Source organism: Rhinichthys klamathensis, unplaced genomic scaffold (genome assembly GCF_029890125.1).
Source record: "Rhinichthys klamathensis goyatoka isolate OS25496 unplaced genomic scaffold, OSU_Roscu_1.1 h1tg000064l_1, whole genome shotgun sequence".
In the NCBI taxonomy this organism is placed as follows: domain Eukaryota; kingdom Metazoa; phylum Chordata; class Actinopteri; order Cypriniformes; family Leuciscidae; genus Rhinichthys; species Rhinichthys klamathensis.
In genome coordinates this window covers 605,138-677,226 of record NW_026606607.1, presented here as the reverse complement: position 1 = coordinate 677,226, position 72,089 = coordinate 605,138, and the positions used below count along the sequence as shown (strand labels likewise).

Genomic DNA, 72,089 nt, shown 5'->3' with positions numbered 1-72,089 from the left:
GAGGTCCAGGAGCAGTGAGAGATGCAGTGAGAGGTGAAAAAACCTGATTTGCTTTTTACTGGAATGCTTTTGAATGTGAACATTACTGTACAAGTGGACATACAGTTCCCAACCAAGAAATTTAGTGTAAACGATGGATTGCATGTTTTGCATGCAAATACCTGTAAAACTGAAACAAAGTCTATGCAGTTTTTGTAATGTCAACAATAGCCAGTATTTTGAAACCTGGTGTACTTTGACTGCATGTACCCTGTGAAGTGAAAACAAGTGTTATTCTTTGACAGAATAATTTCATTTTGAATCAGATTTCCAGTGTTTTGGTAAAGTTAGTGTGCAGAGAAAGATCTGTTCTATTTTGAAATGAGGTGTGGCCACACCCACCAGTGTCATATTGCATCAACCAAAGCTCTTTTATCATTTAGAGAAATAGTGTATCTTTAATTAAGACCATTATCATGCTCTCAAAGTGTAAACCCATTGAGCACAATACAATCAAACGTAAACGGTCCACTTTACCTGCATTCACCCAACATTTATTTTTAAGAGTGGAGCGGTTTACTATTGGAAGCTTTGGCCAAAAAGTCTCTGAAAAGACAAAAATAAGAATTGCTGGATGCCAGGAAACCATTCAAAAGCATTGGAAGTGTTTGTAATGGCAATAAATCTAGGGATATAATTTCAGGGTATTAAGTATCACTTTAATGTAGGACACAGGCAAAGAATACACAAGGAAAATCATGATTATTCTATTTGAATCTGCTTTTCCACCATATCCAACTCTCAGTAACCTCCTCCACAGCTTTTCCTGGGGAGCAGTTCAGTCTTCTGCCACAGACTTGGAGAAGTAAAACCAATCACACCGAAAGCAATTATCCGTCCAGAATTCCCACTCTGTTTACTCTCCTCCTCTGACCCCATTCCCAGATCATCCTCCTTCTCATGAACCACCACCGCACGTCCCAGAATGGAATGGGCCCCGAAGAGCTTGGCCTCTGGGAGATTCAGGAACTGCCTTATAACTCCTCGCTCAGAAGCAAAGTTGCCCAAGTCTCCAGGATGATGAGGGTGGTCAACACCCTTTGGATTGTAATGAGGACCAACAGTGATGCTGCCTTGACTGAGGTCTCCATACCGATGGATGTCAATGGCACGCTCTTGATGATCGATGGCAGGCAAACCACGGAGGTTGATTTTCACTTCTAAAACTCCATTGGGGAAGAGCTGCTTGAAGAGGATTTGCCCAAAGATCTTTGGCTGGAAAGGTGGCAAATTGGGGCTGGGAGTTACTTCACAAGTGGCATAGATTGTATTGTTGAACTCCACGACTTCCGGCTGTGGAGCTTCGGCAATGGATGAACAAACTGGATTTTTAGCGAACTCTCCTCCTTGTATATGCAGCACCAGCAATATCAGAGGGATTTGTAGGATGATTTTCTCCATGTTGATCTTTAAAGCCTACAATGAAGAGTGGATTCAGTGAAATCATGCTGTTTAAGAACATAGTATTTTTGATAGAATACAGTTTAAAGCTTTGTTCCAGGGAGCTTTGAGAGTAGAAGTTGCATTAGGTAAAATGGCACAACCAGATTAGTTTGCAAGGGAAAAATCATATACAAGAAATTGTACATTTTTTAATTGGCATGTAGGCCTACCCTTGTGAAAAAGGTGTTTTGTATTGAATGTGTACTTGTACTTAAAATCTTGAAAGTAAAATGCAAAAAAACAAGAAATTAAAACTGTAGGTCTATTGCAGATAATAGAACACTGATGAATTATAACAAACCACTTAAAGGCACACTGTGGAACTTTTCAACCTTTATAATATATTACCAAAACCCATTGAGATGGTACATCGACTTACAATAGGTTGAATGACACGTCTGCCGTAGCCTGAAGGTGTCTGTATCGCTTTTCCTAGCACTATGTAACTTCGGGTTTCGGGTAGGAACCCGAGCACAAAAAGAACTACAAAATTCAACCGCTTTACGGCATACGTCACTTCCCCCACCACCCACAACTTCCTCAGATTCTGACGTGAGTGCTCAACTCGCGTTTGATTGCCGTCTGTATGTTTTCGTCATGGCCGAACCAACAGCTACAAGGAAAAAGGCAAAGGTTTTGTCAGAGGACACTAAAAAAATAAAGAAAAAGGCATAGTGACAAATGAAAAGCCAGGACGAGGATCACCATTGGTCCAGCGTTCGCTCGCTGGCGTGAGCTACAGGAGGAGGAGGGGTGCCCGACCGATGCTGACGCTTGCCTGCACACAAATGCCGTTTCCAAGGTGACCCAGATAAATCATATAAGTAGTGTAGTATTTTCTGGTATTCCGGCCACAGCCGATGGTGTTACAGTATGTGTGTAATAAAATGCCCACAGCCCATTGTTCATTTCTACACTCAAGCACAGCCCGCCACAGTGCAGGGCTCGCACAAATAAAGTCGACTCATGTCAAATGTAAGTTACATTAAATGTAGTGAACGTGCCCACGACTCAGTGCCCACAAACACTACACACAACATGTCCCACGGTTTCTGTAAAACGAAACCAACACACATAAGTTACAGTCAGCTCAGGCCGACGGTGTTTTTAGTGCAGTAAATGTGCCCGCCGTCCCGCGCCCACATTTACTCAGACATGTTAGCACTAAGCCCCACGGGGCTCGCCCCGCTCTCTCTCTCTCTCAGCAGACTGCTATAAGGGAATCGAGCGCGGCAAGGCTGCCCGCCTCAAACACTGCAAGCACACACAATCTAAAGACACGGGAGGCTGACCCACTGTCTATGGTCTGACCGGTTGACTGTTTGTTGACTTTTGCGACAGTGCTGCGGAGCTTGTGGCCTCTAGGGACGCTAGACGTGAAAGTTACAGGTCGAGCGCCACTAGTGGCCAAAAGTTCCGCGGTGTGCCTTTAAGTGTACATAGTACCATACCTTATATTAGTGCCTATGATGGCCACCAGAGGGCTTAGACATTAACAAGCCAATGACACACAGGTGGATGTAATCACACTATAATGATTCCAGGCAAAGGTTTATGGAAATGGAAAAGGACTAGGGAGGAGAGCCCTCTGGTGGCTTTCATAGCTCTCCGGCTGGCAGGAGAGACCGCTTTTAAAAAGTGAACTTAATACATTTAGTTTGAGATTATTGCAAAGTACATCGTTTTAATAATCTTTTTTTTTTTTTTTGTGCTTTAAAGAAGTAGACTCATTTTGATGTGTTGACTAACATAGTACATCATTATAATTTGATCTGTCATATCCTCCTGGGACCCAAGAATAGACTTTTGTCCACTGTAGTGGACATTATATTTTAGTGAATTTCTCTGACATCATACATGTCACATGACACAACCTGGGTGTCCTGTAAAGAGCACATTCAGGACTTTTCAGAGATACCAAATGTTTGGAGGTTTCACCATGAAAACAACTTCTCCTTGGTCTTTAAAAATGTCTGACATTAATTTAGTGATCAAATGTAACATTCTTATGGAAATATGATAATATATTGTAATTATATTTAAATTGGACTACTTTTTCAAATTGTATTTCATAAAACAACATCTCAGGAAAATGTTAAGGGGTTTCAAATAAAAAAATTACTCTCTGTTACAGAACAGGGCATTGATTTCAAACGTGTCCACTGTAGAGGACATCAGGACTTAAATCATGTTTATCAGGCATTCTGGGAGACACAACAAGTGAATATGGAAATAAATTATACATCAATATTCCTATGAAATATTAGATATTATTATTAAAATGTTGCCAGAATTATTACTCCAATTATTACACTTCTTTTTTCAGTAAATGTTGCTCCAAGAACACATTAATGTGCAAATTAGATACAGTGTATAGATACATTGCATTGAATGGGAATATTAATTTATGGCCATTTTACCCATATATTGCAAAAAGTAAAATGGTGTATCAATTCATTCCATTATTTCTTTCATAACATAGTTGAGAATAATCTTTATACAAATTTTGGTTGAAAAAATCCTGAAACCCCAAAATTTATTGGTGATTGAAAAAAAATCCCATTGTTTTTGCCTATACATATAATTTCATGTCATTTTATTTTTTAAACAACTTAGTCCTGGCGTCCACTACAGAGGACATAGCATAACGTATGAATAAAATATTATTTTATATATGTGTTTTTTTACCATTTGTTTATTGTGCTCTAAACAGTGTGATGACATGGAAAAAAAACAAATTAAAAAAACTTTTTTTTTCTGGGTCTCAGGAGGATATGTTACTCATTATTAAATAAAGTTAATCTCTTTAAATTGCAACTTCATTACAAATATTCCATTGCATTTATTTATTTTCTAATTAGAAATGATATTAAAGTATATTTTAGTTGACAATAAATACCCAGTAACGTCAGTTGTACACTAACCATATATCAAAGACAATACAAGTAATTATGAAATTACATCTAAAGATGTGCTTGGGTCAAACTAATGACCATTTCAGCTAACTGCATTTAATATACAACTAAACTACAGTTTTTATTTAATTGCATAAACATGCAACCAAGTCTGAAAACATTACATTCTTGCACTTTTGCAGATTTTAGAAGTTTTATTTCCATAAAAGCTAAAGTGTACTTTTTCACAAGGGCAGGTAAAATAAAAGAAAAAAAATATTCATACTTTTGATTAAACTAACCTTTTTTGTTGTACTAAATCAAGTCAATGTTAGCAAGAATTGAGAGAAAAAAACACATGCCAAAAACAGCAAAGGACCATTACCTTAAAGCTGAAAAGTTGTCCTTAATCCGTGAGCAGACTGAATATTGCTGCCACAAAAATACTCCAAAGCTTAATCCGTGTGCAATCCTGAACTGGGGTTGAGAGAATGTTCTTTTGCAATCAAACTGTTGCTCTTATAGGAACTCATGTGGAGCTACAAGTTAACCATGTTAGTCTGTTAGTCACTAATTAAGTTCACCTGTGTTTCATTTAGCTCCTTTTGTTTGCCTGTGTATAACACTCAGTTTGTTCAGTTCTTTGTTTTTCTTTGCACCATGTGTTCTCCAGTGTAGATTATCTCCATTGTTTTGTTTATTAAAATAAGTACTGCTATAGATTCCTCTCCTCTTCATTTGGTGACTCAACTGTGACACATTAATTAGTTAGCGTATATTTCCACTTGAAGTTCATGCTTGACACCACTTCTTATAGCAGATATTCATCTCACATAAGTGAATATCTGACAGTTCTTCTTTTTAACCCTCTGGGGTCCTTCGGCCCAAATGGACCCGAAGCATTTAAATATATATATTTTTTAAATCATAGCTTTATCGGAATGGTCCGAAATTTGGTGACTTTGTTGGTACTTGGTATATGAACACCCCAAAAAATTGGGGACAGGATTTGAATAGTCTAAGTGGTTGTAAAGAAATAGTCACACTCAGGACCTTCGGGTCCAAATGGACCCGCATAGGAAATGAATGGGAAATTGGCAAAAATGTGAAAATACAGAGTTTTTTTGTGCGTACAATCAACAAATCAGCCACGATCCAGAAAAAAAGCACACAACAGTGAAGGGGTGAATCTATAAAACATCAAAAGTGCAAAACAGACACATCCACACACACACACACACACACACACACACACACAAACACACTTTTATACATATACACACTAATAAATTCAGATTACATATGGGATTTGAATTTTTAAAATGCTCAGTTTGTCCACCAGATGGCATCCATCTCATTTCAAAAATTGCTTTCATGAGGCCTAGGCTTGACTCTAAAATGAAATACAGCTTAAACATTTTTAAAACAAACAAACAAAAAAAATCTATTATATTTAATGGGGAAAAAATGGGTCATAATTATTGCATTAATATTAATTATAAATCATTTTTATTTTTGAAATGATCTCAAAACACCAAAAAAGAAAGAAAAAATATTATAAAAAATAAGTAAAAAAAAAAAAAAGATGATTTTTAAAAAAAATTAATATTAATCCTACCCTTCCGGCCCATTTGGACCCGAAGGTCCTGAGTGTGACTCTGAAATGAAGGACCCCAGAGGGTTAAGAAACCATTTCTACAGGCTCTGACCCAACCCTGACAAGCCTATATTTCACATGCAATTGGACTGTTATTTAATTGTCTTTGAAGGCAGAAGTAAAAATGTCTGGGGGACTGGTTCTTCTATGGCATTGATGTTAAAATCCCTGTTTAGTAGCTAAACAACTGAGAATGAGTAAACAAGCTTCAACAACTTTCATAATATTTATTTATTTATTTACTTTTTTCTTTGGTCAACCATATTTTAGGGACAGATTTGTACCCAGAAATAAACTAAACCTGAAAAAAAATCCCCAAACCTATTTTCCCTGATAGTCATAGAAAAATAAGGTGTGAAAGGACAAATAAACTCTAAAAAAATAAAAGCCACCGTATGCTAATGATTGCGATGTGTGGCAGTGTTTTATGCTTCTTAAACCAACTGCTCAAAGGTTTCTACTGTAAATGTGACTGTTTATTTTAGACTTTGGTAATTTATGAGATTTTGAGTAATTTCTAGCTTTTTTCTTGCTTTTTGTACAATATTAAGGGAAGAGTTGACTTTTATTTATTTTTAATTCATTGACTGATTTATCAGCCTATTCATAGATTTCATGTGACGTCACACAGTGGAGCGGACGCCATTTGTAGGACCGAATTGCAACATGCCGTCTATCGGCTGTGCTGTAAACTGTGATAACAGCAAATCACAAAGATATGTTGAGAAATTAACGTTGACCTGGAAATTTAAATAAAAGTAAAATTAGCAAATTACAGGTTAGCTAGCTAAATTAAAACATGTAGTTTACAATTGGAACACGTATTCTCTATATACAACCTTATTCTAGACCGCTATCTATATTTACATTATAACCTTATACGTTTGGCTGAATTATGTTGTTGTTACCTGCTTCAGTATGCTAAACTACAGCTCACTGTTTCTGCCTTAATGCATTGTTTAAATTAATAGATTATTAGCTAACTGCATGATTTATATACATTGCTGAAATGCATAACTCGGACACTCTAAATTGTAATGTAGACACATGCATTTTCTAAAAAAGCTGCTTTGATTGTGAAAAGCGCTATACAAATAAATGAGAATTGAAAATAAAGGTGTCCAAACGTCACTGATAATACAAGAGATATGTGCTTTACCAACATTATTAGCAATTCAGTTCAGCGATGCTTTTATGTTCAGCGATTACTGGTGTAACGTTAATATTGCTTGATTAACAGAGTGCCACTTACCCTTCCTGTTATCAAGAAAATTTTCTTCATGGGGGCATTTAATACAACACTAAATCATAAATCAGATATACCTGTACAATAACATTACGATGTCAAGCGATCAATGTAAATAGTCCATTGAATTTAATTTGTTGTTTAATGACATTCAACATCCGACTATTTTACATATTTACTTTGATGGTCCAGTGGCGGAACTTTTGCCAAGCGTGTCAGAGGTTCTGGGTTCTAATCCGCCCTCGTACCCTTTTTTATTAAAAAACCCTTATTAAAATCGATTGTGTTTATCAGTGGTTGTATATCAGTCAGGAACACATTTTGTGTGCATTTTATTTTGTGATTTCATTAAAGCGCGCGTCCGTGTGAAGACTGTGCGGTGTGCGCGAGTCACGAGAGAACACTGTTTCTGCACCACTGATCCAGAGTCAACAAGCACTTTGATCACTTGCTTTAAAAAACAACACATTTCAGCGTGCTAGATCACCTCTTATTTTACTTTTATTTATGTGTATTGGTACATCCGTGCCGCGAGATGTTTCAAAAGTGGTGGGGACATGGAGAGGGATTGTGGACGAGGTAACGTTAGATGTTATGTCAGCAAACGTAAAATTTGGCAAGTTTTTACTAGACTTTAGTGGAGTCAGCAGTTCGTTTAACAGTAAATACGGATCTATACCTAAAGTATCTATTTTGTTTAAATACCGTTGCTTTTCATCTGTGCTATTTAAGTGTGCAACATCTTTCCGATCACCAGGGAGAGATTATGCGATTTAACGCAATGGTCCTAAAGATGGCGGCCACAACAAAAAAGTCACGTGACTGAAACCCATGAATAATCTGCCAAGTTATCTCCATAGCTATGCAATTATTTTTTATTTAGATTTTTAAATCGGTTGATGCTGTTGGTTAATGTTTAACTCAGCTAACTCTTTTTATCATCTTTAGTTCTGCATTTAATTGAATTGATTTTGATATTGTTACATGATACTGTTAGATTGAATGACGTCATCTGAAGTTGTCATACCTTTTAGTGATTTGACACCACTGGGTAAGGGTTATGTTACCGTATTTATAACTACGGTAGCTGTATATAAACAATACAATTCTATGCAATCTCCCTATTTAGATAGCTAAGCAAACTTGTGTGTGAGTCTTTGAAAAAGGTCCATAATCCCAGATTAAATATAATTTTTTTTGCATGCTATGCTAGTGCAGGGAATTTTGAATTAGCAAAGTAACTTAAACAAAATAAAAAATTTATTATTGGCAACAAATGAACACCAATCTTACCAAAAACAGTCGGGTGAATGCATGTGAAGTGGGCCACTTTTTGTTAAACGTGTAATTTAGATAGCCTAACGAGTGTTAATGTTTTTTTTCTTTTCTTTTCTCTTCTTTTCTACTTTTATTAATTTTTAGGTCAGCAGCCATATCACCCTGTAGCCCAAGACTGGTTGCCCACTGAAGCTAAGCAGGGCTGAGCCTGGTTAGTACCTGGATGGTAGACCTCCTGAGAAAATGTACTCGGTTACTAATGTAACCTCGGTTCTCTCTAGAAGAGGGAACGAGTACTGCGTAATATCTTACGCTAGGGGAAAACCTCTTTTCCACGAGATATTGAAGCCAAAAATTATCCTTAATTTTGAATTAATGTAAAACGCGTTGCGGCAGCATGCAGACATAGGCAAGACGGTTCGCGTGCCTATTGGCTGTCCTGCGGCAACTGCAGCAGCCTATCGAGAGAGGCCCTTGGTGACGTCAGATCCAATGGGGGCGCTTTGCGCCCACTACGTCACGTCCCGCCAAGACGGGCGTGGCCTGGGCCTATAAATACTGGGCTGATATAATCTGGTTTTTCATCGCCGAAGCGGACCAGAGCGTGTTGCAGGCAAGGCAAAGATACGCAGTACTCGTTCCCTCTTCTAGAGAGAACCGAGGTTACGTCAGTAACCGAGTACGCTTTCTCAGGAGAGGTTCTCTCGTACTGCGTAATATCTTACGCTAGGGGAACACAATGTAAAACGCTGTGCATGCTGGGATCCAACACCAAAGTCCCAAGGGCAGGTGCCCAGGGCTCATATAGTGCATAATCACCAGGGACTCACAGAGAGTCTGAGAAGAGAGGCTAGAAGTCTCATTCCCAATAGGTAGCATCCTAAGGGAGCTAATCACATCAACAGTGTTCCACACAGTCAGGGTGAAAATGTTCGGCCTGAACTGGGTAACGGTATAGGTCTTACTCATTGCCCATGGAGTTTTTTTTTTTTTTTTTTTTTTGACCAGCGAGCGGTGCTCAAGCGGTTTCAGTATTCTGAGCCGAAGCAACGGAGCAGAGAGTACTGATCTTTAGATCGAAAGTAGTTTAGCCTGTAAGATGGGAACCTCTAGTTTCTTGTAAAACCTTATAAATGTAGATGGGGAGGCCCAGCCTGCCGCCATACAGATATCCTGCAAGGTAATCCCGCTAGTCCAAGCCCACGACGAGGCCATGCCTCTTGTGAAGTGCGCTCTGACACCCAAAGGACACTGCAGGCCTTTAGAAGTGTACGCCAGCGCTATGGCATCAACTATCCATCTGGATAGGCTCTGTTTCGATGCGGCTAGTCCCTTAGCACGTCCGCTGAACGAAACGAAGAGCTGCTTAGTCTGTCTGAAAACAGACGAGCGAGACACATAAGCTCTTAATGCCCTGACTGGGCAAAGGAGGCTCGCGTCCTTTTCCTCGTTGTTAACCGGCAGGGCAGACAGGGAAATAACCTGGGCCCTGAACGGTGTGTTGAGGGATTTAGGCACGTATCCGTGTCTTGGTTTGAGTATGACTTTCGAGTCATTTGGCCCAAATTCCAGACACGTCACGCTTACTGAGAGCGCTTGTAAGTCCCCTATGCGCTTCACTGAAGCAAGAGCCATAAGAAACACTGTCTTGAACGACAAATGTTTCATGTCTGATAAATGGATTGGCTCGAACGGGGTACCTTTCATGGCTTCCAAAACCGTAGAAAGGTCCCACATGGGAACTGAAGGGGGTCTGGGAGGATTCAGCCTCTTAGCTCCCTTAAGGAAGCGGATGACCAGATCGCTCCTCCCCAGTGACTGGCCAGTCACTGGTTTAGTAAACGCTGCTATGGCCGCCACATAAACCTTGAGCGCGGATGTGGTTCTGCCCTTATCCAGTAGCTCTTGAAGGAAGCAGAGAACTACCGTGACCCGGCAGTCTAGGGGTGAAAAGCCTCGAGCTTTGCACCAGCCAGAAAACACAGACCATTTTGAGGAATAGAGTCGTCTAGTAGACGGGGCTCTAGCCTGCGTGGTCGTGTTTAACTCTCCCTCCGGGAGGTAAGCGGGTACCCGTTGATGGCCCATGCATGTAGGGACCACAGCTCCGGGCGAGGATGCCAAATCGAGCCCTTGGCCTGAGAGAGGAGGTCTTTCCTCATCGGTATTGGCCATGGGGCAGTGCTTGTCAGCTGCATCAGAACTGGGAACCAAGCCTGGTTTTTCCAGAGCGGAGCCACAAGTAGCACTGAGCATCCGTTTTTCCTGATTCGTTCCAATACTTGAGGCAGGAGCGAGACGGGGGGAAAAGCATAGAGTGGGCAGCGGGGCCAGACGTGGGCCAGCACATCCCTGCTCTTGGAGAAAAACTTCGGACAGTGAGCGTTTTCTTGGGACGCAAACAGGTCTACCTGCGCTCTGCCGAATGTCTCCCACAGCAGTAGGACCGTCTGCGGGTGCAGAGACCATTCTCCTGCTGGAACATTGTTTCTGGACAGTCTGTCTGGTCCCAAATTCAGGTGATCAGGCACATGTGCTGCTCTCAATGAGCGCAGATTGTGCTGAGCCCAGACCAGGAGGCGTTCCGTCAGCCTGTAAAGGTTTCGGGACCTGACGCCACCCTGGCGATTTATATAGGCCACCACTGACATGTTGTCCGAGCGGACCAGGACGTGGTGATTTTTTATCTGGGGACAAAAACGCCTCAGCGCGTTGTCGACTGCCATCATTTCCAGACAGTTTATGTGTAGAAGCTTCTCCCGTTCTGACCACTGGCCAAAGAACGGTCTGCCCTCGAGCAGCGCTCCCCATCCCGAGGTGGAGGCGTCAGTGGACACCACTTTCATACTCGAGGAAGTCCCCAGGTTTACACCTGACTGATACCAGTCGATTGCTCTCCAAGGTTTCAGAGCTGTGACGCATTTCTGATCGACCTTGAGGCGAAACAGACCGGAGGCCCATGCCCGAGGTGGTACTCGCGCATGCGAAGCAGACCCAACTGGAGTACTGATGATGCTGAGGCCATGAGACCCAGCATTTTCTGAAACCTTTTGAGCGGGACTATAGTGCCGCAGCGGAAGGATTTCGTGATGCGCTGAATGTTCAGTCTGCGCTCTGGCGACAGTCGCGCTGTCATAGACAGCGAGTCCAGTTCTGTGCCCAGAAAAGATATTCTCTGACCGGGAGACAGGGAAATTTTTGCCTAATTGACTTTGAGACCTAGATTCTCGAGATGTTCGAGTAATATGGTCCTGTGTTCTATGAGCTCTGAGTGTGATCGAGCTAGAATCAGCCAATCGTCCAAGTAGTTCAAAACTCGTGTCACGGGCCGGGGAACAACCACCACTCCGGAGGAGCTAACACCAGAGAACACCACGAGGCCGGACACAAAGTAAAGTAAGTAATTTGTCTTTATTATATCTTAAAACGTATGTAAAAAGGCATGAGCCTGGAGGCTAAAACTTTTTCCACTCTTTCAGTCAACCGTGGGACTCCAACTGCTCGACGCCCACGGGTCCTCGGTCGGGTGACTTTCTCTGTCCCCCCAGGACAGCAATGGCAGAATGCAGCGGCGGACGACAGGCTTCCTCTGTTCATAGAACAACAATGGTGAGTACAGAATCCAGCAGTTAATAACTGAGTCTCCTTTTACCACAGGACAGCAATGGCAGAATGCAGCGGCGGACGACAGGCTTCCTCTGTTCATAGAACAACAATGGTGAGTACAGAATCCAGCAGTTAATAACTGAGTATCCTCTTACCACAGGACAGCAATGGCAGAATGCAGCGGCGGACGACAGGCTTCCTCTGTTCATAGAACAACAATGGTGAGTACAGAATCCAGCAGTTAACATTATTTCCTGACACATCACCAGGCTAGACGATCCCCGACAAAGGTTTCAGAATGCTGGTAGCGTTTAATCTTCCCAAACTCGTGCATGCATCAAAACCACTGTAAATCTTCACACGTGCTCAGTTCAATCTTCAGACACTGCAATGACACACCACTTCACAGTGAAGTGTACCTTCACTCCACCTCGTCGGGGCCGGCCAATCCACCATCGTGATCTTCAGAAGCGGGACATCAACCTGCATATCCAACAATGCTTTCACTCGTTTCGTTCTCGATCTCACTCATGCCCGCACTTTATCCTTCCCATCTCGGCCACCGTTGCTGCCCCACGCCTGGATCGCGACCGCTCTCCCCTAGCCTCTTCAAGCCGCCGCTTTTAAATCCCCCGTTGGAGACACGCGCTCCAATGGCTGCTTGATTACCCGCTGCAGCTGCCGCTTGTCAACACGGTCGGCCATGACAGGCCACCGGAACCGGCCTGGTGTCGCACCGGAAGTCTCCCCCAAGGGAACCATGCGCCGAATTTTTAGTTCCGCCTTCGTCACCCGGTGACACTCGCATGCCCCGAAGTTTCAGGGGTGCGAGAGCCGCATCCATGCACATTGTAAATGTACGGGGTGCTAGGGACAAGCCGAACGGTAGGACTGTGTATTGATATGCCTGGCCCTCGAAGGCGAATCTCAAGAATCGCCTGTGATGCTGTTTGTATTTGGAAATACACGTCCTTCAGATCTATTGACATAAACCAGTCCTCTTGGCAAATCTGCGCGAGGATTTTCCTGGTTATGAGCATTCTGAACTGGTGTTTCACAAGCACTTTGTTCAGCTGTCTTAGATCTAGAATGGGTCTGAGACCCCCGTCTTTTTTCGGTACCAGAAAATATCTGCTGTATAGACCCCCTTTGCTCTGGGCTTGAGATAAAGGCTGTATGGCCCCTTTGCTCAATAGTTTCGCTATTTCGGCTCGAAGTAGATGAGCTACTTCGGTTTTTACAGCAGTTTCGACCCGTGCCGTGTAGCGGCGGGGACATAGAGTGAACTGCAGCGAATAGCCTCTTTTTATAATGTTCAGCACCCATTCTGATACCCCGGGAAGCTTTGCCCACGCATTTGCATGAATAGCTAGGGGTAGCATGAGATCTGGGCTCTGGCCGCAACATAGTGGTGACTGGAGAGCTTCGGTGTGCTGTAACGTAAACGCTGCGCTTGCAGCGTTTGAGGCGGGGGGCGCGCCGATCACGGCGGGCAGCCTGGCCACGCTCAACTCCCTTATGCCAATTTGCTGAGAGAGAGAAAGCAGGGCAAACCCTGTGGGGCTAAACATATCTGTGAGTGAATGTGGGCGCGGGACAGCGAGCACATTAACTGCACTGAAAACACCGTTGGCCTGAGCTGACTGTATGCGTGTTGGTTTAGTTTTTACAGAAACCGTGGGACATGCAGTGTGTAGTGTTTGTGGGCACTGGGTTGTGGGCACATTCACTACATTTAATGCACAATCGACATGAGTCGATTTTATTTGTGCGAGCCCTGTACTGTGGTGGGCTGTGCTTGTGTGTAGAAATGAACACTGGGTCGTGGGAATTTTTATTACACTCATAACACCATCGGCCGTGGCCGGAATACCAGAAATTACATTCTTTATGTGATTTATCTGGGTCTGAAAACGGCATTTGTGTGCAGGCAAGCGGGCCGTGGTACCGGCTTGTTTACTGCAAAATACACTGGAACAGTCGCATTTTCTGGAACTGAACGAGCGAAAAGTTTCGGTGGAAGTCTGGCCGCGGCGAGACCTAAACACCGTTGTTTTCCTAGGAGGGCTAGGAAGACTTTGAGGCCTCGGGCTTTATCTCAATCTTTTGCCGGGGCCCACGCGGAGGGGGGCGGCGGCCGGCAGAGCGAGAGCGTGGTCTTTGGTCCCGGGATTGACGGTGCTGTGAAGCGGCGGCTGTGACTGGGAGCTTCGAGCAGACGGCTGTTTTGGGCGACCTGCTGCGAAGCCAGAACGCTTTGGAAAGAAGTGCTTCATAGCCTGTGACGTCTTCTGAACCTTTGACGGGTGATCCAAAGAGGCCAGCTGGGGAGATGGGCACGTCGAGGAACGCGGAGCGCTCCGAGTCCGGCATCTCAGATAACGTCAGCCATAGGTGTCTCTCAGCAACGGTGAGAGAAGCCATGTTCCGCCCAATGGCCTGTGCAGCGGATTTCGCGGCGCGAAGAGCAAGGTCCGTAGCGCTCCTCAAATCCGGCACGCTGATAGCTTCCGGTCCTTCCTCATCCAGTTTGCGGAGAAGGTCGGCTTGGAAGATCTGCAGTATGGCCATCGAGTGTAATGCCGATACAGCCTTCCCAGCGGCGGTATAAGCGCGGCTGTGCATAGCGGAAGTAGTGCGGCAAGTTTTAGAAGGTAGCGCCATCTTAGCTCGCCGTCCAGCAGAGGGCGGGCAAAGATGGGCCGCTACAGCTTCTTCTACTGGAGGAAGAGAGTGGTATCCTCTGTCTTTAGCACTGTCCACCACGGAGAATGCTGCTGAGACAGAGGTACGCATTCTGGCTGAGAAGGGGGCGTTCCAAGACTTTGTGACTTCTTCATGAAGTTCAGGAAGAAAAGGCGTGGGCCTAGAAGGCGGAGAAGCGCGGTCCCTTTGCAGGAAACATCCATCCAGTCGGTTGTGCGCGGGCTGTGAGAGCAGACGCATCAGCTGTGATTCGATGCTGGCCCGTTTCCCAGACGACTCGCGGGCAGAGGGGGGGAGCTCGCCCAATCCTCACTGTCCGACGCCAGGATAGAGCAGCTGGCCTCCTTTACAGATGCAGCTATCTCGTCATCAGCAATGGCGGAAGCGGCGGCGGAAGGCGGCCGATGTCCGTCGGTGAGCGACTCGAGTGAAGCTGGCGGGCGAACCGGCGAGCTTTCACGGGCTAGAAAAGGCTCGGGGAACCGCTGAGTATGACGCTTTTTACGGCGCGGCACTATAGCGGGCGGAAGTGCAGACTCTGAGAAAAATGCCAGGCGAGTCCTCAGAGTCACCATGGGCAATAGCTCGCAATGATGGCAGCCGCCGTCAGCGAGCGCGAGAGCTGCATGATCCTTACCCAGGCAGGAAACACAGATGACATGGCGGTCCTCATCGCTGAGTGCGGCTCGAGAGAGTGCTCGAGATAGAGAGAGTGTGAGTCGCAGCGGCGAACACACACTCGGCAGAGTAAAAGGATTTAAACGCCGGAAAGCGTAGCAGGTACGGCGACTGAAGGCGGCGAGATGAAGGCCAGTGGCTTCAGATGCAAAGGCTCGTCCCGCAGACGTCACCAAGGGCCTCTCTCCATAGGCTGCTGCAGTTGCCGCAGGACAGCCAATAGGCACGAGAGCCTGTCTGCATGCTGCCGCAACGCGTTTTACATTATTTCAAAATTAAGGATAATTTTTGGCTTCAATATCTCGTGGAAAAGAGGTTTTCCCCTAGCGTAAGATATTACGCAGTACGAGAGAACCTCTCGTAAGAGAACCAGGTTGCTGCTGGAAGAGGTGTTAGTGAGGCCAGTAGGGGGTACGGCTCACCCTGTGGTCTGTGTGGGTCCTAACGCCCATCATGGCCTCCTAATCATCCCCATATACTGATTGGCTTCATCACTGGCTCCTCTCCACCAGTAAGCTGGTGTGTGGTGGGCGTTCTGGTGCAATATGGCTGCCGTCGCATCATCCAGGTGGATGCTGCACATTGGTGGTGGTTGAGGAGATTCCCCCTTCCATGTAAAGCGCTTTGAGTACCCCGAAAAGTGTCACAGGGTGACTAGAGGCAAGCGGAACCTTTCTTCTTTTGGGAGGTGTTTCCCCGCCAGAGTAGTTCCGGTGCGACATCCGGCCAGTTCCGGTTGTCGTATGAGCCATGATCAAACGGGGATTAGACGAGGAAAGGCATCGGGAAGAGAAGAAGCGGGGCAGATACGGATTTTCTCAGGCTATTGACTGGAGGTAAAACTGATTCTGTAAAGGAGGATTCTTGGAGAACGAAGAATGGATGTGCACATGCTATCTTTGGAACAAGTTAAGTACCACGCTACCTTCTATATTGATCCTCAAAACTCTTATTTCCCATACGGATGTGATGGTCGGAAAGATAGCACATGCTATCTTTGGAACAAGTTAAGTACCACGCTACCTTCTATATTGATCCTCAAAACTCTTTGTTCCCATACGGATGTGATGGTCGGATGATTACTGGTTGGGAACTAAACACTTTGATGTCCTGGTTTTTAAGGCCCATATGTTTGTTGTTATCCATCTCTCGCGCTGTCTTTGAGCTATAATCTCCTCGAAGTTGAAGATCCGGTTCCCGTGTTTATGCACTAGTCTGATGATTGTTTGCTTCAAACTACCAGTATGATGTTCTGATCTCTCAAAATCAGTCATGCCTGTCGTTGTCCACCCTTCATGTCGTCTTTGAGTCCAAATAGCTCAAGGACGAGGATTCAGCCCCCGCACCTGTCCCCGAGTTATAGTCACACCGAAGACGAGGAACCCGGTCGGAGCTACGAGCAAAGGTCCTAGTTCACTGTGAGTGTGTGGATTGCAGTGCTTATGGTGGATATTTGCACATGTGAAGTGTTTGAAGTGCTTTGCTGAATACACGAGTGTGGGGAGTAAAGTATTGCCTTTGTTTGTGCCTTTGACCTGCTGGATCGCCTAAACTCGAGGGGCGTTGGGTCTTACTAACCAGTGTTTGTTGAGTGTGTCTTATATAGCGACGTGAGTTATTCATCTCCCGCTGCCTTGACCTGCCTGGAAGAGGAGCCGTCACCTGTAAACTCACCGATGTTCGACCTGGAGCCGATTCTTCCTGTCCTGGCCTGTCTTGAAGAGGAGCCATTACCCGTGTACTTACCATTGTCCGGCCTGGAGTTGATCCGTTAAGGACGGGAGTCATTCGTCCCTTGATGTTCTGATCTGGCTTGAAGAGGACCAGTTATCTGCTTATTCGCCACTGTACAGTTCGAAGAGGAACCCCCAACCACGTACTTACCTCAGTTGTGTACGCCTCGATCGAAGAGCGTAAAGACCAAGATTCTGAGAAAGGGAAGAAGCCGATTGAGCGATACTTTATTTTAAGAAGTACTTTTAATTCAATAAAGAAAAACTTTGTACCTGTTATCTGATTGTCTGGTCTGGTGGTGTTCTCTGTTAGCTCCTCGAGGTGGTACGGGTTACAGGGGCGGTGCGTACAGGGCCGGTCACCCACCCCGGTCTGTGACAGAAGCGCTATATAAATGTAACAAATTATTATTATAGGTCCAGCTTTAATAATTAAATTTGAGTACAGTTGATATTTGTTATTTTCAAGGTAATAAACCAATAAACATTGAGATCATGCTCTCCAAACAAATTTCTTTTCAGGTAAAGTGGGCCGCAGCTGGTCTGGTGACTTATCCCTAATTCAAGAGGAACATTTAAAATGGTAACCGTATTATAAAACTTCACTTAAATTGTTTTGAGAAAACTGACAGAAAAAGAACTTAAATAGTGTCCATTTTTTAAAGTGTTATATTCTGCATCTACATTTTTCTCCTGTCATACTTTCTTCACTCCACAGATTGTTCTTAATTCCTTATCTTAATTTCTGCTCTTTCTTTCTTCCATCTGACTCGAATTTCCTAACGGCACACTCGTTTGCTCTCTAAAAACGTAGATTATACAGGTCAACTATAAAATCACCAGTGAATGTCAATTTAATTAGACTGTAATTACTGAAGGATGTAAGGTCACCCCCTTTACCCAAACCCCACTTTATCTAACCCATTCAGCCAAAGTGGGCCAGCAATATTTAAGCACCTTACAAGAAAACACATTTTTAAAACATTTTATTCTTTGCATTTGCTTCAGTGTTACTGTTGTAACAGACACAATATTGGTTTACATTTAGTGAGAAACCTTAGAATTTAGAAAATAAAATCTCATGTCAGATGGTTTTCTACCTTTAACCATTAGATTATCCTCCCTTGAGGTGTGGCCACACCCACCAGTGTCATATTGCATCAACCAAAGCTCTTTTATCATTTAGAGAAATAGTGTATCTTTAATTAAGACCATTGTCATGCTCTGAAAGTGTAAACCCATTGAGCACAATACAATCAAACGGTCCACTTTACCTGCATTCACCCAACATTTATTTTTAAGAGTGGAGCAGTTTACTATTGGAAGCTTTGGCCAAAACGTCTTTGAAAAGACTAAAACAAAAACATGAATTGCTGGATGCCAGGAAACCATTCAAAAGCATTGGAAGTGTTTGTAATGGCAATAAATCTAGGGATATAATTTCAGGGTATTAAGTATCACTTTAATGTAGGACATAGGCAAAGAATACACAAGGAAAATCATGATTATCCCATTTGAATCTGCTTTTCCATCATATCCAACTCTCAGTAACCTCCTCCACAGCTTTTCCTGGGGAGCAGTTCAGTCTTCTGCCACAGACTTGGAGAAGTAATACCAATCACACCATAAGCAATTATCTGTCCAGAATTCCCACTCTGTTGACTCTCCTCATCTGACCCCATTCCCAGATCATCCTCCTTCTCATGAACCACCACCGCACGTCCCAGAATGGAATGTGCCCCGAAGAGCTTGGCCTCTGGGAGATTCAGGAACTGCCTTATAACTCCTCGCTCAGAAGCAAAGTTGCCCAAGTCTCCAGGATGATGAGGGTGGTCAACACCCTTTGGATTGTAATGAGGACCAACAGTGATGCTGCCTTGACTGAGGTCTCCATACCGATGGATGTCAATGGCACGCTCTTGATGATCGATGGCAGGCAAACCACGGAGGTTGATTTTCACTTCTAAAACTCCATTGGGGAAGAGCTGCTTGAAGAGGATTTGCCCAAAGATCTTTGGCTGGAAAGGTGGCAAATTGGGGCTGGGAGTTACTTCACAAGTGGCATAGATTGTATTGTTGAACTCCACGACTTCCGGCTGTGGAGCTTCGGCAATGGATGAACAAACTGGAATTTTAGCGAACTCTCCTCCTTGTATATGCAGCACCAGCAATATCAGAGGGATTTGTAGGATGATTTTCTCCATGTTGATCTTTAAAGCCTACAATGAAGAGTGGATTTAGTGAAATCATGCTGTTTAAGAACATGTATTTTTGATAGAATACAGTTGAAAGCTTTGTTCCAGGGAGCTTTGAGAGTAGAAGTTGCATTAGGTAACATAGCACAACCAGATTAGTTTGCAAGGGAAATAATCATATACAAGCAATTGTATTTTTTTTTTTAAATTGTCATGTACCCTTGTGAAAAAGTGAACTTATTTGAATTGAATGTGTACTTAAAATCTTGTAACTATAATGCAAAAATAAAATAAAACTGTAGGTCTGCTTGCAGATAATAGAACACTGATGAATTATAACAAACCACTTAAGTGTACATACCATACCTTATATTAGTGCCTATGATGGCCACCAGAGGGCTTATACATTAACAAGCCAATGACACACAGATGGATGTAAATCACACTATAATGAGTCCAGGCAAAGGTTTATGGAAAAGGACTAGGGAGGAAAGCTCTCCTGCATGACTGCTGATTTAAAACTTTTAAAAAGTGAACTTTAAAGTAATACTTTTAGTTTGACATTATTGCAAAGTACATTATTAAAACAATCTTTTTGTTGTGGTTTAAAGAAGTAGGCTCATTTTAATTTGTTGACTAACATAGTACATCATTATAATTTGATCTGTCATATGTTATTCAATATTAAATAAAAGTTAATATATATATATATCTTTAAATTGCAACTTCATTACAAATGTTTAATTGCAAAGACGATACAAGTAATTATGAAATTACATATAAAGATGTGCTTGGGTCAAACTAATGACTGTTTCAGCTAACTGCATTTAATATACATGTCAACTAGAATACATTTTCATTTAATTGCATAAACAGGCAATCAAGTCTGAAAACGTTACATTCTTGCACTTATGTATATTTTAAAGTTTTATTTCCATAAAAGCTAAAGTACACTTTCACAAGGGCAGGTAAAATAAAAGAAAAAAATATTCATACTTTTGATTAAACTAACTTTTTTGCAGAATAGAGAGAAAAAAAAATGCATGCCAAAAACAGCAAAGGACCATAACCATAAAGCTGAAAAGTTGTCCTTAATCCGTGAGCAGACTGAATATTGCAGCCACAAAAATACTCCAACGCTTAATCCGTGTGCAATCCTGAACTGGGGTTGAGAGAATGTTCTTTTGCAATCAAACTGTTGCTCTTATAGGAACTCATGTGGAGCTACAAGTTAACCATGTTAGTCTGTTAGTCACTAATTAAGTTCACCTGTGTTTCATTTAGCTCCCTTTGTTTGCCTGTGTATAACACTCAGTTTGTTCAGTTCTTTGTTTTGCTTTGCACCATGTGTTCTCCAGTGTAGATTATCTCCATTGTTTTGGTTATTAAAAGAAGTACTGTTATGTCTGTAAATACGACTCGTACTTGAGCTTACTTGACTTCTTTATTGTTCTTGTTCACATCACCGAACAGTGTGTCAAAAAACATTCAAACCTTTACGTCACTTCCGTTCCCCAACCCTTAAAGAAACAAGCATTCGTTCTATCTTATAAATGTAACAAACATATTACTTTAACTAAACATCAGATTATCATACTAACTAAGCATGCAACATCCCCCCCCTCCCCCCCTCCCCCCCTCCCAGTGCACTAAGTGTGAAAAGATGTATGTTAAGTAATCCTGAAAACGGGCAGGCCGAATATGCAGTCTGGTAGGTCTGCCTGGCAGTGCTGCGGATGGTGGAGGGATTGACGCTTGTGGGGCCGCCGTATGCTGTGCTGGGGGCCGGGGGCACGAAGAACTCAGTAGAGAGCAGGGGAGCGTGGCGTCCTGAGTGTGATCCACACCAGAAGGGCATTGTACTTTCCTAAGCCGACTGGCATGCCAACGGGAACCATCAGATAACTGGAATGTACCTGGACCTAACTGCTTCTGTACCTGCTGTGGCTGTGACCAGAAAGTGTGGAGCTTGTTTTTCCTGTGTGGCCGCTGAACCCGCACCCAGTCCAGTGGGGAGATTCTGGGAATTCTGGCCTTTTTTTTTCATTGTATCTGCCCTGTGCTTTGAGCTGTTGTCTGCACACCCTGGCTTTCACCACATGGTTTCCCCGGCATGAAGTAGGAGGCCGAAGTCTGTGTAGGGGTAACTCCAGCTCTCGTCCCAGCATCAGTTTTGCTGGTGATGCCCCAGTGGTGGCATGCTGAGCTGCTCTGTAGTGTAGAAGAGTCTGAGACAAAGCCTCTTTGAAAGAGCATCCTTGAGCTAAGTGGGCTCTCAGACCATTTTTCAGGGACTGATTAAATCTCTCTACGCCCCCATTTGACTGCGGATGATAATAAGCTGTTCGTATGTGTTTGATCCCTTTGCTTTGGATGTAATCGGTAAACTCAGCAGACACTAGTTGAGGGCCATTGTCAGTCGTCAAGGACCTTGGCAGGCCCCAGCGGGAAAAGAGCGACTCCAGAAAGTCAATGATGGAACTGGATGTAACAGAGCCCACAGGTGCAACCTCTGGCCACTTTGAGTGTAGGTCATAAGCTACAACGAGGAACCGGGAATGATGGGGCACATCATGAAGTTCACCATAGATATCTAGTTGAATGTGGTCCCAAGTGTAAGGACTGGGCTAAAAGGGTGAATCTGAATAACTAAATACATCCTGCTAAAGACCCAAAAAGACTGAATGCAACACACACACACACACTCTCTCTCTCAGGAATGGCCAGAGTCATAAAATGCTTTTAACATTCCATGCCATCCCCCATCTCTACAAGAGAGATAACAGAACTCTGACACACACACACACGAACCAACACACACACATAATGAACCTTTACATTACACGCATAAAACGAGCCATTACCAATTGTATATGATATATTCCTGTATGTCTGTGTGTTTCCCAGTCCATGGTAGTTTAGAAATGATCTCCTAGCGTATCAGTGAAACTCTGGAGAGTTTAAAAGTTATGTATTAAATGTATCTTCATATTCCAATTATGTGTAAATGTTGTGTTTGGTACCGTTTTAATTATCTCGTTCCAACTGATTTGGTCAGATACAGAAGATTACAGTAAAATGTATGTTTTCTATGTTTTTATCATCTTGTGGAATGATTCTGACAAATTCTGACTGGTCATAAAAGAGGCGGACACGGCCATAGTTTAACTTTGACAAGACAAAGAGAATTTGGCCGCCAAAAGTTTCGTTGAATGTCATTGGCCAGTTCGCACCTCAGAGGTGTGGACTACAGTTCCTCTAAAGAGGACTGAACCTCCCCCTGTTCTCCCTCTCTTCCTCCCGTGTCCTCGCGTCATGATGTAACGTCTCGCCTCCGGGCGAGCTCTTCGCCTTTCTTTTATTTGTTTCTAGTTTAGTTTGTGTTTTTCAGTTGTAGATAAGTCTCTGTGTTTAATTCCAATCGACGATTGAAAAGAAAACCCCGTGACATATCTCTTCAGCAAATCCATCTACAAGGGACCTTTAAACGAGCGCGCGCTCGCTTTGAAGGAGAAACACGCGCACGTGACCGCGTGACGCGCCGGACCGAGCGAAGCACGCGCTTCTTCGCCAGCCATGCACAGATGGAACATTAACTCCTCGTGATTCCTCCGTTCTACGAAGTGAAACGAACTCAGCCGAACTATTTCCCTTTGGTAATGTTACCCCAAAGACTGTGAACCTCCGTTCAACACGCGCGCCAAGCAGCCCACGTGATGCTTCCTCACACACATAGGAATCCTCTCACGCACGCGGCCAGACAAGGCCGCGCAGGATTGCCGCGATACAGAGAGACCAAGAAACTTGCGCAAGTATATCTCTTTATAGAGCTTCTAAGAAGTTTTAAGATGATGTTTCGTGTTGTTATCAGAGAGGTGAATGTCTTCCTGCCAATGAAATTCTCCCAATTTCTCTGTTCTCTCTCTCCCCATCCCCTTTCCTCTCTCTCTTACTCGCTCACGCGTGTACGTTATCCATTGTCCAAACTTTATGCATTTCTCGTTCATTGATGTCTTATTGTATTGTTCATTGTTGTCTATGTGTTTGTAAATACATATATCCCATGTAACCGTAGTAAATACATAAGTAGTCATGCCTTTATTAAATCCATTATATTCATTTTGATTGATGTTACTGTGTCTGCTCATACTCCAGGTCTCTGAAATGAATAGATCAAGCTACGGCTTTATAAATTAAAAATACTTTAAAGAGTATGTGTTTATAGGGCAGAAAACCCAGTTCTTCTGGCCAGAGAATTGCGTTTCCTGAAATCCTATGAAGTAAGATGATATGTGGGATTCCCCCAATATTAATCTGACAATTGAGCTAATTAAATTTTACCTGTCTGTAAAACGTGATCTATGCAATCAACTTGTAGTTAAAATGCAAGGATACACGTATGCATGCAGGTAAAATGATAGATCCTCCCTTAGAGGGAGAGTAAATTCAATGTAAGATTGATCTAATCCAAACATGTATGAATAATTATTAATTACCAATTATTAATTAATTTATGCAAATTCCCCACGGATTAGATCCGCCCTGAATCCTTACACAAGGTTGAGTTGGCCATGGCAAAGACCCCAGTGGCGGTGGGGGTGGTGGGCCCATTTTCCCGCTTACAAGACATGGAGTACAGTCCCGAACAAGCTGTTCAATGTCTTTGTTCAACCCTGGCCACCATACCAGCTTTCTACAACGCTGCTTCAGTTTGACTATGGCCCTCATGCGCCATGGCCAGCACCCGGCCTCTGAGCTTATCAGGGATAATGACACAGTGTCCACGGGCCAAGCATGTATCGTTCCAGCATGACAATTCATGTTTCACTCTGGCATACGGCTGGATATCCGTTGTGACTTGGGCTGGCCAGCCATTCAAGACATACTCACGGACAGTGGAGAGGGTGGAATCAGCTGCCGACTCCTCTGTGAGTTCCTCCAAAGACACGAAAGCCACGAGGGGTGCGTGCACCATTTGAATAAGATCCCTTTCTTCAGTCGCATGACAGGAGGCAATGGGGAATGACACAGAACGGGACAGCAAATCGGCTACTACATTTTCTCTCCCTGACGTGTACTGTATTGTAAAGTCATACTGCTGGAGACGGTCAGTCCAGCGGTACATGCGCAAGGGTTTGTGGCCAGACCCCGAAGGAGACATAAGTGCCATGAGGGCTTCGTGATCGGTGCGAAGAGTGAATTTCCGGCCATAAAGGTAGGCATGCCAGCGCTCACAGGCCCATACACAAGCCAGAGCCTGCCTCTCTCCAGCAGAGTACTTTTGTTCTGTCAGGTTGAATGCCCGAGAAGCAAAAGCCACAGGCCGTTCGATACCGTTCTGGAGTTGTGAAAGAACCGCGCCAGCGGCAATAGCTGAAGCATCACAAGTGACCAGCGTGGGGCAGTCAAGACTGAAGTGGGCTAAAACAGGTGGGCTTGTCAACAGTTCCTTGAGTCTGCGTACAGCGTCTGAACAAGCCGAAGACCAGGTCCAAGTAGCATCCTTTTTTAGCAGCTGGCGAAGAGGTTATGTAATGGTGGAATATTGGGGCAGGAAACGCATATAGTATGTTGTCATCCCCAGGAACGATGCAACTTGCGCTGTGGACGAAGGCTCTGGCACCTGATGTATAGCCTCAATATTAGAGTGTAATGGCGAAAGGCCCTCAGCTGAAACATGAAAGCCAACAAAGTCAACCTCTGGCACCGCAAACAAGCATTTCTCCACATTAAGCGTCAGATTATGTTGACTGAGGGCAGCAAAAGTGTCCCTTAAGCGCTGTTCGTGAATCACTGCATTTGGGGCATGGACAATGACATCCTCCAGGTAAATGGCAAGACCAGGGACACTTGCCAGGATGGTGGACATAATTTTTTGGAAACAGCTAGGCGCCGAACTGAGTCCAAAAGGCATCCTCGTGTAACGGAATACGCCAACATGCGCAACAAATGCAGTAAGATTTCTACTGTCTGGGTGAAGGGGAACCTGAGATAACCTTGGCGAAGGTCAAGTTTGGAAAAAATTGTTGAGCCGTGAAAGTGTGTAGTCAGCTCTTCGATTGTCGGCAGAGGGTAGCGATCTGGGATTACTGCTTTATTGACGGATCTTAAGTCCACACAAACTCTCAGGCCACCAGATTTTTTCTTAGCCACCGTCAAATTAGACACCCATGGGGAGGCATCAACAGGTTCGATGATGCCCTCTGCTTGCAGTTTACTGAGTTCTGCTGTGACTTCCTCACGCAATGCCAGCGGAATGCGGCGAAGTGGCTGAATTACTGGTTTCACTGTGGGGTCCAAGAGAGGTTGGTGTGTGAAAGCAGCTAAACACCCAAGGCCCTCAAACAGTGTTGGCCATTCTAGTTGCCAAGGACAACTGACAGTCAGAATTTGAGCCCCCTTGTTGTCTAGTAGAGAAAAGTCCAGACTCATAAACAGGTCCAGTCCGAGGATATTGCTGCCATGGCGAGTAATGTGAAATGGGGAGTTAGATAGAGCTTTGGTGCCATACTGGACAGGTACATGTACAAGACCAATAACGTCAATTGCAGAACTTCCATATCCTAACAAATTCAGAGAGGGTGGCTGGATGGGCAAGTGTGACAGGAAACGCTCATAAGTGGCCATATTGAGCAGCGAGACTTTAGCCCCTGTGTCCAGTAGCAAAGGACTACAAGAGTCTGCTATATTAACAGTGCATGTAGAAAACCCTGCTGAATTAGTGTTGATTGAATGAATAATAGCAGGGGCTGTAGCATTCACACGCGGATTCCGCTGTGAAGTAGCTTGGACTGGAGCAGACCGACACCATTTTGCAAAGTGGTTCTGCTTTTGACAGCGTCGACATGTTTGTCCCGGTGCCGGACAGTCAAGAGCACGTGATGAGTGTCTAGTGGAGCCACAATTTCCACATCGGCGCTGAACTTGAGGGTATGCATGCTGTATTTCCGCACTCAAAGATATATCTGCCTCTGCCCCGTGAACTTGTGTGCATTCTTGTATCATGTCCCCACTGCTTACGCTTGATTCATGTCCCATGTTTAATTTAGCAGCGCATTGGGACGCAGACTCGATTTGAGAGGCCAGAATTACAACTACAGTGAGATCATCATCTTCCAATAGCAAACGCTCCCGAATGAGTGTATTATTTGTCTTCTCAATTAGCTGATCTCGTATCATCTCGTCTGATAAAGTACCAAAACAGCACGGTTTTGCCAGCCCTCTTAAATCAGCGACATATTGAGCAATCGACTCACCAGCGCGCTGTCTGCGCTGTCGGAACAGCAGCCGTTTCAGCAGGAGACTCTGTTTTTTTTTTAAAGTGTCGATCTAACAGCGTCATCACAGCAGCGTAATTATCCGCTTCTCCGAGTGTGTGAAACACATGCTGTCCTTCGGCTCCGAGACAGTGAAGGAGTATGGCCATTTTTCGCTTCGTCGGGACAGCATCAAGGCCCATTGCTAAAAGGTACGTTTCGAATGATTATTTCCATTGTTCCCATGGGACCGTAGGCTCGCCGGGATGGGGCAAAAAAGGGCTCGGGGGAGATAACGACAGCATGGGAAAATCATCTGCCATTCTCGTCGCCAATTGTTATGTCTCTAAATACAACTCGTACTTGAGCTTACTTGACTTCTTTATTGTTCTTGTTCACATCACCGAACAGTGTGTCAAAAAACATTCAAACCTTTACGTCACTTCCGTTCCCCAACCCTTAAAGAAACAAGCATTCGTTCTATCTTATAAATGTAACAAACATATTACTTTAACTAAACATCAGATTATCATACTAACTAAGCATGCAACAAGTACTGCTATAGATTCCTCTCCTCTTCGTTTGGTGACTCAACTGTGACACATTAATTAGTTAGCGTATATTTCCACTTGAAGTTAATGCTTGACACCACTTCTTATAGCAGATATTCATCTCACATAAGTGAATATCTGACAGTTCTTCTTTTTAAGAAACCATTTCTACAGTGTAACGTAAGAACTACAGAAGCAATTGCAAGTAACAATATTTATTGGAAAACTCAGAACACAGTCCACAGACAGGCAGGTAAGTGGCACAGGGACTCGATGGTCAGATGGATACAGTGCAGGTGAAGTGAGGTGACGATCAACAAGACGAATCCAGAACATCCACAGGGAACAGACAGGAACAACGAAGGATACTGGAACGTAGAGGGATCAAACACCGGACATCACAAACAACGATCTGACAATGGAGATGAGAAATGGGTGAGATTAAATAGACCGGGATGATAGACTGCAGCTGGTGATGAGTGATTACTGAATGAGCTCTGATGAGCAGCCACGCCCCTCTAATCAGCACACACACACACACGTAACAACAGAAACACGAGACATGAATGAGACATAGGATTTACCCACCGTGACAGTACCCCCTTCCCTAGGAACGCCTCCTGGCGTTCCCAGACTCCCTTACCTGTCGATTGTAATCATCGATAAGGGAGTGATCCAGAATGTCTCTAGCTGGCACCCAACTTCTCTCCTCCGGACCGTAACCTTCCCAGTCCACCAAGTACTGTAATCCGCGTCCCCTCCGTCTCGAGTCCAGAATACGATTATCCGAATATGTGGATTCCCCATCTACGAGGCGCGGCGGGGGGGGGGAACCGGGACTGGCGGATTAATGCGAGCATAAAAGACGGGCTTAATTTTGGAAACATGAAAGACGGGATGGATTCTCCTGTACACTGGAGAAAGATTCAGGCGGACTGTCACCGGGCTAATGATTTTGGTGACAGCAAACGGGCCAATGAATTTAGGTGCAAGTTTATTCGGAACGGAGAGGAATATCCTTGGTAGAAAGCCACACTTTAGAACCGACGACGTATACGGGAGGCTTCCGCCGGTGGCGATCGGCTTTGGCCTTGGTACGCGCCCCCACTTGGAGTAGAGTCTCACGGGCTCTCGTCCAAGTGCGATGACACCTCTGGACGAAGGCGTGGGCGGAGGGGACCGCGACTTCGGATTCCAGACTAGGAAAAATTGGTGGCTGGTAACCTACACTACACTCAAATGGTGATAGGCCCGTGGATGACACTGGCAACGTATTGTGGACGTACTCCACCATAGAAAGTTGCTGACTCCACGAGGAAGGATTCTTGGACACTAAACATCGCAACGTTCGTTCCAAATCCTGGTTGGCTCGCTCAGTTTGACCATTGCTCTGGGGATGGAACCCAGAGGACAGACTCACAGTCGCCCCCAGAAGTTTACAAAACTCTCTCCAAAATTTGGATACAAATTGGGGTCCTCTGTCAGAAACCACGTCTGTCGGGAGGCCATGAATCCGAAAGACGTGGTCAACGACAATGACCGCTGTCTCCTTGGCTGAGGGTAATTTGGGCAAGGGAATGAAATGGGCCGCCTTCGAGAACCGGTCCACCACGGTCAAAACTACCGTGTGACCCTGGGAGGGTGGTAATAAAATCTAGTGCGATATGGGACCAGGGTCTCGAAGGCACCGGCAGCGGTTGGAGTAACCCGTCCGGAGATCGATTGGAAGTTTTACCTGTGGCACAAACTGAGCAAGCCAATACAAAACTGCGAACATCACAAGCCATGAGAGGCCACCAGAATCGTTGCTTGACTAAAAACATAGTACGATTGACTCCTGGGTGACAAGCCACATTGGAACAGTGACCCCACTGAATAACGCTGGACCGTAAACTCTCCGGCACAAACAACCGGTTCGGTGGGCAACGAGTCGGAGGCGTTACCCCTTCTAAGGCCTTCTTGACCTTCGATTCGACCTCCCATGTGAGTGTAGAGATGAATAGATTCTCAGGTAAAATGCACTCGGGAGTAGACGGGCTATCGGAACGGTCAAAAATGCGCGATAAAGAATCGGGTTTGATGTTTTTGGAACCCGGGCGGTACGAGAGAGTAAAGTCAAAACGTCCGAAAAAAAGAGCCCACCGAGCCTGCCTGGAATTGAGTCTTTTAGCCGTACGAATGTATTCCAAATTCTTTCCCATGCAGGAACATATCCCACTGCGCCTCCTCGTTCCATTGGCACTCCGCCGCCAGGGTCCGAAACTCGATCGAGTAGTCCGACACGGATCGATGTCCTTGACGTAACTCGGCCAGCAATCTGGCCGCTTCTCTGCCTCCCAAGGCACGGTCGAAGACCCGTTTCATTTCGTCGGAGAGCGCTTGGAACGAGGTGCAGCAGTCTTCCTGGTTTTCCCACACCGCCGTTCCCCATAGTGCCGCTCTCCCAGTCAGCAGCGTTAGCACGAAAGCCACTTTAGTTCTTTCCTCCCGGAAGGTTCTGGGCTGGAGAGAGAAATGCATGGAGCATCTAGTTAGGAAAGCTCGACAAAAATTGGGTTCACCTGAGTATGTCTCTGGGGCTGGTAATCGTGGTTCCGACTGGGAGGGGTCCACTGGTGGTATTTGGGGAATCGGCGGTGGGACCGGCGCAGCAGGAATACGCAGCTGTTGGACTTCCTGGGTGAGCCCGGACACCTGCGCCACTAACGCCTGAACAGCACGAGCGGTGTCGTTGATATTTCTCTCTTGATTCTCCATCCGCCGTCTGCTGTTATTGACGAAATCCTCCAACGTCTCAGGATTGTCACTCGCTGCTTCCATTTCTGGTCAGATCGTTCTGTAACGTAAGAACTACGGAAGCAATTGCAAGTAACAATATTTATTGGAAAACTCAGAACACAGTCCACAGACAGGCAAGGTTGAAAACTCAGTACACGATCCACAGACAGGCAGGTAAGTGGCACAGGGACTCGATGGTCAGATGGATACAGTGCAGGTGAAGTGAGGTGACGATCAACAAGACGAATCCAGAACATCCACAGGGAACAGACAGGAACAACGAAGGATACTGGAACGTAGAGGGATCAAACACCGGACATCACAAACAACGATCTGACAATGGAGATGAGAAATGGGTGAGATTAAATAGACCGGGATGATAGACTGCAGCTGGTGATGAGTGATTACTGAATGAGCTCTGATGAGCAGCCACGCCCCTCTAATCAGCACACACACACATGTAACAACAGAAACACGAGACATGAATGAGACATAGGATTTACCCACCGTGACATACAGGCTCTGACCCAAACCTGACAAGCCTATATTTCACATGCAATTGGACTGTTATTTAATTGTCTTTGAAGGCAGAAGTAAGAATGTCTGGGGGACTGGTTCTTCTATGGCATTGATGTTAAAATCCCTGTTTAGTAGCTAAACAACTGAGAGTGAGTAAACAAGCTTCAACAACTTTCATAATATATATATATATATATATTTTTTTCTGTGGTCAACCATATTTTAGGGACAGATTTGTACCCAGAAATAACCTAAACCTGAAAAAAATCCCCAAACCTATTTTCACTGACAGTCATAGAAAAATAAGGTGTGAATGGACAAATAAAGCCACCGTATGCTAATGATGGCGATGTGTGGCAGTGTTTTATGCTTCTTAAACCAACTGCTCAAAGGTTTCTACTGTAAATGTGACTGTTTATTTTAGACTTTGCTAATTTATGAGATTTTGAGTAATTTCTTTCTTTTCTCTTGCTTTTTGTACAATATTAGGGAAGAGTTGACTTTTATTTTTTTTTATTCATTGACTGATTTATCAGCCTATTATCTGCCAAGTTATCTCCATAGCTATGCAATTATTTTTTATTTAGATTTTTAAATCGGTTGATGCTGTTGGTTAATGTTTAACTCAGCTAACTCTTTTTATCATCTTTAGTTCTGCATTTAATTGAATTGATTTTGATATTGTTACATGATACTGTTAGATTGAATGACGTCATCTGAACTTGCCATACCTTGACTTTTAGTGATTTGACACCACTGGGTAAGGGTTATGTTACAGTATTTATAACTACGGTAGCTGTATATAAAATAATACAATTCTATGCAATCTCCCCATTTAGATAGCTAAGCAAACGTGTGTGAGTCTTTGAAAAAGGTCCAAAATCCCAGATTAAATATAACTTTTTTTGCATGCCATGCTAGTGCAGGGAATTTTGAATTAGCAAAGTAACTTAAACAAAATAAAACATTTATTATTGGCAACAAATGAACACCAATCTTACCAAAAACAGTCGGGTGAATCCATGTGAAGTGGGCCACTTTTTGTTAAACGTGTAATTTAGATAGCCTAACTAGTGTTAATGTTTTTTATTTTATTTTCTCTTCTTTTCTACTTTTATTAACTTTTAGGTCAGCAGCCATATCACCCTGTAGCCCAAGACTGGTTGCCCACTGAAGCTAAGCAGGGCTGAGCCTGGTTAGTACCTGGATGGGAGACCTCCTGAGAAAACGTACTCGGTTACTTATGTAACCTCGGTTCTTTCTAGAAGAGGGAATGAGTACTGCGCAATATCTTACGCTAGGGGAAAACCTCTTTTCCACGAGATATTGAAGCCAAAAATTATCCTTAATTTTGAATTAATGTAAAACGCGTTGTGGCAGCATGCAGACATAGGCAAGACGGCTCGCGTGCCTATTGGCTGTCCTGCGGCAACTGCAGCAGCCTATCGAGAGAGGCCCTTGGTGACGTCAGATCCAATGGGGGTGCTTCGCGCCCACTACGTCACGTCCCGCCAAGACGGGCGTGGCCTGGGCCTATAAATACAGCTCGATGGGCTGATATAATCTGGTTTTTCATCGCCGAAGCGAACCAGAGCGTGTTGCAGGCACGGCAAAGATACGCAGTACTCGTTCCCTCTTCTAGAGAGAACCGAGGTTACGTTAGTAACCGAGTACGTTTTCTCAGGAGAGGTTCTCTCGTACTGCGTAATATCTTACGCTAGGGGAACACAATGTAAAATGCTGTGCGTGCTGGGATCCAACACCAAAGTCCCAAGGGCAGGTGCCCGGGGCTCATATAGTGCATAATCACCAGGGACTCACAGAGAGTCTGAGAGGAGAGGCTAGAAGCGTCATTCCCAATAGGTAGCATCCTAAGGGAGCTAATCACATCAACAGTGTTCCACACAGTCAGGGTGAAAATGTTCGGCCTGAACTGGGTAACGGTATGGGTCTTACTCATTGCCCATGGAGTTTTTTTTTTTTTTTTTGACCAGCGAGCGGTGCTCAAGCGGTTTCAGTATTCTGAGCCGAAGCAACGGAGCAGAGAGTACTGATCTTTAGAGCGAAAGTAGTTTAGCCTGTAAGACGGGAACCTCTAGGTTATAAAACCTTATAAATGTAGACTTATAAAAACCTTAGAAATGCCATACAGATATCCTGCAAGGTAATCCCGCTAGACCAAGCCCACGACGAGGCCATGCCTTTTGTGAAGTGCACTCTGACACCCAAAGGACACTGCAGGGCTTTAGAAGTGTACGCCAGCGCTATGGCATCAACTATCCATCTGGATAGGCTCTGTTTCGATGCGGCTAGTCCCTTAGCACGTCCGCTGAACGAAACGAAGAGCTGCTCAGGCTGTCTGAAAACAGACGAGCGAGACACATAACCTCTTAATGCCCTGACTGGGCAAAGGAGGCTCGCGTCCTTTTCCTCGTTGTAAACCGGCAGGGAAGACAGGGAAATAACCTGGGCTGGCCCAGCCGCCCGCTTTACACCTTCCCGCCTGTCTCATTGTTACCACACGTAATAAAGAGAATCAGGGAAACGCGCCACTCGGTGCTCCTCATAGCCCCGCGTTGGGAGAATCAGGCTTGGTTCCCGGAGCTTACGCAGCTGTCACAGACAGCCCCGTGGCCCATTCCGGTGAGAACAGATCTCCTCTCTCAGGCTCGCGGCTCGATCTGGCATCCCCACCCAGAGCGCTGGTCGCTGCATGCGTGGGTGATCAAAGACTACCCGTTGCTCTGCAAGAAGGAGTAATAAACACGATCGTGCATGCCAGAGCTCTTTCTACCGGAAGCTCAATGCGTCTAAATGGTCTGTGTTTTTTAAATGGTGCACCGACAAAAATCTGGACCCACGGGAATGTGGGGTTTCGTGGCTGCTCGTGTTTTTATAAGAGCTATTGGATAAGGGCAGGTCCCCATCCACGCTCAAAGTATATGTGGCGGCCGTTGCAGCGTTCACAGAACCTCCGCACGGCCAGTCATTGGGAAAGAACGAGCTGGTCATCCGTTTCCTTAGAGGAGCTAGAAGGATGAACCCTCCGCGCCCCCCGTCGGTTCCTGCATGGGATCTTTCTGTGGTCCTCGAGGCCCTGAAAGCCTTTCCCTTTGAACCACTACAATCCGTGGATTTAAAGTACCTGTCATTTAAAACCGTTTTTCTGACAGCTCTATCATCAGTTAAACGTGTGGGGGACCTTCACGCGCTGTCTGTCAGCCCGGCGTGTCTTGAGTTCGGGCCAAATGACTCTAAAGTCATTCTCAAACCTAGACACGGTTATGTTCCAAAAGTGATTGGTACTCCCTTCAGAGCGCAGATCATTTCCCTATCGGCTCTGCCAGCATCCGATAGCGAATGCGACGCCAATCTCCTCTGCACAGTCAGAGCGTTGAGATTGTACACTGCGCGCTCCGCCTCTTTCAGACGCACGGAGCAGCTATTCGTTTCGTTTGGTGGGCGCACTAAAGGTCTCGCCGCCTCGAAACAGACACTGTCCAGGTGGATAGTGGACGCTATCGCGGCTGCCTACGCGTCAAAAGGCTTGCAATGCCCTTTGGGCGTCAGGGCTCACTCCACTAGAGGCATGGCCTCATCGTGGGCGTGGTCCAGCGGGATTTCCATCCACGACATATGTGTGGCAGCGGGCTGGGCTTCCCCGTCCACCTTTGTCAGATTTTACAATCTGGAAGTTCCCGCCCTGCAGGCAAAGCTTCTGGCGGTATAAGTGTGATACTATCACTATAATCAGCTCTCCTGATTGAGCTGCACTACTGGGTTGCTATATGCTTACACAGACCGGCGCCGCCGCTCTGCTGTTCCCTTTAAGTGCTTATGTACATGCGCTGGCCCGCACTGCTGCTGGCCACCTTATTATCCCCACTTATCAGGGCTCCCCGGGTTCCCCCCTGGGCTCATGTAGTGGATGCTTGGCGCGCACGGCGTTGACAAAGGGTTCCCGTACCTTCCCGTACCCGTACCTCAGAACCTCTCGTAAGAGAACGTATCGGTTACCTAACGTAACCTCGGTTCTCTCTAGAAGAGGGAACGAGTATTGCGTAACCGGCCGTGCTCGCGCCACGAGCGACTTTTGCTTCAGTCGATGAAAACCAGGGAAGCAGCCTCTGAACCTCGCTTATATACACATAGCCACGCCCATTCTGGCGGGCTGTGATGCCATGAGGGCGCGAGTGCCTCTCATTGGGCGTGACATCACGCCAGGTTCACTAATAGGCTGCTGCAGTTGCCGCAGAGCAGCCTATGAGCTCGCTAGATAGCCCGCTCTAGGTCTGGCAGCTGCTGCACTGCGTTGACAATAAATACAAAAATAAGGATAATTTTTGGCTTCAATATCTCGAAAAGATGAATCTTTCCCGTAGCGTAAGCTAGCTTACACAATACTCGTTCCCTCTTCTAGAGAGAACCGAGGTTACGTTAGGTAACTGATACGATTTTCCTGATTGTGACCACGAAGTAATACAATAAGAGAAGTGAGAAAAAATCAAAGAATGCAAATAAATTCTTGCAGCTTCCAATGAAAGTTGAAAGTTGAAATGAAAATTTATTTTGGGGTGAACTAACCCTTTAAAAATAAATGTAGGGTGAATGCAGGTAAAGTGGACAGGTAAAGTGGGCAGTTGAAGTTTGATTGTAATGTGCTAAATGGGTTTACAATTTCAGAGCATGACAAAGGTCTTTAATTAAAGAGACACTATTTCTCTAAATGATAAAAGAGCTTTGGTTGATGCAATATGACACTGGTGGGCGTAGCCACACCTCAAGGGAGGATACTCTAATGGTTAAAGGCAGTGGTGGAATGTAACGAAGTACAAATACTTTGTTACTTTACTTAAGTACATTTTTCACATATCTTTACTTTACTTAAAGTTCCAGTCCGTAACTTTTTAAGTTTTTTTAATGGACTTTTAAGTTAAAAATAATCCAAAATAATTATATTAAAAAAACTTATTCTGCCAGTGGTCAAAACTATCTGCTTGCCATAGCTAGATTCAAAACGGTTAGCTTGTAATAATGATTTTAATTCCAGTGGTACTGGTGGGTTTCCGCGGGAAATTCGAGTATGTCTTTGCGTCATTACGTCACACCCGTACACATAAAGAAGGAGTTTCGGCTAGCCGGCTGTACTGCGCGTGACGAGATGTTTAGATGTATAGGCTTTTCTCGCAGCACTTTACATAATTAAACTTATGGCATCCAGAAAGATCCAAACAACAATCATCAGTGTCAACTGGAGATTCAGCAGTTATAAAACCCAAAAGACTTCGTACTTCGAATTTAAGGTGGCTAGAGAAAGAGAAAGAAACCGTCTCATGCGAACACAAGGATTTAAACATCGGCGGGGCTTTTGAAAAGTGCGTGAACTCCGTGTTTTGAAGGGGTTCAAAACGGAAGAAGAGACGGCTTTTTTCTGCTGAACAAGTAAGACATTTCATTAGTTCAATCGTGTAACAGTACGTTTTCTTAATTCACACAGTTATGGAGTTTCCTTTGATGTGCCTTTCTCGTTTTGCTATTATGGAGAATATGAATTCTGAACTACGCAGGTAACCATAAAACACATTAAATTTACCATTAGTCACGCAATGCTGATGTTGTTAACATGAACAATTTGAGAACAAAGTAGGCTATAATTTGCACGGTTGCTGTAAATCGCGTTGATTAAATCTAACAAAGCTTATCATGTCGAATGCCTTTTCCCCCTTAGTTGGTCAGAACAAAAATGGATTTTACTTACTTGTTCAGAAGACATTTTCTTATGAAAATTCTTATGTTGGTCAAACTTTCAAAAAGTGAATCTGTGATTCTGTATGACAGTATCCACACAGCGCGGTGACTGACAGCAGCACTCGCCTCAAAGCACTGTGTTCATCCGCGCTGTTTCATGCCGATTTACAACCCACGTAAAGATAATAATTCCGCGAATCACTGCAGTTACAGATTTCGAACAGAGAGATGGCGACAAAGAGGAAAAGATACGGACTGCAGCTTTAAGTAGAATCAATACATAACTTTTACTTCGTTACATTTTGCAGCAATTATTATACTTTCTACTCCACTACATTTCTACAATGTTCTGTTACATTTTCTGATCAGTTTTCCCCTGCCAAAACGTCATCCTGACCGTCCGTTCGTCGTACGTTTGTCTCTCCAGTGAAGTTTGGTTGCCATATCAACCCGGTCACACTAAATGCTTCTCTATAGCACGCAGTGTGTTTATCGTGCAATTTATACGCGGAAATTTTTTTTTACGTGCATAGGATACGCATGGGTAGGTTTAGTAGTGGTGTGGGGTGCGTGTAGCCTGGCAAGCCAGACCTACATCAAGATGTTAGGTCTGGGAACTCACAATTGGCATACCTCAATCCGAAGGGCGGGATAAACGGTTGTCTTTCAATATCCCTCGGCACGCAATAGGACAGGGCTACAACCAACCAGAGCAACGAACGGCTGTGGCTGTGTGAGTCCCATGCGTTTTTCCACCAGCGGAGCTAGTTGATATATTAAACTTTTGCCGTATCCGATCGTCAAAACTCCGAAAACATCTTCCTTTTTTAAGAATGACTTAAGTTACGTTCTCTTAACTCCAAGTCCTCCAGAGTCGCGGAGGACTAACCCCAACCCTCCGATTCGAAAGACCGCTGTTCGCCAGCAGCATCTTCTTTGTTTTCAAGTAACGTTAGCAGGGAAATCACCTATGGAAATCACGCGGAACCGTCACATCTCTGCCGTCATTGTTAAGCCCACCCACCAACTCTATACACGATGTGATTGGCCTGACCAGAGTTTGGTTTTTCCAGCTCGAAAAGCCAACAGAGAGTTGCTAGACCACACTTTGCTGCAAAATAATTTTTGCTGCCGCTAGGGTGCGTCTAGATTTCTAGGGTAGGGTGCGTGTGTAGCCTATTATACATTTAGTTAGGATTAGTATGGCAAGCCAAGAGGTTCAGAATTACGCCATAAATTAATCGTGTTTACAGCCAAACCCCGTCAAATTAAGCTTGATGTGTATATTGCCTAATTGCAAGCTTGTTCAGAAATGGTGACAAAAACTTAAAAAATAACGGCTTTTCCATCATTATTGAACATCATTATAGGATTATTAGGTTGAATGAGTTAGGATTAACTGTTTTATTAATCATTAGAATATAGATATTAAGAGAATAAATTGTTATGCAAGTACTTTTACTTTTAATACTTAAAGTACATTTAAAATCAGTTACTTTTTACTTAAGTAGGGTTGTCATTGTGGTTCTTCTACTTTCACTAAAGTAAATATGTCTCTGGTTATTTGTACTTTTACTTAAGTACTGAGATTCAGTACTTCCTCCACCACAGGTTAAAGGTAGAAAACCCTCTGACATGAGATTTTATTTTCTAAATTATAAGGTTTCTCACTAAATATAAACCAATATTGTGACTGTTCCTGGTTTGTTACTACAGTAACACTGAAGTAAATGCAAAGAATAAAATGTTTAAAAAATGTGTTATTTTCTTGTAAGGTGCTCATATTGCTGGCCCACTTTGGCTGAATGTGTTAGATAAAGTGGGCCAGTGGGGTTCGGGTAAAGTGGGTGACCTTACATCCTTCAGGAATTACAGTCTAATTAAATTGACATTCACTGGTTATTTTATAGTTGACATGTATAATCTACGTTTTTAGAGAACAGACATGAGTGTGCAGTTAGGAAATTCGAGTCAGATGGAAGAAAGAAAAGAAAGAGCAGAAATTAAGACAAGGAATTAAGTTAAATCTGTGGAGTGAAGAAAGGATGACAGGAGCAAAATGTAGATGCAGAATATAACGCTTTAAAATATGGACACAATTTAAAGGTGCAGTGTGTAGATTTTAGCGGCATCTAGCGGTTCGGTTGCGAGTTGCACTAATGGCTCAGCCCACTGCTCACCCCTCCCTTTCGAAGAAGCTACGGTTGCTAAAACGGGACAAACATATCGTCGTCTGAGACAGCAGAGAATAGCCAGAGTAAGCCAAGTTTATGTACCACAGTCCATTATGTACCACAGTCCATTATAAACCACATCATGGATAAAGTTTACAAAGCCATAGTCAGGTGAGAATCTTAATATATAATAATAGTAATCAGCTGATTGTCTCACGAACGTAACCAGCACATTTCTCCCCACATAGCAAACCCATAATACAGCGAAACTATCAAACTACAATTTTTTTCTAACAGGGTAGTAAAAGTTTAGCTGGCTAATATGAGCTGTTATGCTGTAGGGCTGTCGCTGAGCTGGTTAAAGTGTAAAGCATTGTATATACTCGACGCGTCCACATGAGCACAAAGGTGCGCGCGGCAAAAATGACGTGATTGTAACAGCGCGTGCGCCTCCGCATCCCCTAGACACCATTTACTACACACAAATTAATAAATAATAATGAATACAAATATTTTTTTTTTTCTCTGGTTTTGAAAACTCTTCGCGATAGACTTAAAATGCTTCTGAGATCGACTTGTCGACCGCGATTGGCGGGTTGGTGACTCCTGTTACTGTTTTACGGTCAGTAGTACTAATCAGCTGATTGTCAAAGCCATAACACAGCGAGGGAGAAGAACTAAGTTACATGAAACAATCCAACTACATATTTTACACCACTGACAAGGGAAAAGTCACTACTCAGGATTCTGAGCAGAACCAGAAAATTTGAACATATCACACCAGTCCTCAGGTCTCTACACTGGCTCCCAGTTACATTTAGGATTGATTTTAAAGTATTATTACTGGTATATAAATCATTCAATGGGCTAGGACCTCAATATATTGCAGATATGCTCGCTGAATATAAACCCAACAGATCACTCAGATCATTAGGATCACATCAGTTAGAAATACCAAGGGTTCACTCTAAGCAAGGAGAGTCTGCTTTTACCTACTATGCCAGCCGCAGCTGGAACCAGCTTCCAGAAGAGATCAGATGTGCTCCTACAGTAGTCACATTCAAAGCCAGACTCAAAACACATCTGTTTAGCTATGCATTTACTGAATGAGCACTGTGCCAATGTTCGTCCGACTGTTTTTACTGTACTTTATTTTATTTTTTATTCTAAACTGTTTTAATTATTTCCTCCTATGTAAAGCACTTTGAATTACCATTGTGTATGAAATGTGCTATATAAATAAACTTGCCTTGCCTTGCCTTGCCTATGGCTAGCTTCTAGATTTCTGCGTTCTTCTCTTTTAAGGTAGTGACGAAACGCGCTCTGTAGCGCTGTTTGTTCGCTGTCGGCTACTGTAGAAACATGACGTCACAATATGTCGATCTTCATAGAAGGGGGTGCCCGCGTTTATGTAGATATAAATGTCTCATTCTAAGGTAATAAAAACATAACGGTTCATTGAGTAAGGTCTTTATACACCACTGAACACATAGTTATACATTTATAAAGCGCTTTTCTGGGTACTCAAAGCGTTTTACATGGAAGGGGGAATCTCCTCAACCACCACCAATGTGCAGCATCAACCTGGATGATGTGACGGCAGCCATATTGCACCAGAACGCCCACCACACACCAGCTTACTGGTGGAGAGGAGCCAGTGATGAAGCCAATCAGTATATGGGGATGATTAGGAGGCCATGATGAACAGAGGCCAAGGGGCAAATTTGGCCAGGATGCCGGGGTTACACCCCTACTCTTTTTTGAAGGACATCCTGGGATTTTTAATGACCACAGAGAATCAGGACCTCGGTTTAACGTCTCATCTGAAAGACGGTGCTCTTTGACAGTATAGTGTCCCCGTCACTTTACTGGGGCGTTAGGACCCACACAGACCACAGGGTGAGCCGTACCCCCTACTGGCCTCACTAACACCTCTTCCAGCAGCAACCTGGTTTTCTCAGGAGGTCTCCCATCCAGGTACTAACCAGGGCTGGGTTTCCCAAAAGCATCGTAAGCTTAAGTTGATCATAGAACAATTGCCACCAATGGTCTCTACGATCAACTTAGGCTTACGATGCTTTTGGGAAACGCAGCCCAGGCTCAGCCCTGCTTGGCTTCAGTGGGCAACCAGTCTTGGGCTACAGGGTGATATGGCTGCTGACCTAAAAGTTAACAAAAGTAGAAAAGAAGAGAAAAGAAAAGAAAAGAAAAGAAAAGAAAACATTAACACTAGTTAGGCTATCTAAATTACACGTTTAACAAAAAGTGGCCCACTTTACCTGCATTCACCCGACTGTTTTTGGTAAGATTGGTGTTCATTTGTTGCCAATAATAAATGTTATATTTAATCTGGGATTATGGACCTTTTTCAAAGACTCACACACAAGTTTGCTTAGCTATCTAAATGGGGAGATTGCATAGAATTGTATTGTTTTATATACAGCTACTGTAGTTATAAATGCTGTAACATAACCCTTACCCAGTGGTGTCAAATCACTAAAAGTCAAGGTATGGCAAGTTCAGATGACGTCATTCAATCTAACAGTATCATGTAACAATATCAAAATCAATTCAATAAAATGCAGAACTACAGATGATAAAAAGAGTTAGCTATGAGTTAAACATTAACCAACAGCATCAACCGATTTAAAAATCTAAATAAAAAATAATAGATAACTTGGCAGATAATAGGCTGATAAATCAGTCAATGAATTACATTTTTTTTTTTAAAGTCAACTCTTTCCTTAATATTGTACAAAAAGCAAGAAAAAAGCAAGAAATTACTCAAGATCTCATAAATTAGCTAAGTCTAAAATAAACAGTCACATTTACAGTAGAAACCTTTGAGCAGTTGGTTTAAGAAGCATAAAACACTGCCACACATCGCAATCATTAGCATACGGTGGCTTTTATTTTTTTAGAGTTTATTTGTCCTTTCACACCTTATTTTTCTATGACTGTCAGTGAAAATAGGTTTGGGGATTTTTTTTTCAGGTTTAGTTTATTTCTGGGTACAAATCTGTCCCTAAAATATGGTTGACCAAAGAAAAAAGTAAGTAAATAAATAAATATTATGAAAGTTGTTGAAGCTTGTTCACTCATTCTCAGTTGTTTAGCTACTAAACAGGGATTTTAACATCAATGCCATAGAAGAACCAGTCCCCCAGACATTTTTACTTCTGCCTTCAAAGACAATTAAATAACAGTCCAATTGCATGTGAAATATAGGCTTGTCAGGTTTGGGTCAGAGCCTGTAGAAATGGTTTCTTAAAAAGAAGAACTGTCAGATATTCACTTATGTGAGATGAATATCTGCTATAAGAAGTGGTGTCAAGCATGAACTTCAAGTGGACCTGTACGCTAACTAAGAATTAATGTGTCACAGTTGAGTCACCAAATGAAGAGGAGAGGAATCTATAGCAGTACTTCTTTTAATAAACACAAAACAATGGAGATAATCTACAATGGAGAACACATGGTGCAAAGCAAAACAAAGAACTGAACAAACTGAGTGTTATACACAGGCAAACAAAGGGAGCTAAATGAAACACAGGTGAACTTAATTAGTGACTAACAGACTAACATGGTTAACTTGTAGCTCCACATGAATTCCTATAAGAGCAACAGTTTGATTGCAAAAGAACATTCTCTCAACCCCAGTTCAGGATTGCACACGGATTAAGCGTTGGAGTTTTTTTGTGGCAGCAATATTCAGTCTGCTCACGGATTAAGGACAACTTTTCAGCTATACGGTAATGGTCCTTTGCTGTTTTTGGCATCTGTTTTTTTTTTCTCTCCATTCTTGCACACATTGACTTGATTTAATACAACTAAAAAAAGTTAATCAAAAATATGAATATTTTGTCTTTTATTTTACCTGCCCTTGTGAAAAAGTACACTTAGCACGCTTTTATGGAAATAAAACTTTTAAAATCTGCATAAGTTGAAGAATATAATGTTTTCAGACTTGGTTGCACGTTTATGCAAGTAAATAAAACTGTATTCTAGTTTAATTGTATATTAAAGGCAGTTAGCTGAAACAGTCATTAGTTTGACCCAAGCACATGTTTAGATGTAATTTCATAATTACTTGTATTGTCTTTGATATATGGTTAGTGTACTACTGAATTTACTGGGTATTTATTGTCAACTAAAATATACTTTGCATATATATATATATATATATATATATATTATAAACAGAAATGATATTAATGGAACATTTGTGATGAAGTTGCAATTGCAATTTAAAGATATTAACTTTATTTAATATTGAATAACATATGACAGATCAAATTATAATGATGTACTATGTTAGTCAATACATCAAAATGAGTGTACTTCTTTAAAGCCCACAACAAAAAAGATTATTAATTATGTACTTTGCAATAATGTCAAACTAAATGTATTACTTAAGTTCACTTTTTAAAAGCAGTCTCTCCTGCCAGCCGGAGAGCTATGAAAGCCACCAGAGGGCTCTCCTCCCTAGTCCTTTTCCATTTCCGTAAACCTTTGCCTGGACTCATTATAGTGTGATTACATCCACCTGTGTGTCATTGGCTTGTTAATGTGTAAGCCCTCTGGTGGCCATCATAGGCACTAATATAAGGTATGGTATGTACACTTAAGTGGTTTGTTTTAATTCATCAGTGTTCTATTATCTGCAAGTAGACTTACAGTTTTTATTTCTTTTCTTTTTTTTGCATTATACTTTCAAGATTTTAAGTACAAGTACACATTCAATACAAATAAGCACACCTTTTCACAAGGGGTACATGACAATTACATTTTTTTTTTTTTACAATTGCTTGTATATGATTTTTCCCTTGCAAACTAATCTGGTTGTGCTATTTTACCTAATGCAACTTCTACTCTCAAAGCTCCCTGGAACAAAGCTTTAAACTGTATTCTATCAAAAATACTACGGTCTTAAACGGCATGATCTCACTGAATCCACTCTTTATTGTAGGCTTTAAAGATCAACATGGAGAAAATCATCCTACAAATCCCTCTGATATTGCTGGTGCTGCATATACAAGGAGGAGACTTCGCTAAAAATCCAGTCTGTTCATCCATTGCCGAAGCTCCACAGCCGGAAGTCGTGGAGTTCAACAACACAATCTATGCCACTTGTGAAGTAACTCCCAGCCCCAATTTGCCACCTTTCCAGCCAAAGATCTTTGGGCAAATCCTCTTCAAGCAGCTCTTCCCCAATGGAGTTTTAGAAGTGAAAATCAACCTCCGTGGTTTGCCTGCCATCGATCATCAAGAGCGTGCCATTGACATCCATCGGTATGGAGACCTCAGTCAAGGCAGCATCACTGTTGGTCCTCATTACAATCCAAAGGGTGTTGACCACCCTCATCATCCTGGAGACCTGGGCAATTTTGCTTCTGAGCGAGGAGTTATAAGGCAGTTCCTGAATCTCCCAGAGGCCAAGCTCTTCGGGGCACATTCCATTCTGGGACGTGCGGTGGTGGTTCATGAGAAGGAGGATGATCTGGGAATGGGGTCAGAGGAGGAGAGTCAACAGAGTGGAAATTCTGGACAGATAATTGCTGTCGGTGTGATTGGTTTTACTTCTCCAAGTCTGTGGCAGAAGACTGAACTGCTCCCCAGGAAAAGTTGTGGAGGAGGGAACTGAGATATGGTGGAAAAGCAGATTCAAATAGAATAATCATGATTTTCCTTGTGTATTCTTTGCATGTGTCCTACATTAAAGTGATACTTGATACCCTGAAATTGTATCTCTAGAGTTATTGCCATTACAAACACTTCCAATGCTTTTAAAAGGTTTCCTGGCATCCAGCAATTCATGTTTTTGTTTTGGTCTTTTCAGACACTTTTTGGCCAAAGCTTGCAATAGTAAATAGTTCCGCTCTTAAAAGGAAAGTTCACCCCCAAAATGAAAATTCTGTCAGTAATTACTCACCCTCATGTTGTTCCAACCCCAAGAATACTTTTTGTGCGCAAAAATAACGACTTAATTCAACTCTTCATTTCCTTCTCTGTGGGCCTCGAGTTAGTTCATGTAGTGAAAATGCGCAGCACTTCTGGGTTGTACATCACACACATCACAGACGTGACCAGCGTTAGCCAATAGTGAGCCTACGTGTGACGTACAACACAGAAGCGCTGCGCAGTTATTCTACGTGAACTAACTCGAGGCCCACAGAGAAGGAAATGAATAGTTGAATAAAGTAGTTATTTTTGCGCACAAAGTATTCTTGGGGTTGGAACAACATGAGGGTGAGTAATTACTGACAAATTTCATTTTGGGTAAACTTAAGATTGAGCCACTGTAGTCACTTGGACTATTTTTAACGAGGTCTAACTTTTCTGAGCCGGCAAGTTTCGATCCCTTAGAAGCCTATGGAGGAGAGAGCCAGCTCTCAGATTTAATCAAATATCTTAATTTGTGTTCCGAAGATGAACGAAAGTCTTACGGGGTTGGAACAACATGAGGGTGAGTAATGGGCTCTATGCACGGCGGTATTTCCGGTGAAGGTCTAAGGATGCTGGATTACTTCCGCCGATCGTAGAGTCCAATGCTATACCGAGAATTTATATTGGTTTTTATACTCTATTGCTATACTAAAGAAACGTTAGTCACAAAAACAGACAAAACAGACACTCCTCATTTTGTTAATGCTTCTGTGTTTATTATATTAAATAAACATAACTATATATAAAATTACATCTAAACGTATTAAAGTTTCGTTTCAAAGACGAGAGGACAGTAAATTTTGATGACTCTGCCATTATCCCGTTTTCCTCCGCTTTAAATCTCCCCAACCGGAAACGCACGAGCATCCTTGCGTCAAACGCGGAAGTTATGCGTGCATGTAGCCCATTACAGACAGAATTTTCTTTTTTTTGTTATTTCTTTTTTATATATTTTTATTTGACCGGGACAATGGACAGTACGAAACTGTCCCATAATTAGCTACAAAGCTAAATTTCATCTGCAGTCCCTGGCCAAGAAAGTACCAAACCACATTACACTAAAATCTCCCCACAAATGGAGAATATACGACATATTGTCCATCACTTAACAATATAAAAGCAATCTTAATACCAAATATACATCCTACAAAACATCACACAATGTTACACAATCAATCCCCCAAGATTGTAAAACCTTGACAAAAGAGTATTCAATGATTACAGACCTGACTCCCCTTTAACCACTGTGGTGGCAATTTTAATGATATTCATTGATCTTTAGTTAAATATAGATGATTCAAAGAATGTCACATGTGTGTCTCTCACTTGTAGTGAGAGAAGATTCTGTTTATGTACCTGGGGAGGCAGAAGAGGGAGACACTCCAGAGAACAGACGAACAAGGACCTCTGACCTAGATGTCAGAAGGCTATTTGGTGCAGGGGAGCTTAGTGGGCCAACTAGTGACGTCTATGGAAAACTACTGGGAGGAAGGATCTGGGGGGAAGAAGGCCTTGAAACTAAGATAAAAGCTAGTTCAGTCTGTCTGGGGGTGTGTCACTCTTCTGCACAGGGTAACAACTGTGTATTAGACTGCTCCTATTCTTGCAAGAATAAATACTTCTATTTTATATAATTTGACTCTGAGTGTCTCTTACGCAGTGATGTTTGTTTGAGATTAATTTTTGCCACAACAGTTTTGGTGTCAGAAGTGATATTCCTTGGACGTGCCTCCTGGACCTGAGATCGGACGGTGTTTGGCCACCTGGACTAAGTAAGTTCCAGCTCTACCTCGTAAACTTGAGAGAGAGGGGCCGACCGATATCAGGGCCGGGAGAATCGACCACTGGAATCTAAAGAACCCGCAAGTGGCATGAAACAACGTCTCTGGTAAGGGTCATTTAAATTCGGTTTAATTGGGAGAAGAGTGAAATTGAACCATATTGGCTGAAGGCTGTTTCTGTGGTATGTAATCTGAGATTAATTGAGATCTATATAGATCAAGAAATTTCAAACAGTTACGAGGGAAAAATCTGAGATTAATAGAGGTCTGTAACAGAACAAGAAATTTCAAGCAGATAAATAATCTGGGATTAATTGAGAACTGTAACAGATCAAGAGATTTCAAACAGATAGGTAACCTGGAAACGAGTTGTTCCACGACGGAGCAAATTGTTTTTAGGTACTGAGGCTAATTAGGGGGAACCAGAATTTTTTGGTAAACCATAATTAGGAGGGCACTAATAGTGCAACCCGACCGATTTGGGTTAAAAGAAAAGAGTCGGATTTGTTAGGGACGCCTAATGCCGAGTTCAGACTGCACGATTTTAGCCCCGATTTTGGCTCGCCGACAGGTTTTGAGAAATCGCCGACAAATGCCCGAAATCACAGGCAAATCGGTGCTCGTTCACGCGAGTTACAATCACGCAGTGTGAATGAGCAAAGATGCGATCTGAGAGAATCGCCGACGAGTCGCCGACGCCCGTGAGATATTTGGCATGCTAAATATCTGGACCTGTCGGCGATTCACAATCCTGCTGTGTGAATGTGTTCTGACTGAAAACTACATCGGTGATGACCGACAGCCAACGAGAGAGCAAGATACAGGGAGGAGGAGGAGTTATAGACCAGAATATCAGTATTTTAATAGATAGGCCTATATTTACAATTATATCAAACAGAAACAAAGCACAAACATTTGCGTGACCAGTAGCAACAGCAGGACATTTGCAAAATTATTTATTTACCCCCAACTCTCTTTGCAAAACACAGTCCTTGCTCCCCTCGTCTTCCCAACCATTTCCTGCATAAACTGTTTTTTTTTTCTTTTTCATTTTCGCTACAAATCAGTGCACAGACAATTTGTAGGCTATCTTTTTTTTATAACAAATTCAGTGTCGCGCGAGAACTCCGGTCTCACGCACGCGTGATCTTCCGTTATTTCCTATCACTTCTCGCGTTTGTTTGGTTGTGAAACGTAGTTTGCGGACCAGGCAGAAGTTGTCGGTGATTCTTTCTTTTGTAAAGTCATGCAGTGTGAAACCTCCTGTCGCCGATCCATCGTGCAGTGTGAACACAGCAGCAACTGAAAGTTACCCCAGATAATCATGCAGTGTGAAAACAACAGTGACCCGATTATTTTGAAAATCGTGCAGTCTGAACTCGGCATAACAGATTAAAGAAAACGCGCGTTGAAGAGAAATCCACAGGGAACAGAAAACAGCCAGTATGGGAAAATCTCAGAGTAAGCATGCCAAATTTGATACACCGGTTTTCTGTAGAACTAGGAAAGTATGGGGGGAAATGTATGTTTTAGATATTGAAAAAAACTGAGAAAATACCATGATTTCCCCAGGGAGGGAACACTGAGCACAAATAGACTAAGAGTGTGCGAGAATCAGTGGAACAGGGCAGCGGGACAAAAAGTTGTTGTGGCTGCGTTCAACATGTGTGTAAAAAATGTGAACAGATAATGGATTTTTGGCTTGAAGATAAAATGTCGAACTGCCAGGAGAAATAATGTTTTTTACTTCTTCATCCAGTAAATGGATGCATGACATTAGATGTCTATAGAACTTAAATTTTTATGACAAGGATTGAAGTAGCAAGAAGCAATAAGGCTGTCTGTGTGAAATAGAGGGAACTGTAAGTGAGACTTGGTGGAAGAGGGAAGTGAAAAAACAAAAAGGTTGGTGTGTGAGACATGTGTGTGTGTGGGGATTGTTCAAACAATCATGTACTGGTTAGATAATGAAGGAACTGGCATGTTTGAGAAAAGAAAGGAGAGGATAATGAAGGAACTGGCATGTAGGGAAAAGAAAGGAGAAATATAGTAGAAAACTATATGTGATGAAAATAGACATGGTCTGATAGAATTTATGGAAGTCAAATGTAAAATGTTTAAATGATATGAAAACTTTTTAGAATAAAATAAGGCATTGTATGATTGACAGGGATTAACATGATATGAAGAATGTTTTAAGCAGAATGGGGAACAATTCTAGATTTTGATAAAATAATGATTGAAATGATGATATATCTGCCTTATTTTATTAATGTTAAGAAAATAAGGGTATTGAAGCAAGTAGCTATAATGGTTGTCTGTGTAATTTACGGACTGAGTAATATAATCTGTTTTGGAGAAACAGTAGAGATAAGACTGAGACAATAATGTGATGGAAGGAAAAAAGGCTTCAAACCAGTTGTAATGAAAAATATATATATAAATATAGCTGCGAGCAGCGATTACGGGCCCAAGCCGGTGGCACCGCAACCCCGGTGCCTTTAGTTACCTAAAGGCACCGGGGTGGCGGTGCCGCCGGCTTTGGCCCTTCATCGCTGCTCGCAGCTATATTTATATATATATATATAAAAAGCCGGTGGCACCGCCACCCTGGTGCCTTTAGGGTTATTGTGCACGACGTGACACAAAATATCTGCTCGCTATCTGCCGAACGGCTCTGGTAGTTCCGCTTCAGCACTGAAGATGTTGTAGAAATAGTGCGCTCTGGTTGGTCTGGATTATTCGGGATTTTTTATTTTATACAGAAATAAGTTATTTATAATTCAGATGAGAATAAAGTTAATGTTGATTAAAATGAAGGAAAACAAATATATTGATCTGAAATATAGAACATTAATTTTAAATTTATTTAGGTTCAATTACCAAACATACAATCTTAATTTAATTTAAAGCAAACAATACATTTAAAATATATTGGTTGTATGCACTTTTTTTTATAAAAAAAAGATATATATCCAAAAAGACAAGGCCTTAAAGGGTTAAACTCTTGTCACTGTAACAGACACAATCTCTCTCTCTCTCTCACACACACACACACACACACGTCAAGTCACTTACATTTTAGATGCAATATTGAATCTCTGAAAATATAAATAAGCATAAAAATTGAATAAGCACTTTGAATATTCTAAACAGAATAAGCACTAGTCGCTAATGAATAAGTACTAGTACTTAATGGAATAGATACTAGTATCTAAAAAATAAGTACTAGTAGCATGAAAATAGAGACTAGTAGGTTAAAATGATTAAATGTTAAAACGGCTTGCCATATTGGCTCAGAGAGAGAGAGAGAGAGAGAGAGAAAATTACCTTTTAGATACTAGTACCTATTAATAGATACTAGTATTTATTCAATAAATACTAGTACTAAGTCATTAGATACTAGTACCTATTAAATAGATACCAGTACTTATTCATTAGCTACTAATACGTATTCAAAAGAATATCTAAAGAATAAGCACTAGTATCTAAAGAATAGGCACTAGTACTAAAGAATAAGCACTAGTCGCAAATGAATAAGTACTAGTACTTAATGGAATAGATACTAGTATCTAAAAAATAAGTACTAGTAGCATGAAAATAGAGACTAGTAGGTTAAAATGATTAAATGTTAAAGCGGCTTGCCATATTGGCTCAGAGAGAGAGAGAGAGAGAGAGAAAATGACCATATTCAAACCACAATATATGACTTTCTGAGAGTCGGAGCTAATTACTTTAAATTAGAAAGTTGTTCGGCTTGAGGAGAAGAATATACACGCTGAGTTTTGTAACTGTAGGTAAAACTAACTAAGTTATAACACACTTTACAGTATATGTCCTTTTTTAGTCATGAAAATTAATTTCCTCTCCGCGGCCAAACCGTTCGAGATATCAAAAATCTGTTCGCAATTTAGCATCCTCAATGTGTTGACTTCATGCACACCGAGTTTGGCAATGATTGAATGAATTGCCTAGGAGTAGTACTTCAAATTCCACAGCAAGTGTTTTCCAAACAACCCATAATAGCCGATTTCCTGTTGGGCTGGCGTAAAACTTGACCGGGGGAAAGATGTTCGGCCCGATGAGATCTATATGTGTACTGAGTTTCATATTAATTCATGCAAGCGTGTTGGATATATGGACCAAATTGTTGGACCCAGTTCAAGGGGGCGCTGTTGAGCCCCCCTGCCACGCCCGGGTACCAGCTTCAGCCCGGCCCTGATGGCCGTTAGTTCTGACCTGTGTGCAAAGTTTCAAGAGTTTTTGAGCACGTTAAGAGCCCCAAAAGCCCCTGAAACCTTGAACTCCATTAAAAGCAATAGACAAATCCCTCACACACAGAGACGAAGAGAGAGGGAGAGAAAATTCTCAGAAACATCCACATTCAAACTAAAATATCTGACTTCCTCTTGGTCTGAGCTAATGACAGTTAATTAGAAAGTTGTCCGGCTTGATCTGAACAATATGCGTACCGAGTTTTATGATTGTAGGTAAAACTATAAAACTAACACCCCCACTTTTGTCAAAAGGTGGCGCTACTGAGTCCCTGCACCACGCCCGTTTCTGAAATTTTGCACATGTCTACTAGCTAATAAATGTGATCTGTCTGACGAGTTTCATGCAATTTTAAGCAATTTCAGGCATGCTAAGAGTCTCAAAAGCATCCAAAAAGAATATTAAAGTTTGATGCGTTGCCATGGCAACAGTATCCAAGATATCAATAATCCTTTCACAGGTCTACATCTGGCGTGTGTCTACATTATACACATAAAGTTTGAAGCAAATCGGGTAAAAATAAGAGGCTGATTTAAAAGCATTTTGAAAGTGACACACTTCCTGCTGCCAGTTGGTGGCGCTATAACTTTGACTCACAATAGTCACATCCATGTGATCGGCCTCTTACAGCGAACACACTGCTAAAGTTTCATCAAGATCAGTTACTGTATGCTGAAGTTATAACACACTTCCTGTTTCCATTATTCGCCATAAATTCGTTTCCTCGCCACGGCCAAACCGTTCGAGATATCAAAAATCCCCTGGCAATTTTTCATCCTCAATGTCTTGACTTCATGCTGACCGAGTTTCGTGGCATTTCTTTGAATTCTCTAGGAGAAGTACTTTAAATTCCATTGCATGCGTTTTACAAACAACCCTAAATAGCCGACTTCCTGTTGGGCAGGGGTAAAAAGTAAGAGCATGAAGTATATATGAACCGATGAGATCTATATGTGTACCGAGTTTAATATTATTACATGCAAGCGTGTTTGATTTATGGACCAAGTTTTCAGACCCCGTTCCAGGGGGCGCTGTCGAGCCCCCCTGCCACGCCCGGGTACCATCTTCAGCTCGGCCCTGATGGCCGCGGGTTCTGACCCGTGTGCAAAGTTTCAAGAGTTTTCGAGCACGTTAAGGGCCCCAAAAGTGCCCGAATAGTCGTAAGAAAAATATAGAAAATGAGTTTCCAAACAACCCATAATAACGACTTCCTGTTGGGCTGACGTAAAACTTAGAGCACGAAAGTTGTTTGGCCCGATGAGATCTATAAGTGTACCGAGTTTCAGATTATTACATGCAAGCGTGTTTGATATATGGACAAGTGTTCAAACCCCGTTCCAGGGGGCGCTGTCGAGCCCCCCTGCCACGCCCGGGTACCATCTTCAGCCCGGCTCTGATGGCCGCGGGTTCTGACCCGTGTGCAAAGTTTCAAGAGTTTTTGAGCACGTTAAGGCCCCCAAAAGTGCCCAAAAGGTTGTAAAATAATAAAAAGAAGAAGAAGAATAAAATATAGCTGCGAGCAGCGATTACGGGCCCAAGCCGGTGGCACCGCAACCCCGGTGCCTTTAGTTACCTAAAGGCACCGGGGTGGCGGTGCCGCCGGCTTTGCCCCTTCATCGCTGCTCGCAGCTATATTTTTATATATATATATATATATATATATATATATATATATATATACACTCACCGGCCACTTTATTAGGTACACCTGTCCAACTGCTCGTTAACACTTAATTTCTAAGCAGCCAATCACATGGCGGCAACTCAGTGCATTTAGGCATGTAGACATGGTCAAGACAATCTCCTGCAGTTCAAACCGAGCATCAGTATGGGGAAGAAAGTTGATTTGAGTGACTTTGAACGTGGCATGATTGTTGGTGCCAGAAGGGCTGGTCTGAGTATTTCAGAAACTGCTAATGTACTGGGATTTTCACGCACAACCATCTCTAGGGTTTACAGAGAATGGTCCGAAAAAGAAAAAACATCCAGTGAGCGGCAGTTCTGTGGGCGGAAATGCCTTGTTGATGCCAGAGGTCAGAGGAGAATGGCCAGACTGGTTCGAGCTGATAGAAGGGCAACAGTGACTGAAATAACCACTCGTTACAACCGAGGTATGCAGCAAAGCATTTGTGAAGCCACAACACGCACAACTTTGAGGCGGATGGGCTACAACAGCAGAAGACTCCACCGGGTACCACTCATCTCCACTACAAATAGGAAAAAGAGGCTACAATTTGCAAGAGCTCACCAAAATTGAACAGTTGAAGACTGGAAAAATGTTGCCTGGTCTGATGAGTCTCGATTTCTGTTGAGACATTCAGATGTTAGAGTCAGAATTTGGCGTAAACAGAATGAGAACATGGAACCATCATGCCTTGTTACCACTGTGCAGGCTGGTGGTGGTGGTGTAATGGTGTGGGGGATGTTTTCCTGGCACACTTTAGGCCCCTTAGTGCCAATTGGGCATCGTTTAAATGCCACGGCCTACCTGAGCATTGTTTCTGACCATGTCCATCCCTTTATGGCCACCATGTACCCATCGTCTGATGGCTACTTCCACCATGTCACAAAGCTCTAATCATTTCAAATTGGTTTCTTGAACATGACAATGAGTTCGCTGTACTAAAATGGCCTCCACAGTCACCAGATCTCAACCCAATAGAGCATCTTTGGGATGTGGTGGAACGGGAGATTCGCATCATGGATGTGCAGCCGACAAATCTGCGGCAACTGTGTGATGCCATCATGTCAATATGGACCAAACTCCCTGAGGAATGCTTCCAGCACCTTGTTGAATCTATGCCACGAATAATTGAGGCAGTTCTGAAGGCAAAAGGGGTCCAACCCGTTACTAGCATGGGGTACCTAATAAAGTGGCCGGTGAGTGTATATATATATATATATATATATAAAAAGCCGGTGGCACCGCCACCCTGGTGCCTTTAGGGTTATTGTGCACGACTTGACACAAAATATCTGCTCACTATCAGCCGAACGGCTCTGGTAGTTCCGCTTCAGCACTGATGATGTTGTAGAAATAGTGTGCTCTGGTTGGTCTGGATTATTCGGGATTTTTTATTTTATACAGAAATAAGTTATTTATAATTCAGATGAGAATAAAGTTAGTGTTGATTAAAATGAAGGAAAACAAATATATTGATCTGAAATATAGCACATTAATTTTAAATTTATTTAGGTTCAAAAACCAAACATACAATCTTAATTTAATTTAAAGCAAACAATACATTTAAAATATATGGGTTGTATGCACATTTTTTTTTTATAAAAAAAAGATATATATCCAAAAAGACAAGGCCTTAAAGGGTTAAACTAATAAGCACTTTGAATATTCTAAACAGAATAAGCACTAGTCGCTAATGAATAAGTACTAGTACTTAATGGAATAGATACTAGTATCTAAAAAATAAGTACTAGAAGCATGAAAATAGAGACTAGTAGGTTAAAATGATTAAATGTTAAAACGGCTTGCCATATTGGCTCAGAGAGAGAGAGAGAGAAAATGACCATATTCAAACCAAAATATCTGACTTCCTCTTGGTCTGAGCTAATGACAGTTAATTAGAAAGTTATCCGGCTTGATCTGAACAATATGCGTACCGAGTTTTATGATTGTAGGTAAAGCTATAAAACTAACCCCCCCCCACTTTTGTCAAAAGGTGGTGCTACTGAGTCCCTGCACCACGCCCGTTTCTGAAACTTTGCACATGTCTACTGGCTAATAAATGTGATCTGTCTGTCGAGTTTCATGCAATTTTAAGCAATTTCAGGCATACTAAGAGTCTCAAAAGCATCCAAAAAGAATATTAAAGTTTGATGCGTTGCCATGGCAACAGTATCTAAGACATCAATAATCCTTTCACAGGTCTACATCTGGCGAGTGTCTACATTATACACATAAAGTTTGAAGCAAATCGGGTAAAAATAAGAGGGTGATTTCAAAGCATTTTGAAAGTGACACACTTCCTGCTGCCAGTTGGTGGCGCTATAACTTTGACTCACAATAGTCACATCCATGTGATTGGCCTCTTACAGCGAACACACTGTTGAAGTTTCATCAAAATCAGTTAATGTATGCAGAAGTTATAACACACTTCCTGTTTCCATTATTCGCCATAAATTCGTTTCCTCGCCATGGCCAAACCGTTCGAGATATCAAAAATCCCCTGGCAATTTTTCATCCTCAATGTCTTGACATCATGCTGACCGAGTTTCGTTGCGATTGGTTGAATTCTCTAGGAGGAGTATATCAAATTCCAGGGGCATGCGTTTCCAAACAACCCTAAATAGCCGACTTCCTGTTGGGCTGGCGTAAAACTTAGAGCACGAATGTTGTTCGGCCCGATGACATCTATATGTGTACCGAGTTTCATATTATTACATGTAAGCGTGTTTGATTTATGGACCAAGTTTTCGGACCCCGTGATTAAAATGAAGGAAAGCAAATATATTGATCTGAAATATAGCACATTAATTTAAAATTTATTTAGGTTCAATTACCAAACATACAATCTTAATTTAATTTAAAGCAAACAATACATTTAAAATATATGGGTTGTATGCACATTTTTTTTAATAAAAAAAATATATATCCAAAAAGACAAGGCCTTAAAGGGTTAAACTCTTGTCACTGTAACAGACACATCTCTCTCTCTCACACACACACACACGTGAAGTCACTTACATTTTTAGATGCAATATTGAATAAGCAGAAAAATCGGATTTTCTGCTCTGAAAATATAAATAAGCAAAAAAATTGAATAAGCACTTTGAATTTTCTAAACAGAATAAGCACTAGTCACTAATGAATAAGTACTAGTACTTAATGGAATAGATACTAGTATCTAAAAAATAAGTACTAGTAGCATGAAAATAGAGACTAGTAGGTTAAAATGATTAAATGTTAAAACGGCTTGCCATATTGGCTCAGAGAGAGAGAAAGAGAAAATGACCTTTTAGATACTAGTACCTATTAATAGCTACTAGTATTTATTCAATAAATACTAGTACTAAGTCATTAGATACTAGTACCTATTAAATAGATACCAGTACTTATTCATTAGCTACTAATACGTATTCAAAAGAATATCTAAAGAATAAGCACTAGTATCTAAAGAATAGGCACTAGTGCTAAAGAATAAGCACTAGTCGCTAATGAATAAGTACTAGTACTTAATGGAATAGATACTAGTATCTAAAAAATAAGTACTAGTAGCATGAAAATAGAGACTAGTAGGTTAAAATGATTAAATGTTAAAACGGCTTGCCATATTGGCTCAGAGACAGAGAGAGGCTCACCATATTCAAACCAAAATGTCTGACTTCCTCTTGGTCTGAGCTAATTACGGTAAATTAGAAAGTTGTCCGGCTCGAAGAGTACAATATATATATCGAGTTTTGTTACTGTAGATAAAACTAACCCCCCCACTTTTGTCAAAAGCATTTAGAAAGTGACACACTTCCTGCTGCCAGTTGGTGGCGCTATAACTTTGACTCACAATAGTCACATCCATGTGATCGGCCTCTTACAGCAAACATACTGTTGAAGTTTCATCAAGATCAGTTAATGTATGCAGAAGTTATAACACACTTCCTGTTTCCATTATTCGCCATAAATTCGTTTCCTCGCCACGGCCAAACCGTTCGAGATATGAAAAATCCCCTGGCAATTTTTCATCCTCAATGTCTTGACATCATGCTGACCGAGTTTCCTTGCGATTGGTTGAATTCTCTAGGAGGAGTATATCGAATTCCAGGGGCATACGCTTCCAAACAAACCATAATAGCCGACTTCCTGTTGGGCTGGGGTAAAAAGTAAAAGTACAAAGGATATATGAACCGATGAGATCTATATGTGTACCGAGTTTCATATTATTACATGCAAGCGTGTTTGATTTATGGACCAAGTTTTCGGACCCCGTTCCAGGGGGCGCTGTCGAGCCCCCCTGCCACGCCCGGGTACCAGCTTCAGCCCGGCCCTGATGGCCGCGGGTTCTGACCCGTGTGCAAAGTTTCAAGAGTTTTCGTGCACGTTAAGAGCCCCAAAAGTGCCCGAATAGTCGTTAAAATAATAATAATAATAATAATTAAAGCTGCAAGCAGCATTTTAGCGGTGTTCAAGCAGTTAAGGCCTTTCAGGCCGTTAAGCACAAAAGCATCAAAATACATTAAGTTTTATGTAGCAAGCATGATTTACCATGATATACTACATTTCAGTGTGATTTTTCATGATTTACCATGTTCCAGTATGATTTACCATGAATCTAACATGATTTTTCCATAGTTTACCTTGATATACCATGTTATAGGATGATTTACCATGATATAGCACATTCTAGAATAATTTACATTCTAACATGATTTACCTTTTTTACTATGATTTACCATGTTTCTGGCGTTATTTACCATGATTTACCATGTTGATAGCAATTATGTGAAGCATAAGAACAATTGAAGTGATAAACGCTGACAAAATAAGAATGTGTTATAATAGTAATTGTTATATAAGTGATTTTATAGTGTCTATATACAAAAAAAGACTATTAATAAGAAGAGTGGCCAGCAGAGGGCAGTAGAAGACCACTTATTGGCTCACTTTCATTTTAAACTACTTTGTTTCTCCAGTATTCTCCACTGAAGCAAACCATTTTTTTCATGTTAACTCCATAATGCCTGCTTACACACACACACACACACACACACACACACACACACACACACACACACACACACACACACACACACACACACACACACACACACACACACACACATTTTTGGGATATGTTATTGTGAAAATCATATAAAAAAAGATTAAAAATATCTAATGCTGCTGCTTCATCTAGTGGACAACAGTGCTATTACAGCCTACTTATACAATAGGCCATGTTTTTCATATAATTTAATCTACACACGCTCATTCTGATGTAGATAGAGACATTTGGAACTTCAGGAGCCAATGTGACTCAATTGTCACTTCAATAGACGATTTTTGACTAAATGTTATTGTAAATGTTAAAATAGTGAATTTATAAAGTCTAAATATTAATTATAGTTGAGTAGTGTGACAAAATGACTTTTTTTAAACAGCAGGGGGCAGTAAAATACCACTTATTGGCTGTTAGCCTTTTTTCAAGCAGTTATAGCTGTTCTTGACCTTTTTTTAAGAAGCTATGAGCATTTATTGAAAAGATATTGCCTTTCGGTCAAGGTTACATATTGAATTGACCCTATTATAGTCATACAAATGAAGAAGTTATAAATTTTTCTATAATTATTGTTCTAGAGTACAGAGCAATAGATGAATTTTGACAAAATGTGATTGTAAATGTTAAAATAATGATTTAATAAAGTCTAAATATCAATTATATATAAAAATATTAGAGAGTAGTATGATGAAATGACAGCAGGGGGCAGTAAAATACCACTTATTGGCTGTTATAGCCATCCAAGCTGTTATAGCTGTTATAGCCATCCGATTTACACTCTATTATAGCCATCCAAATGAAGTAATTATACCTTTTCTGATAATTATTGATCTAGAGAGTCCAGATAATTGTACTGCACTGGTTTTAAACATTAAGATATGAAAATTATACGATCATAGATGGAAAATACCATTTACAGCCAATACAGGCAATTTACCATAGGAAATACATGGTTTTAAAGCTTTTCAACAGTTATAGCGCCACCTATTGTCCGATCTCCATGAAACTTTGCATGCTTCTTCACCATGGTATGACACATATGCTTATCAATTTTTGTGAAGTTCTGAGTTTTTATTTATGATTTATAGGCTTTTGAGTGTGTTTTGACACACCCCTTTTATAAATGACCCTGTTATAGCGAAGCAAAGGGCAAAGTTCAACTTTTTTTCGATAATTATTGATCTAGAGTGTCCAGAGAATTGTCCTAGACTGGTCTGGTTCCAATCGGGCAAAAAACCAGGGACTAGTTCGCAAAAGTAGGTTTTTAACATATTCGTGAATATTTAATGAACGATTTGATTGACAGCAATGGTTCTAGAGGCAAAGTTGTTCAACATGAGGAGATCTATCAAATGATATGCATATTGTGGGGATGTGTGCAACACCACGTGATTACAGAGCCGTAAAACTCGTTAGCGCCAACTAGTGGCCGATTTCTTTCAAAACTCTTACAGACCTCTTGGGCCATGAGTCGAACATGCCCATAGAGTTTCGTTCCGATTGGCCTCCGTTAACCTCGTCTCACAGGTGCTCAAACTTCATTGGCCGATGGCGGCCATGTTTTTTGAGATACGCCAATATCCTTTTACACATACATGGCACCTTGGACCAAGACACTGCATACCAATTTTCAAGTCAATCGGACAAACGGTCAGGTGGCCACACCCCCTTTTATGTTTTTTTAATGTTATAGCGCCACCTAGTGTTAGATCGACGCGGTTTTTTTACTGTGACCCCAAACTGTCCTCATACACAAGAGTGTCAAGTTTGGTGAAGATATCTCATTTACTTCTTGAGTTATAGACGTTTTAGTAAAATAGGCTCCTCCCACAACGTTCATTTTGCGCCCCCTAGCAACCGGAAATCGAAATTTCAACTTTTTTTTGATAATTATTGATATTCAGACTCCAGAGAACATTTCTGCACTGGTTTGGTTCCGATCGGGCGAAAAACCAGGGACTAGTTCGCAAAAGTAGGTTTTGGACAAAACCGGAAATAGCGGAAAAATTTGCATACCGGAAATGAGATCGGAGATATACGTTTTTTAAGTCAAGAGTCCAGCTTTCCAATGATATACGACACTTGAGTCTACGACATAGGGTCTAGGAGTTATGATCACTTTCGCGTTTTTGTTGCTATAGCGCCACCTATGGGCCAATCGGGCTCATACTCTCTCAACCTCTCCTCGATTTCTGTGCTACCTTAATCCCAAATATCAAGTCTCTAGCTCTTACGGTTTGGTCTGCACGATGCGTTTTAGGGCGGAATAATAATAATAATTAAAGCTGCTAGCAGCATTTAGCGGTGTTCAAGCAGTTAAGGCCTTTAAGGCCGTTAAGCACAAAAACATCAAAAGACATTAAGTTTTATGTAGCAAGCATTTAAACATTGACATCATAGATGGAATAGACCATGTTTTAGCATGATTTACCATGATATACCAAATTTAGTGTGATTTTTCATGATCTACCATGTTCCAGTATGATTTACCATGAATCTAGCATGATTTACCACAGTTTACCATGATTTCCCATGTTATAGGATGATTTACCATGATATACCACATTCTAGAATGATTTACCAGGATTGTAGCATGATTTACCATGATTCATCACATTGCTAGCATGATTTGCCATGATCCACCATGTAATAGTATTTTTTACTATGATTTACCATGTTTCTATCGTGATTTACCATGATTTACCACATTGCTGCATTGATGTGAAGGGCCAATAAAAATGAAGTGATAAACTCTGACAAAAAATGATTGTGTTATAATAGTTAACATGGAAAAACTGGTTTTCTTTAGTGCTTTGATTTACTGTTGAAAATCAAGTGTGTCAAAATGAGAGTGAGACAATAAGTGGTCTTCTACTGCCCTCTGCTGGCCATTCTACTTATTAATAAAGTGTTTTCACAGGTGCTTTTACACTCATATGTAGACATTTGATCACACACACACACACACATACACACAAAGTCATTATATAAATATATTTTAATGGTCTATAAGCATTTAATGTCTTTGCAAGCTATTAATCAGATTATTCAGCATTTATTCAGAAACCTAGGACTACACACACACATTCTGTTGTAGATACAGATATTTGAACTATGTGATGGAAAAAAGAAATGTTTACTGCAATTGTCCTTCAGGATTCATATTTCTCAATGTACTACAATAGTCAGTTTACCATGGTTTGTCTTAGTTTACCTTGATGTTACCTTGTTGTGACCGAATGTTACACAATAATTTATCATGATATACCACATTCTAGAATGATTCAGCAGGATTGTAGCATGATTTACTATGATTTACCACGTTGTTAGCAATTATGTGAAGCTTCAGAACAGTAAAGTGAATTGAAAGACAAAATATGATTTTGTTATTATAGTAATTGTCACATAAGGTTATTTTTTAGTGTCTGAATATATGAATGCAAAAGCACATGTGAAAAGACTATTAATAAGTATAATGTCCAGCAGAGGGTAGTAGAAGACCACTTATTGCTATAGTACCACTTTTATTTTGAACTACTTGGTTTAATCAGTATCAGGGTTTCCGCGGGGTCATAAAAAGTCATAAAACGTCTTAAATTTAATAATAAGAATTTTAGGCCATAAAAACGTCCGGCTTTTCCATACAAGGTCATAAATTACATTTAGCCACATCTTAAATTTATATGCTCATTCATTCATTATCGCGATATAATGTTTTCTCTATAAAACGATATTAAGAGTTCGATAAATGTTAGATCATGTTTATGCGCCAAAAGCGGAACGAAACTCATTTGAACCGCGCGCGCCTCACGGAGCGTTTATCCGCTCGGCTCAAAGTCCAAACGGCAGCGTAGCGTGATCAAGCTCACTAGAGCAGACGCGTTCTTTTACTGTCTATGGTTAACTTTGATCAGTCTCGATCACGAGATCCAGTGAGAAGCACTTGAATTCAGCGAAGAACACAAATGTCTCAGTGATTTAAACCAGTTTAAAGGCAGATGAAACAGCGCTGACGAACAGGAGAAACACTGTGCGCAACTATACAGTCAGAAAGCTTTTCCATCTACACATTTACATCCTTTACCATGGTTTTACTGTAACGTTAGCCTAGTAATATTAACTGCACCATGAAATGTGGGATACATATTGAATTGTATTATATTATTAATGTAGACAATGTATTAAAGGACTAATGGAATATAATTACAGTATTTATGTATTTAGGCTATAGCCTACTGTTTTTCATACATTTCATAAAGATACGTGCCATCAAAGTCAGGCAACACAAACCTGTTTCAAGACTTGAAACAATATCCCCCATTAGCACATGCAGAAACTAAGAAATTAATTTTGAAATAAAGATATTATTTTTGTTAAGGAAAAAATACAAATGTTTGAATGTTCTACCTCAGATTTGTGAAATGTTCACCTGTTTGGCAAGTGTTTGTCATGATATGTTTTGACAATAAAGAGTAGTTTAAAACCACAATTAACACTCTGGTTTCTACAACTTTCAGTTAGGAACAAAAATCTGCCTTCAAAGTTCAAAGAAATAAAGAATTGACATTTATCGTCATAATTATCGATATTGACTGATATTATCGTGATAAGTGTTGTGTTGTTCCTGTGTTATTGATACTTAGGAAAAGGGAGCCTTCAGTTTGTTACTCTTAAGAAAATGGAACCTTTAAATAATTAAACTTATTACTTTTAATGAAAGTCAATAAAAAAAGACTTTTGAAAGGAAGTTATTTTTCGTAATTCGAGTAGGTCATAAATTTAAATAATATTGGTCATAAAAAGGTCTTAAAAGGTCTTAAATTTGACTGACTAAACCCTGCAGAAACCCTGAGTATTGTGCACTAAAGCAAACCAGTCTTTCAATGTGAATACCATTATGCATGCTTACACACACACACAAACACACACACACACAATTGTGGGTTATGATATTGTGAAAATCTCTTTTTGTGGTCCTTAAGCATTTCAGATATTTATTTGTGATGTAAAAATATTAAACTTTCTAATAAATCATTATTTAATATTATATTATAAGCATTTGTTTGTTAGCCATTGCTGAAAACTGGTTAAAAAAGATAAAAAATATCTAATGCTGTTGCTCCCTCTAGTGGACAACAGCGGTTTTACAGCCTACATAAACGGTTGAAATGAATGACAGGAAATTCGTTTTATTTTTTTACTTATATCTCGGGAACGAGAAAGTGAAAAAATCTGAAACTCAGAACTTAGATAGGGTTAGAGGAGCCCTCTTGAACAAGACCCTCCCCGTGTTGCTGAGTGATTGCTGTCGGGAGTAATGTCCGTTTAAATGCATATCTTTGTGGGCTTATATCTCGGGAATGCCCAGGCCAAATCGCACCAAACTCGAATCGAAGCTAGATGAGGACGAGCCCTTTCCAACAAGCTCTTCCACAAGGATCTAGGTGGTGTGGATCAAGAGTTACAGCCGTTTCAAGTTGGGGTTCTCACAGATTAGCGATCCGCGGGGGGGCGCTCCCGAGCCCCGCGACGAAAGATTTGGATCAAGATCCCCGAGAGGACCTTACCATCAAAAATTGAGCGGGCAGAGACTTTCCGTTTTCGAGTTATGAGTGAATTCGTGCTTGGGGGGGCGTGGCCCAATGTTTTACTTTCGTTTTGAGGCTTCCTGTGACAATTAATTATAGAGGCAAATTTTGTCTGATTTGTCTGAAATTTTTCAATGCCGTACAGAGTGATATTACACATGTTCTTGACCTTTTTTAAAGAAGATCTGAGCATTCATTCAAGAGATCAGCATTTACAGCCAATACAGGCAATTTGCCATAGGAAATGTATGGTTTTAAAGCTTTTTGACAGTTATAGCGCCAAGTATGGTCCGATCTCCATGAAACTTTGCATGCTTCTTCACCATGTTATGACACATATGCTCACCAATTTTTGTTTAGTTCTGAGTTTTTATTTATGATTTATAGGCTTTTGTGTGTATTTGACACGCCCCTTTTCTAAATGACCCTGTTATAACCATACGAAAAATGCAAAAGTTCAACTTTTTTTCAATGATTATTGATCTAGAGAGTCCAGAGAATTGTCCTAGACTGGTCTGGTTCCGATCGGGCGAAAATCCAGGGACTAGTTCGCAAAAGTAGGTTTTTAACATATTCGTGAATATTTAATGAACGATTTGATTGACAGCAATGGTTCTAGAGGCAAAGTTGTTCAGCCTGAGGAGATCTATCAAATGATATGCATATTTTGGGGATGTGTGCAACACCACCTGATTACAGAGCCGTAAAACTTGTTAGCACCAACTAGTGGCCAATTTCTTTCAAAACTCTTACAGACCTCTTGGGCCATGAGTCAAACATGTCCGTCGAGTTTCGTTCCGATTGGCCTCCGTTAACCTCGTGTAATAGGTGCTCAAATTCATTGGCCGATGGCGGCCATGTTTTTTGAGTTACGCCAATTTCCTCATACACATACATGGCACCTTGGACCAAGACACTGCATACCAATTTTTAAGTCAATCGGACTAACGGTCAGGTGGTCATAGCCCGATTTAGGTTTTTTGTGTGTTATAGCGCCACCTAGTGTTAGGTCGACGCGATTTTTTTACTGTGACCTCAGATTGAACTCATACACATGTGTTCCAAGATTGGTGAAGATATCTCATTTACTTCTTGAGTTATAGCCATATTAGTAAAATAGGCTCCTCCCACAACGATCATTTTACTCCCCCTAGCGACCGTGAATCGAAAATTCAACTTTTTTTCAATGATTATTGATATTCAGACTCCAGAGAACATGTATGCATTTGTCTGGTTTTGATCGGGCGAAAAACCAGGGACTAGTTCGCAAAAGTAGGTTTTTGACAAAATTCAAAATGGCGGAAAAATTTGCATACCGGAAATGAAATCGGAGATATACGTTTTGTTCTTCAGGCCTCCAGCTTTCCAATGATATAAGACACTTGAGTCTACGACATACGGTTTAGGAGTTATGAGCAGTTTCGCGCAATTGATTGCTGTAGCGCCACCTATAGGCCAATCGGGGTCATACTTTCTGAGGCTCTCCTCGATTTTTGTACTACCATCTGACAAAGTTTCAGAGCTCCAGCACTTACGGTTTGTTCTGCACGATGCGTTTTACGGCAGAAGAATAATAATAATAATAATAATAATAATAATAATAAAAATCAGTACAAATACAATAGGTTTTCAGCACTTCGTGCTTGAACACCTAATAAAAATCCTTACAATTACAATAGGTTTTCAGCACTTCGTGCTTGAACACCTAATAATAATAATCCTAAGGAAAACAATAGGGCCTTCGCCTTTTCAAGGCTTGGGCCCTAATAATCCTTAGGAAAACAATAGGGCCTTCGCCCTTTCAGGGCTTGGGCCCTAATAATGATGTACAAATTGTTACACTTTATGAAGAGTAACGGAACAGTCCGGGAAAATAAATAAGTAAATAAATAGTGAGACAGAAGAGAGCAAATGCTGTAAACAGCTCTGCTCTGAAGATCTCACTTTGAAGAGATTTGCAGATGATGTTTTGTAAAAGATAAGCTGGGATAACAGCAACAGTACTTGTAATTAGTGTTGTTGATGATAATACCAAATTAGTAAGGTGTAAAGACAGCTATGTCCAAAGATTCTGGAAATCAATAATGTATAATGTTCTGCCAATAATAATGATGAAGATTATGATTTGGCTATTGTGATTAAATCCGCCATTGGTGGACTGTAAAAAGAATACAGAGAACTGCTTATCAGTGGCTCTGTTTACATTCCTGAATGGGACACACACTGCTTCAAGGGCGTGCAGTTAAGTTGAAGCCCTTTGGAAGCTCACAGTGATCAAACTGCAAGGTGTCTGATGCTGTAGTTGAGGCTGACACATGAACCAACCAGATGACAGAGAGTGTCTTGATTGTGGTCAGCAGGACCATTTAACACGTGACACATTTCTGATAATAATGTGGGTTTGAAAGTAGATTAGTGTTTAAATGACAACATTAACATTTTTCGTCTGAGAAATAAGAGATAAAAACAAGGTCAAAAGATTGGAGTCTTAAAGTGAATCCTTTTGAAGAAAAGATCTATAATAGTAATTTTTATAAGTGAATTGAATACAGGTTGATGCAAAGGTAATATAGAGAGACAGATCTCAAAGATGATTTATAATAACTGCAAAAGATGCAGAGTAGCCTTGTCAAAATTAGTGTGAATCCTAATTGGAGATTGATAAACTCCTAGAAGAGAAAACTTTGAAGTCAGATATTAAGCTATGGTAATTGAGATTGAGAAATGTTATTGAGAACTAGAATAATTACCATTATGTAAGAACAAATAAGCAGAAGCAGTAGGCTACTGAATTAACAGTTGCTAAATGTAAAAAGGGTGTTGAAAGGCATCTGATTAAACAAACAGCTTGAAAAGTTGACCATGAAAGAACTAGAAGCTGATGTTTTGCTTCCAAAAGATAAGTTTGTTATTGGCTGTAATGAAACAGTTCGCTTATCTAAAATCTGATGTGTGCTGTGCCTGAAACTGCCAGTGCGACAGAGACTCAATCTGAGTGGAAATTTGTAATGTCTAAATTCCCTTAGGTGGGCAAAAGACAAATATAAATAATATGTTTATTTGAAACCGTATGTAATTTCTGGCAAAGATGCCTTAAGCTGGGATAGAGTTAAAAGATGGTAGATAAAAGTTTGATGTTAGAAGTATATGAGAGAGCAGTGTACCATCCAATAGAGTCTCAGAGTCTCTCTCATTCAATGAGTCAGCTAAAAGCTGTTATCTGTGATAAGTAAAGCACAGTGTTTCAGTTGAAGAATCATAGACACAGAGATGTTAAAAGAAACCATTTAGAGAGCAATTTGTTTTAAAAGTAAAACTGAATGACTTTAAAGAAGTCTTTAAAATAATAATACAGATAGAGATGACATTTTGATTAGCTTATTTTAGGACCAGTAACTTCTTTGTCTCATTTAGTCTCCACCATTCAGGACCGATGGCTTCGGCTACAGATGAAGTACACTGAATGTACGGTTGTGATCTAAATTCACTGAGTATAATCCAAGTAGCTAGGTTGCTGCTTTTAAGATAGTTAATGGATTTAAGTGATTAAATACTGTTGTTATTGACCTGTCTCCCTGTGTGAACACTATTAGGCAATCCGAATGGCCCTGGTGACTCTTGAACGTGCCTTTCCTAAGCTCCAGAAAATAGCTGAGTTCTGTTGAAGAGAACTGATTGTGTGATTGGAAAGAGCGGTCACCAGTGGGCACGAGTGACCATCTCGATGACGGGTAAGACCTTCTTTGGCCAGACAGGGGGCAACCTAAGCCAGAGTGGATCACGTAAAGTCATTGGGCATCTCCTGAATGGAGGTGTGTTATGTGAGACAGGTATGAGGGTTGAGCAGGAGCTGTGAGGCCAGCAGCATCCTTATGCCGTTAAGGGGAGATGAAGCGGTGACGAGTTACGGCATGTCTCCCCAATAAAGCAAAGCTCCTCTATATATACCACTCGCCAGAAGAAACCGCATTAGTTGTATGGCTTGTTTTTTTTATTGTGACAAGCGTCTGCAAATATGCCAGGGGAAAACACCCTGATGGAGATTATAGATAAAGGGCTAACAGGAGTGGGCGAGCAGGAGCCAGCTGAGGCCATTGAGTGATTCCCATTAGTTGTTGTGGAGACAGTAGCAAAACTTTTTATGTGTTGATTTTGAACTAATATGTCTATAACATAGTTTTAACTCTTGAAGGTCGTTAGACATGGTGGTGGCTAAAGATGAAGACAGCTTTTGATTTAAGGAAAGTCTGGATGACAAAGGTGAATGGTCAAAGGTTATTGTAATGAATACAAATGTTGTCTAAGTTACAGCCTTAGGAGGCTGGTGGAAAAATTATTTTTTATAGTGAGAGAGACTGCTTGAGCGGAGGAAGGGATGGTAACTGTGTCTGTCTTTCTGTTATCGGCCTGCCTGAGCAAGCTGAAGAAAAATAATAATAGGGAACCAAAACAACCCAGCTGACTTGTCTAAAAATCAAATGAATAATGAACAAGACATGCTTTGAAAGTGGTTAAGAGACCATGTAAAATTAGATAGAATCTACAGGAAAATGGAAAGGTTAAAATCTTATTTAAAATTTAAATCTTTTAGCAATAATATAAAGAAAAGTGAACATTGAGAATGAGCAGTTAACATATGTGTGTCTAGAATGAGTGCGTGTGATGGTGACAGCACTTTATGTCTTGTATGTATTAGTTTGGGGCACTAATATTCCGCCTGAATGGTGTGTATATTGCGTCATTAACCTCTGGAATGAGTTTATCATTACAGATGGGTTAAGGCAAATGACAACTTTTAAAGAAGCTGATAATTGTGATGAAAAGACAATACAGAACATGGGACAAGCTTTAAGTTGATTGGCCATCAAGCTCTGTCTGGTGGTAATACTTTTGTCATACATAATGTAGATTTGAAGATCAGTTTAAGTAAATTGGAATTGTGTAGTTGTAGATCACCATCTGGCATGGGCTGAGATAAATGAAAATGTTGTAGATTTGAGGGAAACAACAAAGTGACAGATTGGCTAAGTCAACATGATTGACTCAAGAGAGCCCCTCACATTTATGATTATTGTGAACAAAGGGGGAGAAATGATTGACTGACATTGACCAAGTCTGCACAGCACGACCTGACCTGATAGGGAAAATTGATGACTTTGGAAATGTTTGTAGATGACTGACTTGAAGAGACCGAACAACAGGCCTGAAAAGCAGAATACGATGTGAGACTGAGGGCCGTTGCCTTTCAAATACTTCGATAAGAAGATGAGATTGTGGCTTTAAGTGAAGAATGTAATATTTTTGTTTCAGAGGCAGAGAAAGATGTCTGGAGGGAATTTGTCTGAAGGACAACGTTTGGGTTAGTGTTGATGGCAAACTTTATAAAAAACACTATGTTAAATGTTATGTTAAATTGATGCTCGAGTTGTGTCGTGCATCAAGAGGGAGATGGTATAACAATTGCCAAATATGGTTTATTAAGGGGTTCACAGTTGCTGAATAAATGTTGGGAGAACACTAGGGGTAATTTGATAAAAGCCCTGAAAGAAGCCATTTTTTCTGCCTAACAAAATTGATGTCTGTGAGTGTGCACACACCAATAACAAAGATTGTTTCAACAGGAAACGCCAGGGCATCGAAGGACACGGGAGAACAGTAGACAAAAGAAACTACGTACTTTACTATCTGACAATAACCTCGAAATTTGTTTCTCTTTACAGAGAGCATGCAGGATTGGGAGACAGGGCAAAATGTGCCCAATAAAATGATGGTTATGAATGAATTTGGCTAACTGTCCTGGCCTGGGTTATTAGTGTGGCAGAAAGGTGCTACACCTGCGCAGCGCATAACTTAAAATTTTCCTTTTACAGAATGTCAGGATGGATTGGATCAAACAGAACTAATTCTGTTCCAAATGTATAAATATTGTGTGGACATGAGCAAAGTGGGTTGAGTGTTTTTCAGGGTAAAAGGACCCCGAGTGCTATTAAGTGAGCAAGAAATTATCCGGTGATAATATGTTTCAGGTTGTTGATTCCACAGGTCACACCAAAGGGGACGAGCTGCTAGACAAGCGGTCACTAACAAAATACTTAAGGTCTCCATTCACAGGTGACAGTTCACTCCAGTGGGGGTGCGGTCGTGATATAAGGGAAAACCTTATAAGGATCAGAAAATGGTTGGAGAGTGTGACACCTGGGTCCAAGCCTCTCACCTACACCAACAGGCCACAACCATCCCATAGTCCATGGGGCGAACGAGATGATCAACACGCCTGGAGGAGGATGTGAACCAACTAATGGTTTAAGAATGTGGTTTTGTGATTATTTTGAGGATTTTATTTGATTAAATCAAAATAGGGCTTAGTATTGATATACAGTAGATCAAAAGATTTGATTGGTTACTTATTCATTAGGAAATATTTAAGGAAAATGTTTTTGGGAAGAGAAGATCTATTAATTAATGTAAATTATAGGGATAATTGTTGAAGCTTATTAAGTAGAACCACAGCATGTTTGAATTAAAAGTTAGAGGTAAAAGAAACGGAACGTCCGTGGGGCGAACGAGATGATCAACACAACTGATGGTTTAAGTTTAACAGAAGAATCTGTTTTTGTGATGATTTTGTTTGATTGAATCAAACTAGGTATTGATTTGATTGTAAATGTAGAAAATATATTGATTGTGTCTGTAATGGAAATATTAGAGTTAATATTGAACAACTGCATTGGTTAGAAGAATGGATAAAATTATAAGACTTCTCTGGTTAGATTTTGTTAAATATGGCATTAAATAGAGCTTACTAAATTGAATTAGAAGTGAACAAAATATGGTTAGGAAAACCGAGGTGAAATATGGAGATGGGCGTAGATTAATGGAAAAGGCTTAATAGGAGTTGGGATTGTTATTCTAATAATTTTGTTATTCATGGGTGAATATGATTACAGTGACAGGTGAAACATGCTGTCTGTTCAATTGGTGGAAATGACAGTCTATCCCAAGGATGAACAAAATTATGTGACGATACAGGTAGCGGGAGCTACAGTGAGATATGTGTTAAATGTATGTTCTGTTTGTTTTTCTTCTATTTGTTTAATTTTCTGAGAAAGATTAAGGGCAAAAGATTTAAAGAAGGTTACAAGCAGCGGTCATCCGTGTTACGAGATGGCGTACAAAGATAGGGTTTGGAACTGAGTGATTTTTATTATACTTTTATCTGTTTGTTTCCTTACTATGTTATAACTACCTTTTTTCCTTACTGGTGTGACTGAGGGTCTGTTTACAGGAGCGCAGGAACAGAGATTTCTCGTTTAGCCCGGCCCAGTAAAAATGTTTACTTGCTTGCTAAAATATTACGGGGCCTTTCCCCCACAAAAACAGCCTTATGCTTCTTCATTCTAAACTTTTCTTCACAGGTTCAAGGAGAGTGATCATTTATGCAAAAATCAGAGATGAAGAGTAGTGTGATGATATGACTTAAAATTTGTCTTATTGTTTATTATTGTGATTATGGGTAATCAGAATGATAAAAAGTGAGGAGTTGTGGTGGCAATTTTAATGATATTCATTGATCTTTAGTTAAATATAGATGATTCAAAGAATGTCACATGTGTGTCTCTCACTTGTAGTGAGAGAAGATTCTGTTTATGTACCTGGGGAGGCAGAAGTGGGAGACACTCCAGAGAACAGACGAACAAGGACCTCTGACCTAGATGTCAGAAGGCCATTTGGTGCAGGGGAGCTTAGTGGGCCAACTAGTGACGTCTATGGAAAACTACTGGGAGGAAGGCTCTGGGGGGAAGAAGGCCTTGAAACTAAGATAAAAGCTAGTTCAGTCTGTCTGGGGGTGTGTCACTCTTCTGCACAGGGTAACAACTGTGTATTAGACTGCTCCTATTCTTGCAAGAATAAATACTTCTATTTTATATAATTTGACTCTGAGTGTCTCTTACGCAGTGATGTTTGTTTGAGATGAATTTTTGCCACAACACCACATTTTCAAATGCAGCTTGAACTGTGCAAAAGTATTACACTGTCTAATATTAATTGGTCAATTATTCCAGTTGTTAATAGCTCTTACAGAAAAAGCAGATCGACCAAACTCAGTTACTCTAAAATGTGCACAGTCACCTCTTGATGAAGCTTTTGTTTGTCTTACTTTCTCTACGCAAAGAAAAAAAAATACTTTTAAGGGTGGGGGTGCAAGATCATTAACAATTTTGTACATTAAACAACAGTTGTGAAACAATAAAATTGTCAAAAGTAAAAAAATTGTGCTTTTGGATCACAAGACAATGATAACTATTATGTTTCTTGTCAAATACTTTTAGAACACGTTTATATAAAGTATACAAACGTCTAAGAGTAGATTTTCCTGATTGTGATCACGAAGTAATACAATAAGAGAAGTGAGGAAAAAATCAAAGAATGCAAATAAATCCTTGCAGCATGACAATGGTCTTTAATTAAACAGACACTATTTCTCTAAATGATAAAAGAGCTTTGGTTGATGTAATATGACACTGGTGGGCGTAGCCACACCTCAAGGGAGGATACTCTAATGGTTAAAGGTAGAAAACCCTCTGACATGAGAACTTATTCTAAATTATAAGTTCTCTTACGAGAGTATCTCTCGTACTGCGTAATATCTTACGCTATGGGGGAAAACCTCTTTTCCACGAGATATTGAAGCCAAAAATTATCCTTAATTTTTAATTAATGTAAAATGCTTTGCGGCAGCATGCAGACATAGGCGAGGCAGCTCGCGCGCCTATTGGCTGCCCTGCGGCAAAAGCACCAGCCTATCGAGAGCGGAAAGGGCGTGGCGTCGCCCTATAAAAGCAGGTCGATAGGCTGATACAAAACTGATTTTCATCTCTTCAGCGAAGCTCGCGCATCGCTGGATCCAGAGTGAGAAGCCGCGCCGTCGACGCAAGCCTTCAGCGGGACGAGCACTTGAGCCTGAAGTCGCTGGCCTTCACCTCGCCGCCTTCAGCCGCCGTACCTGCTACGCTTTCCGCCGCCTATATCCTTTACTCTGCTGAGTGTTTGTTCACCGTCGCAACTCACACTTCTCTCAAAAACTCCTAAAAGAGCTAGCGTCTTTTTCAAGATGCCTTCCTGTGGCTCGTGCCGAGCCCAACTCAGCGACGGGGACCGCCATGTCATCTGCGTAATTATAATTGCGTAGTTATCATCTGCGTAATTATAATTGCAAAAAATAATTGTTTGCGTTTATATTATATATAATATAAATAAAACATCCAAATTATT

At 41.5% G+C, this 72,089-nt stretch overlaps 3 protein-coding genes across 3 annotated transcripts; 1 reads left to right on the top strand and 2 right to left on the bottom strand.

Moving 5' to 3' along the window:
• Positions 1–770: 770 nt before the first annotated feature.
• LOC130084399 (extracellular superoxide dismutase [Cu-Zn]-like) lies at positions 771–1,477 on the bottom strand. The gene has a single exon (XM_056249801.1). The coding sequence runs from the start codon at positions 1,438–1,440 to the stop codon at positions 781–783; it is 660 nt and encodes a 219-aa protein (XP_056105776.1). The 5' UTR covers positions 1,441–1,477; the 3' UTR covers positions 771–780.
• Positions 1,478–18,799: 17,322 nt separating this feature from the next.
• LOC130084397 (extracellular superoxide dismutase [Cu-Zn]-like) lies at positions 18,800–19,509 on the bottom strand. The gene has a single exon (XM_056249800.1). The coding sequence runs from the start codon at positions 19,482–19,484 to the stop codon at positions 18,825–18,827; it is 660 nt and encodes a 219-aa protein (XP_056105775.1). The 5' UTR covers positions 19,485–19,509; the 3' UTR covers positions 18,800–18,824.
• A 23,966-nt stretch (positions 19,510–43,475) lies between these two features.
• LOC130084383 (extracellular superoxide dismutase [Cu-Zn]-like) lies at positions 43,476–44,145 on the top strand. Its single transcript, XM_056249787.1, has one exon. The coding sequence runs from the start codon at positions 43,486–43,488 to the stop codon at positions 44,143–44,145; it is 660 nt and encodes a 219-aa protein (XP_056105762.1). The 5' UTR covers positions 43,476–43,485.
• Positions 44,146–72,089: the final 27,944 nt, after the last annotated feature.

Excerpts from the sequence above, each read along its gene's own strand:
- LOC130084399 (XM_056249801.1), bottom strand. The coding sequence starts at position 1,440 with ATGGAGAAAATCATCCTACAAATCCCTCTGATATTGCTGGTGCTGCAT.
- LOC130084397 (XM_056249800.1), bottom strand. The coding sequence starts at position 19,484 with ATGGAGAAAATCATCCTACAAATCCCTCTGATATTGCTGGTGCTGCAT.
- LOC130084383 (XM_056249787.1), top strand. The coding sequence starts at position 43,486 with ATGGAGAAAATCATCCTACAAATCCCTCTGATATTGCTGGTGCTGCAT.